Source organism: Siniperca chuatsi, linkage group LG2, assembly GCF_020085105.1.
Source record: "Siniperca chuatsi isolate FFG_IHB_CAS linkage group LG2, ASM2008510v1, whole genome shotgun sequence".
In the NCBI taxonomy this organism is placed as follows: Eukaryota; Metazoa; Chordata; class Actinopteri; order Centrarchiformes; family Sinipercidae; genus Siniperca; species Siniperca chuatsi.
This window is the reverse complement of record NC_058043.1, coordinates 5131604-5203692: the sequence shown is the minus strand read 5'-3', so window position 1 is coordinate 5203692 and position 72089 is coordinate 5131604. Positions and strand designations below refer to the sequence as shown.

At 40.1% G+C, this 72089-nt stretch overlaps 2 protein-coding genes across 3 annotated transcripts; one reads left to right on the top strand and one right to left on the bottom strand.

Moving 5' to 3' along the window:
* Nucleotides 1–4697: 4697 nt before the first annotated feature.
* On the top strand, nucleotides 4698–11562 carry pck1 (phosphoenolpyruvate carboxykinase 1 (soluble)). The gene is made up of 10 exons (XM_044169879.1): nucleotides 4698–4930; nucleotides 5656–5926; nucleotides 6706–6890; nucleotides 7298–7501; nucleotides 8062–8249; nucleotides 8390–8552; nucleotides 8666–8890; nucleotides 9450–9581; nucleotides 9689–9784; nucleotides 10161–11562. Exons 1-10 carry the CDS (start codon nucleotides 4768–4770, stop codon nucleotides 10616–10618), a joined length of 2085 nt encoding a protein of 694 aa, XP_044025814.1. The 5' UTR covers nucleotides 4698–4767; the 3' UTR covers nucleotides 10619–11562.
* A 14291-nt stretch (nucleotides 11563–25853) lies between these two features.
* pmepa1 (prostate transmembrane protein, androgen induced 1) lies at nucleotides 25854–69477 on the bottom strand. 2 transcript variants are annotated; one of them, XM_044170152.1, is made up of 5 exons: nucleotides 68913–69477; nucleotides 38129–38283; nucleotides 35910–35963; nucleotides 35394–35758; nucleotides 25854–35149 (listed from the first exon to the last, which is right to left on the bottom strand). In XM_044170152.1, the coding sequence occupies exons 1-5, from the start codon at nucleotides 69013–69015 to the stop codon at nucleotides 34837–34839; spliced, it is 990 nt and encodes a 329-aa protein (XP_044026087.1). In that variant the 5' UTR covers nucleotides 69016–69477; the 3' UTR covers nucleotides 25854–34836. The 2 variants fall into 2 exon arrangements, with proteins under 2 accessions (XP_044026087.1, XP_044026096.1); XM_044170161.1 differs by lacking the exon at nucleotides 68913–69477 and adding an exon at nucleotides 41275–41597.
* Nucleotides 69478–72089: the final 2612 nt, after the last annotated feature.

The following is a 72089-nucleotide window of genomic DNA, read 5'->3' as shown; positions in this document are numbered from 1 at the left end:
CATGTCGTAACCAGAAAGTAGATTGAAGTTCTTGCCAGTACTACTACCTCAACGTTCATCGCTTCATAGTCTTCTCCTCCTGCACCCAGCTTCATGCATCCCTGAACACATGCATTCAATTTTTTAACACGTGTATGGTGACATCATGTGTAGCAAATTATTTATTTAAATGGTGTAAGTGCCACAGAATAATGTGTGAATGTTGACAAAACTTTAAAAATCCTAACAATTTGTTTTGTTTTAAATTAGAAGAAAATTACAACTAAATTTTAAAAAAGCAGCACTTGCCCCTCCCTCATTACCACCACTGAGGTGCCCTTGAGCAAGGCCCTTAACCCCAACTGCTCCAGTGGAGCTGCTCTGTGGCCAGCAGATAAGACTGTGGTTGTACTGGGCAGCTTCCAGGTGTGAATGTGTGTAAGTGTGTGAATGTGATCAGGCCGTTCCTGCAAAAGAGAGGCTTCCTCCTAAATAAAGGTTTAAAAAAAAAAGAATTCATCAACAACAGTTGAACAGTTGCACAGGCTTGCCCGCGGTGCAAATTACATCAATAAAGTGCGTTGTTTGGTCGCGAAAAAATCGAAAGCACGGGAACAATAATTCAAACACACCCTTCCAAGCACTGTGTGTGTTTAGGAAGTAAAGATGAACGCACCGTTATTATGGTATGCCAGAGTTACAGAACAACCCATGGAAGTCACATGGTTTGTTTGACCTGCTGTCCATGTTGTTGAAATAAAACTGAACATCATGAAACATCACAACTTTTTGTCATTTTATTTGGGAGATTTTTGCAAGAAACCACTGCCTGCCAAAAACCCACAGCACTCGATATCAGACAGTCAGCTGCAGCAGAGGTTGACATTAACCAGCAGTAACTAAGCAGTTTTGGAAAGGCAGCGAGGTTCCTTGCAGCACGGATTAAAAACTCACAGCTCTGCTGGGCTGGGCACAAACACACTGGAACAATTTAGAAGCAATTTATAAGAAAACTAACTTGTTTATGTTGACCTAACGTTAGCAGATGTGTTTTCTTGTTGGAAATGTGATTGCGACTTGTTGTTGTATGTGAGTTTTGGCAGGCAGGTTGTTCTTTTAAATGAGCATGCGAGTTAGTTAACTGGCTAACTCGAGCAGAGCAGACACTAAAGTTAATGAGTGTTTTCTGTGTCACATTTTGTAAACAAATCTACCTGATCAGACTTTTACTGAGCGCAGTTTGAGAAATTCGTCTGCCAACATTGCACCTCACCTTAGCCGATCCAAACTATGCAACCTCCTCTTTAAAACAAGCACAGTGCCTTGATAGCCGTCTGTCAACTCTCAATGAAAAGTCACTGTTGCTAAACAAGTTCGGGTTTTCCCAGAGTAGCTATAGAGCTACAAGATCTTGAAGACTGAAATATACAGCATTTGCTTTGTTCATAGAAAAATGCATCCAAATCACTGACATGTTGTAATTTTGCTCAGTCTCCCCTTGTGGCAGAACACGTGGCATCAGTTTAGCAATGTAAGATACAAATAATAATGATGATGAAGGGAACTGGAGTAGGGTGCCTGAATATGTTGATGTGTCATATCACTTCACCAGAACCACACCAGCTGCAAACCTACAAAACAACAACCAACAGACTGGAGATAGCATCTCTCCCTGTGCCAGTTTAACACAAAACCCTGGCTTATGTTTGATACTGTTATGCAGTGGAAGTTTCCAATATATAAGCTTATGTTACACATTTATACAGAACAGACCCATATCAGAGGATGTCGTAATCGCTTAGAAACATTTTGTCATACGACGCCTGCTCTCATACAGAACCAGGTAATTTGATGGTGACAGAACACATTCATGTGTTTCTGATTATGGAAAGAGAAAATGCAACGTTTTTCACCACATTGTAACATTTCATTGTGTTAATGATCTTCTCATCCATTTCTCATTCATTTTTGATTTCACAAATATAATGACTTTAGATTAAAAAGACTGAATATGAAATATGAAGCTATATACGTTACAGTGGCAGTTGAGGAAAATCAAGTGGAAAACACACACACACACACACACACACACACACAGCTCACAAAATAACATTATCAGTTGTTGTTGAGCAAGTTGCTATTGATGTTGTTGCTGAGAAGTTGTTCAGTCAGCTTTGCTCTATCAGTGTTTTTGTCCCAGAAAGCTTGTAAAAAAAAAACACACACACACACACACACACACACACACACACAGAAGCTGGAAGGCAGGGGCAGTTTTAGTGATTTGTAGGCCAATTTTTTCACTGTTGGCAGAAAATGAATAAAATAAAGCATGGTTGTTTTGGGAGCAGTGAGAGCAGAGAGCATAGCTTATTGCAAGTTTTATTGATCACCGAGATAGCACTGACTTGGAATGAAGTTGGTTTGATGTAAAAAATAAATTAGCTTCGATGTAGTAAGCTACTTTTGCCATGTTGCTGTACCTTAGCTTGCTACATTTCTCTGAGGGCAGCTATATAATCTTTGTGTGTGTGTGTGGTAGCTCCCTCCATCCCAGCATATTTTTAAAATGCAGCAGAGAGGACTGCATATGACTACCACTGTAGGGGGCGTGGCCTACGTAGTGTGTGATGAGGGAGGTAAGGAGACACCGACCAGACGGACCGACAGTGTGACAGACTGACCAGTACCAACGGGTGCTGCGCACTAGACAGACCCAGGAGGAGAGCCACTCTCGTACATAAGAGGCTTTTATTTCCCTGTTGGTGGATGTTTGTTTAAATATCACAACACAAATGTCCATGCTCCAGTGGTGGAAAGTAACTAAGTACATTTACTCAAGAACTGTACTTAAGTACAAATTTGATACTTTACTTGAGTCTTCACACCATAAAATACATATGAAGAGTTTATAAATATGTTTTGTTATAAATTAAACTACCCAACAGTTTATACAGGTACAGCTGACACAATTAGTGGATTAATCGATTGACATACAATTATTTGGCAACTATTTTCATTTTAGTAATTTTTCATGCAAAAACATTTCATGGGTCCAGCTTCACAAACGTGAACATATGAAATTATTATTTGTAATTTTTACAAACCAAACAATCAGTCGATTAATGGAGAAAATAATCAGCAGATGAATCCATAATGAACATAATCATTAGTCTGATCCAAAATTGTTCAAAATTAGCTCCAACAGTACTACAACAGTAGAATCCTGCTTTTACATGAATGCATGAGTAATAATAATCTAATGATATAATATATAATAGTATGAAAGTCACAGGGGACATTTTTCTGCAGTATTTTTACTTTTAATACTTTCATTAATTTAATTCATTTTCACTGCCTGCCTCACAAACCCCGCTGTGTCAAATTCAGCGAATATCTCCTCACGGTCCGCTAGCTGTCCTCATTCTGTGTGTGCGCTGAAAAAAAATGTGTTGTTTGTACGCAGCCCCAGCTCTGTAAATGGGAAATAAAAAAGTGGCTCGGACCGAGCCAAACAACACTATTCCAGCCATGATTTGTGTGTCAGGTAACGTTAAATGACTTGCCCACGGACATTCAGCTTACTTTCTAATTTGCCAAAATATGCTGTTGTTGTGATGTTAGCTATAGTAGCAGGAGAGTTGTGAGTATCGCTGTCTGGAGCTGCTGTGCTGGCTCTGGGAAACCGTCTCGTCCTCTCTGGCTGTTAGCTTCGCAGCAGCAACTGTAGCGACAGTTTGCTAACACACAACCTAGCTAACGTTAGTTACATTACTTGCTGTGTCGTTGTTCGCTCTATATCAGGGTATTTGTCATGGTATTGGATTTCTCCATAATTGCATACTCCACCTGCTGCACGCACACACACACACACACGCACACACGCACACACACACACACACACGCATTCCCATGGCTGATCTTTGACCACACGAGGGTGAGCCCCCGTCAGTCAACCAATAAGCAGGAGGCCAGTCAAGGCGCTGCCCACGTCACACACCAGCCTGACGATGTCGAACCATGAACTTACATCACTGAGTAATGTGGGTCAAAGTTCAACAGCAGTTGCTGCATGAGGACAAGAGGTTTCCACACCAATAGGACAAAGAGAGATGGAAAGAAAGAATAGTTTTTCAGTCAGGGATCTTGTTATCTGAGCTGAAAGAAGATTAACAATTAAAAAGAATAAAAAAATTAAGACAAATAAAGAGAATTTAGCTGATTCAGAGGGAAAGGTGTGAAAAAAAAACATGCAAATGCACCTTTCTTTGACACCTGTGAACATAATGCAGAGGTCTGAACACATCACACCTGTTAATTTCAGTGTTTTTAATGTTTGTATTTTTATTTATTTATCCAGGTTGCATCGAAGTTAGTGCTTTGAAACCAAAAAAAAAGGATGCACGATTTGAGTGAGAGAACATGAATCAAAATTAATTCACAATTAATTCAACTGGCAAAACGAACTGTACATACACCCAGACATCATTGCCCTGGCTTTTCCCTTTCAGGAATGAGTGTGTTACAGAGAGAGATAGTGCCAGCAGTGGTGAGGACAAAGTTGTCTGTCTCTCTTTGGGATCTAAGCCAACTGCCAGCTATCAGTGTTCAGCCTGGGTCAGAGGGAACCGGTTACGTGAAGGCAACGTTACGTCCTGCTGCTGATTAATGATTCACTGGCGGCCTGTAACACAGTGTTTTTCAGATCTGCAGGGAACAACAGGTTCATGCAAATAACCCAGAGGCCGAGCCTCCCTCCCACCCCTCCTCCTCCTTCCCTCTCTCCGCATGTGGGACATCCCAGTGTATAAAAAGAACAAACCCTCTCCAAAGCAGATACAACTGACCAAGAAGGAGAAACAGTCCTCAACTCTCCTGAAAACAGCCAACAGAGACACCTCAACTGATGAGGCCAAGCTAAAGGCTCTGCGCTCAAAACAAGCTACTGAAGGTAACCTGATGCTCTTTCTTTTCAGTGCGATGTGTGTGTGTAGTGTTAGGAGAGATATTAAGGTCATGTGCAGAGTGAGAGGGGATCTGCACAGGGATGCTGTTGCATCACCCAGACTCTGTCTGACCTGGAGGTTGCAGCAGTTAGTTGAAATTTGATGTAATGTTTCTTATGCAAAAAGCTAGAAATGAGACAAAATCTAAAATAATCTCAAAAAAGGACTGGAGATGATGAGAAGATGGAAAATGACGTTCCCTTAAGGATATATTTAAAAACTGAATACTTTATTATACTTTTTGGAAAATATTTATGTGCTAAGCTGATTTTATCTCCTTTCTTTTACCTTTTCTCTCTTTTTTCATTTCTTTACCTTCCTCTCCTCTTTCCCTTTTCTCCTCCTCTCCTTTTTACTTTTCTCCGATTTGTTCTCTCTTCTCCTTCCACTACTTTCCGATCACCCTTTTTTCTTTTCTCCTTTCTTTGCATCTCCTCTTCTATCCTTGCTCTCCTTTATTACCCTCTTCCCCCACTCCTTTACCCCTAATCTCCTTTCTTTTCCTTACCCTCTTGCTAACTTTTCTCCTCACCCATATTATGCTATTCTCGTGTCCCCTCGTCTTCCTTCTCACCCTCTTTTTTAACCTTTCCTCTCGTTATTCTTACCCCCCCTTTCATTTCTTTTCCACTCTCACCTAAATCTTTTCTCCAAACTCATCCAATTCTAGACTTCCTCTTGCCTTTTCTTTCTCTATCTATCTCTCCAGACTCCGCCATGCCTCCTCAGCTTCAGTCCCAGAACCAGAGCGGTCCCAGGATCCTGCAGGGCGATCTCAGCGCGCTCAGTCCGGCCGTCAAGGAGTTTGTGGATGCCAATGTGAGTCTGTGCCAGCCTGACTTCCTCCACATCTGCGATGGCTCAGACGAGGAGAACCGCGCCATCCTGACCCAGCTGGAGGAGCAGGGGATGATCAAGAAGCTCAACAAATTTGAGAACTGGTAGGTTGGATGGGTATTAAGGTGATTTTAGATCATCATAGTTTCTGGAGTGTAGCAGACATTTACTGAAATTTCAGGGGTCTTTTTGGTGGGGTTAAAAGGACAGTTCACCCCAAAATGAAAATACATATTTTCCCTCTTACCTGTAGTGCTATTTATGACAAGAGGCAGAGCTGGAGGTAGCAGAGCTTAAGATGTTGAGGTTCTCTTGGGGAGTGACGAGGACGGACAGGATCAGGAACGAGGACATCAGAGGGACAGCTCATTTTAGATGTTTCGGAGATAAAGTCAGAGAGGCCAGATTGAGGTGGTTTGGACATGTTCAGAGGACAGACTGTGAATATATTGGTAGAAGGATGCTGAGGTTGGAGCTGCCAGGCAGGATTTCTAGAGGAAGACCAAAGAGGAGATTTGAAATGGTCTACATTCTCACAAACCAGGAAGTCCAGCTCGTTCAGTCAGATCACACCTGTTTACCAGCTGCTGTCAAACAGACATGCTTGAACAGCATTGCTTCAGGTGTAAGGCTAACATACTACTTTTGTTTCTCCATCCGTCAAACATTGTGCAAAAGCTTCTCAGACATGAACTACAAAAAAAAAAAAGAAATTCTAAAATGTGACAAAATTTATATCGAAACTAAGGCCTAATGTCTTCTTACTCCTTCCTCCATCTCCTTTCTGCCTCTTCCCTTCCATCTTTTTCCTGCCTCCCTCCCTCCTGTTCCTCTTTCACTTCCTACCTCCATTCCCTCCTTCCTCCTCTTCCTCCTCCTGCAGTTGGTTGGCCAGGACTGACCCAAGAGACGTGGCTCGTGTGGAGAGTAAAACTGTTATTGTGACCCGGGACCAGAGAGACACGGTGCCCACACCGCTGGGGGGCGGAGTCAGCCAGCTGGGTTGCTGGATGTCAGTGGAAGAGTTCGACAAAGCCATGGCTCAGCGGTTCCCCGGCTGCATGAAAGGTACCAGGGAGAATGATGTTTGTTACTTTAGCCTTCAATTTTAACCAGACAGGGTGAACAAATTAAAACATGTGGAAGCTAAAAAATCAAGCTTGGAGTCTTTCTTAGCAATAATCAGTTATTATATAGCATTATAATATTAAACTTATTGGGCAGCTAGACAGGTAATCTAACACTATGACCATTGTTTTTACTATTGGTGTACAATGTATGTGCAGTACAATATGGATTTTACATCAAAACAGCTCCAGGTATAAGATTAGGACAAGATAATTCACCATTCAAATACTGTTGATTTCATGCTTTTCTCTTTTTCACTGACCCAACAGTTTTCTGATGCTTAGATATCTGAGAACATTTTAACACAACTTGTTAAAATGTTGATATCTCTGACTCTCGGTCCTCAGGTCGTACCATGTATGTGATTCCCTTCAGCATGGGTCCAGTAGGTTCCCCCCTCTCTAAGATCGGAGTGGAGCTGACAGACTCTCCCTACGTGGTGGCCAGTATGAGGGTGATGACCCGTATGGGGAAGGCTGTGCTGTCCACTCTGGGGACGGGCGAGTTCGTCCGCTGTCTGCACTCCGTCGGCTGTCCTCTACCACTCAAAAGTACGTCAACAACATCAAATTGTTTTTACGTCGTATTCATTCAGCAGCACTAAGGCAATGCTGAATACTAACGAAAAGGATTAGTACTACTGTTGCACTTCTAGGATCACAACCACTATTACTACTGCTATTACTGCTAATACCTCCTTTAGTACTCTCAATGCTACTACTGCTGCCACTGATACTACTTTTAGTATTCGATTACTATTAGTAAAAGCATAGTAGTAGCTAACATTACTACTGCTACCCATCCTGCTACAACTACTAATACTGATTATGATTCTGTGATTACTGCTACTACTACTGTTACTACTTGTATTACATACACATCAACTACAAATACTAATATTACAATAATTATAATTACTGCAACAACTACTATTACTACTGCCAATGCTACAGCTGTTGCTGCTTTAGGTATTACAACCAGCCTAACCACTTCGGCTACTGCTACTACTAGTACCACTGATTATTATATTCAGTTATAAGTTTGTGAAGTTTTCTTCCATCCTCCAAACACATGCTGTGCACTGATTTAAATTTCCCGATTTATCTTTCAGAGCCCCTGGTGAACAACTGGCCCTGTAACCCCGAGCAGACGTTAATCGCCCACATCCCGGACCGCAGGCAGATCGTCTCATTCGGTAGTGGTTACGGAGGAAATTCCCTGCTGGGGAAGAAGTGCTTTGCTCTGCGCATTGCCTCGCGTATTGCCAAGGAGGAGGGCTGGCTGGCAGAGCACATGCTGGTAAGGGATGAAAAGAAAAAAATATGTACATAAGTCTATTAATTAAGTAACTGAGCTCGCATATCCATTCATAACTTATCATAGGGATTTCCCACAACAACCTGTCCATTCTTACCAAACCAAATGTTTCTCCTGCTTAGATCCTGGGCATCACCAACCCTGCTGGGGAGAAGAAGTACATGGCAGCAGCCTTCCCCAGCGCCTGCGGGAAGACAAATCTGGCCATGCTCTGCCCCACGCTGCCGGGCTGGAAGGTCGAGTGTGTGGGAGACGACATTGCCTGGATGAAGTTTGACAACCAAGGTGAGGGACTCAAGACTTTGGGAAGTTCAATTTGCCACCAGGGACATTCAAATTACAATAATAACACAAAGCAACATTTCTATCATTCATTATTTATATGTCCATGTTGCTAGGCAACCTACGTGCCATCAACCCTGAGAACGGCTTTTTCGGAGTTGCGCCCGGCACCTCAGCCAAAACCAACCCCAACGCCATGGAGACCATCATCAAGAACACCCTTTTTACCAATGTTGCAGAGACCAGCGATGGCGGTGTGTACTGGGAGGGAATGGACCAGTCACTGCCTGAGGGAGTCACCATCACTTCCTGGAAGAACAAGCCCTGGAGCTCGGAAGATGGTAAGAGTTTTTTTTTTTTAAGAGCTTGCAAAAAAAGGGGGGGACTGCAAATTGTGCCGGTAAGAAAAGGAAACCCTACATAGGCTAACAACGTGAAAAATCAGGATGTTAAATATAGTCCAAAGTGCACTGGATGCAATAAATAGATATAGAAATAGATATCAGTAATGATCTAAACATCTGATAATATAAATATTACCTATTATATTATAATAGCTAAATGTTCTTTAGCTATTATAGACCGATGAGCCATTCTGTAGAAGTTCCATCCTGTCAACCAAAGGTCTGAGATTATTATTATAATTTTGAAGAAGTAGGTTTTCAGTCAGTATTTTTCAAGCAGACATTAAATATTCCACAAAAAAAATTTAAATTGTCATTACTGGAGAGAAATGAACAGGTGAAAAAGATAGATAGGATGGTCAGAGGTGTGTTTTAAAGAGCAACAAAATGCATATAAAGTTATGTAAATGGGGATGATAAAACTAGAGAACATCACACACTTTAAGCGTAAGGATAAAATAGAAAATAAAGTTTACCTTCCTAACTTTTTCCCCAGGCGAACCCTGTGCTCACCCCAACTCTCGTTTCTGCACTCCGGCCGGTCAGTGCCCCATCATCGACCCACTGTGGGAATCCCCAGAGGGAGTCCCCATTGAGGCCATCATCTTCGGAGGACGCAGGCCAGAAGGTGGGCAAGAACTGGGTGGAAAAAACTGGAAAATAGAACACTGAAGATGCAATAACATATGAGCAAATAATCAGATAATCCTAATTCATGACTCTGCTTCCTTTCAGGTGTCCCTCTGGTATACGAGGCTTTCAGCTGGCAGCACGGAGTGTTTGTTGGAGCAGCCATGAGGTCAGAGGCCACCGCTGCAGCTGAACACAAAGGTCAGTATCTAATCTTTCTAATGACAAGATACTTTTTTTGCCTGACCACCATTCAATGGATTTTAAGGAGTTTCCTCAACCTGAGGATCGTTGCTTTTGCTTAATAATTCATATAGTAGCATGTGATCTTTGAAGTGAAGTCAAAAAAATATGAAGGGCTGCTTGCTTGGACATTGACTAGACTTCAATCAACACTAAGAATTTCATTTGTGTAATGTTTTTAGTCTAGAAGTCGGTTTATTCCATGTCACAAACACTGGATTTGTGAGATTTTTAGATGACAACAAATAAGGATAGATTTATGTCCCAAGAGATAACTAAAAAGATACTTACCCATTCTCTCTCTCCTCTTTATGCTCTTTATTCTTTTCTCCAGGCAAGGTGATCATGCACGACCCCTTCGCCATGCGTCCCTTCTTCGGCTACAACTTTGGACAGTACCTCTCTCACTGGCTGAGCATGGCCGACCACCCCGGCGCCAAGCTCCCCAAGATCTTTCATGTCAACTGGTTCCGCAAGAGCCCCACCGCCGGATTCCTCTGGCCCGGTTTCGGTGACAACATCCGCGTGCTGGACTGGATGTTCAGGCGGGTGAATGGCGAGGCCGGCGCCATGCCCTCTGCCGTGGGCTACCTGCCCTGCTGCGACTCCCTGAACCTCCAGGGCTTGGAGAAAGACGTGGACCTCAAGGAGCTGTTCTCCCTGGATCAGGAGTTCTGGCAGAGGGAGGTGGGGGAGGTGAGGAAGTACTTCACCACGCAGGTGAACGACGACCTGCCCAACGAGGTGGCCCGGCAGCTGGAGCTCCTGCAGCAGAGAGTGAAGCAGATGTAAAGAGGAAAAACAGGAGAGAAGGGAAAGAACAGAACAGCGCGTTAGCAATTCCGAAGGAGCATGTTTGTGTTCCTTTAATAGTGTTTTTTTATAAACAAAATCTAACCAACAGCATCATCTCACTGCTGGGTTTTGGGTAAACTAGAGCTTTCATTTTATTTAGTCTGTGGCCCAACAGGTAAATTAGGTCTCCAAGCTAACGTTAGTGAAAGTGTTATTAATGAGATATGAAAGCCTAAAACATGCGTTTTAGATGAATGAGAAGTATACACTTTGAACACATTCAACATGTTGCTGCAATTAAATTGTATGTAAAAATGGTATGTGACGCAGGGGTTTTCTATCCAGAAGTAATTGTAAACAAACGGTCTATACGTTTTTGGTTCTACTTGTTTTTTTTCGTTTGCTAGAAATCCTCCCCTTTTTTCAGATTATTATTCTGAAAATGCTTCTGTTAAAATTCAGATGGGGGTGTTGAGATGAATTATATGAACTTGTAGGAATTGTAGAGTTAACAAACATTCCTCACTGTGCTCATCGTATATGACAGATGGTACCAGTCATGACTGCTGGTTTGAATAGGAAATGTTTCCTTTCCATCCATTCACATGCTGTCGTAGCAGAACTATGTTTTAAATTGTTGTTCCAATGTATTGTCCTACTGTATGTCTGAATTCTACTATTTAATAATAACTTATTATAAGTGCACATCATATCATCATTGCCATATGGATCGGTATGGCACAGAAAGAGTAAATGAGTCCAGGTTAGTTCAGCTCCAGTGTTGTTTGATCCCCGAACGTGGGGGAAATGTATGTTTTCTGTTCCTATCATTATTTTGTGCCTTCATTTATTTTTATACATTGTTAGTATCTCTTGGTTCTGTTTTGTTGTAATCTTGAGCCCCCAAAGAGGGGAGACAACAATAAAGGTATTTAAACGTATTAGTGATTCTGCTGTTATTATTTATAATAATATAAGAAGCATGTCATTACTATTTCTGATATTATAGGGCAGCACATCATAGACAAAACTGAAATTTAAAACTACCATATTGACTTGATGCAACTCATTCTCCTGCAGTGAAAATAATGACAAAACATCCTGTTCAGTTATCACCTGTTTATCAAAATCAAATGTACTGATGATAAAAGTTACTATCAGAAACTACTATCTCTCCAGTCCAATGCAGTCATGGTATAAGGACTAGAGGACAAACAGTTCTATGTCTGAAGAAGAGGATGAGCCTTAATGTTGGGACAAACTTAAAAACTGTTCCTGTTTCTCAAATGACCAGCAAGAGAAATGTCCGGTAACGGAAGCATGCAAATAAACACACAGTCTAACTAAGGTAAAGAAAGCAGCCAGCTTCATAAGGGATAAAACTTTAATTGTGATTCAACATGATGACGAGTATGAGTGAGTATCAGGCCCAATTGTTTGCTTTGCTAGGGGTACGCCTACATTATAGAATAAATAGAAAATAATTGAGTGCAGCAGCAAAGTTCTCTTTGTGCTTCATCTTTTATTCATCCTTTAGTTCTGGATATAAAGTAGATGGGGAGAATTGAGCCATTTAACTTTGTGTAACAGTATAAAACAACTGTGTCATACTCTTTCATGACAACAGTGGTGCAGTTTCTCATTAATGAAAATGTTATGTACCAAAACAGCAAACAGACAACTTGGTGACTAACTAGTGAGCATAGTGGAGCATCTAGCAGCTAAAGAGCCAGATATTTTTCTCAGAAGCTGGTGAAGACCAAACCAGAGCTAAAAGGAGCACAAAAATCTCCAAATGAATGCTAATTTTGCTCCGTACTGCTGGACATGTGAATAAGCAACTCTTTGCTAACACGTTCGTCATTACAGCTTTATATATGATAAAATGTCAAGTTGTGTTTTCGACTTGTTCTGCTTTCCCCAATGTTACAAATAAAGAAAATAATCTTTCAATGCAGTAAAATGTGGTTTGTTGATGTTAGCATTGCGACGTTAGCTAGCTAAGTAGCTAGCTAAACATCAGCGTGAGCACCAGGACAAAAGTATATTTGACAAGAGGACAAAATATTGAACCATACATTAGCCTACACCAGATTACTGCTACTGACTTTAATAAGACCTTTGAACAAAAGATAAATCAATTCAGAGCACTTCACTCACCATTGACCACCATTTTGGAACAGCTGTGACGTGTTACCTAGCAACACCAAATTCAATTGTGGATTATTTGTGAGTGTGTGGTGAACATCTATCCTTTTTTTTTTATTTAACTTTACTTAATCTGAATTAAAATATTTATTTTAACTTAAATTTCATTAATTAAAAAAGTTATTGAAAGTTAGTTTTAGTTTTAGTAAATGTCAAAGTTAAATATAAAGTTAATTAAGTTAATTTATTCTCAAATTATGACTTGTGTCATGTTTATTAATGGATGTCACAGGTGTACAACCAAGCGTACAACATTAAAAAAACAGTACGTTCGCTGCACAGAGGGTGTGATAATGAAGTTTTAAGTGAGTGCCTTTTAGGCTTTTTATGGTTCTTGAAGGTAATTACTTAATAATAAAACAACAATAGTAATAAAAATAATCTCACAAAAGGTATAAATCTTTAATACAATTTCCTGGATCATTTCTAACCAAGTTAGATTTCTGATGCGATTATGACTCCTATATATTAAAAGACTTCTATAGGTGATTTTGATACAGGGGTAAAAAAAATCTTAAATCCCAGCACCCGGGTGTTTTGAATTATTCTGGCTGAATTTAGACCTCTGCACAGATTGAAGGTGGATGGAGCTTTATTTATGAGAATTTATGTGAGGTTGCCAGACACCAAGAATGATAAAGGCGTAATTTGAGTGAGGGAGTTGAGTACAACTGTTATGGACAGAGTAGGCCGGAGACACCAAGATGGAGACACAGGTAGTTTTATTACAAACGATAAACAGACAGTGAGTAGATGAATGGATGAGTACCATCCTTTAGCTAGCCAAGGTGGAGATCCGAGGTAGAAGACACACACACTGGAAACAGGAGAAACACGGGGCAGGAATCGGGAGCTCAGGAGAAGGGAAGACACTTTTTGTCGCTAGGTAGGAGTCCGAGACGTTGGGTTGCAGGATACAGAGTACTGTCCTTGTTATGAACGAGACCAGACACTGACTGAGGTGATAGAGGTGGTTTTATACTGGGGTGATGTGGTGCAGATGAATCTCAGGTGTGCGATTAGTGACAGGTGTTTCTGATTAGTATTCTGGTGAGGGGGTGCGTTGTGGAGCCTGGCGTGTCCGTGACAACAACATACTGTATACAGGATATCCAAACGCTTGTCTTTTGCCATTTAAGTAACTAATAATATAAGTTAAGCTTGTTTTTGACACTTATGATGTAAGTTTATACACACAAAAACACCAAATATGTAAACAACTAATTACACTAATCTACATTTACCTCAAAACCTCAGTGGTTGAATACCTGCCTGCCATCAGCTGGACTGTGGCTGCATGATGTCCCATGGTTCACTGCAGCTGTTGCGTAAGATGTGAAGATAATGATGGTGACTCAAGTTAATCATCACTAACTTGTTTTTGAAACTATCTGTGATCTGAATCCTGTGTGTTCATATACTGTACCATGTAGCTGTTGTAATGGTTTTTAGTGACAGCCTCTAAGAATACAGCAGACACAAACAACACTGTGAACTGTTACATCAGAGGCTGATTTCATCTTGAAATGAAAACAATCTGCCATTACGAATATTTCCACCTGTTGCTAGAAATGAGAATCTATAGCTTAAAACAAGAAATAACAAGGAAGATCACTGCATCAAGAAAAATAAAACTTGTCTTTCTGGAAAAGTTGACATTTTCTTACTGCACTGGCAGATTAAAAAAAAAAAAAAAACTTGTTTCAAGAAAGATCCAAGGATCAAAACATATAAAAATGAATAGAAAAGAGTATAGCAGGGTATGTAATATTCATGAAAAACTCATGAATGTTTTTTATACTAAAGTTGCCAACAAACACAACACATGTAATAAGAATCTGCACTGAATCTGTCTCCTATAGAAGTCCGAGTCCTAGGAAGTGAAGTCGTAACAATTTAAACTCCTCTCTACATATACGTATGTAGAGTGTGCTGGGATAGCACGTCCTGTTCCCTGCATGTTTGGTTGTTTTGACATTGTACAATATGTGTGTGTATGTACGCTGCAACTCCGTTAATCTCTCAATATGTGACTTCAGCAGTACCAAGAAAAACCCTTGCACTTGGAAATGACATGATGTTGTTAGAAATTCTTCTTCTTTGAGACAATGATTTACTCTTTCTGTTCTGACAACAAAGAGCATCTGAATGTTCTTGTTTTTCCAGCAGCCTTATCTGAGGAAATAATTACCTCACAAGCATGCAGAGCCATACTTCTACTGCGTGTCTCAAACTGCCTGTTTTGATCCACATTTCTTATCTAACTTTTCTAAACTGTACAGGTTATTTGTTCATCCATAAAGACATTTCGGTATTGTGCCTTATCCATTATCTTCCTTTTTATTTTTCCAGGTTTTTATGATTTTGTTTTATAACATGTAAGACATATTTATGAACACCAAATGAAGTGTAATAAAATGTTACATGTATGGTGGCCCTGAGGGTCAAAACACAACAAAATTTCACAAAACACAACAACATTTCAGACAACACTTCTTCTTAGTGATTGGACAGAACTCAAGTCAATTCAGAGTTTATTCAATGGATGTGTTAATGATGATGACGCTCTGGGCAGCATTCTAGTTAACTAGAATGGTCAGCTACACGAAGTCCCTAAGATGGCTAACTGGCCAATCGTTTAGGCCTTTGCCTTTATTGAAAAAGCTGCGCCTTGACGAGTAAATTTCCTGCCGTCGTTCAGTGTCGTTGTGTGATTTCCAACTAGAGTTTGTGCCGGATAGGCCCTCCGCATCTCATGGCCTCATCTTCCCTTGTACAAGACCAGCTGCAGATGTGCAAGCAGTTGGAAAACTATGTATTGTCCGTATTGCGGGAAGAAATTTCAGTCCCTTCGGCACAAAACTAGTCGTACCACTTTACTTGAGGGGGGCACAAAAAGGTTAAGTAATGGTCAGGTAATCACGAGGTAAGAGGGATTACTTAGCTACTATTCATTCTTATGTGTCACTTTACTTGGGGGGTGCACAAAAAGAGTAACTAATGAGTCATGAGTAATTAATGAGTCGCTACTAGTTTTGTGCCACTCAGTGACTGATTCAGAGTAAATCGGGAACTACTCATGAAGAGAGTGGTCAGTATGTCGATTCACAGATATTTATTAACTAATCATCATGTAAGGACTCATTAATATAGTATCTCTCAGTCTGTTCTCTAGTAATCTACACCATCATCTATACAGTTCTCAGTTCTGAGATATTCAGGAGCTACTTTTTAACGATTAAGTATCAGGTTGTTCCTGATTCGTTCCTCACTCGTTCCTTAGTAGCTACTCACAATTTGTTTGTTACCAATGAATTTTTCTGAACACCACAAAATGACTCTTTGTATTATCCCAATTTAAGCCAATAGGTCCAATAAAAATGAAAATAATGTTTCGTATCAGTAAATTGTCTTCATGCAAATCAGGTGTGCAGTAAGTCACACGTCTGTGCTCAAATATGCAGAAGCCTGAGAAAAACTGAAAAACAATTTCAGCAGATGCACCCGTATAGAGCGACTGGAATAGGTGGGGTGCCATCTTTGACCACGGTATAAAGTTAGCTTACTGTAATACATCCAACTTGTTCTTCAACAAACTAGCTTATAAATTAATGAGTAAAAATGCAATGTGATGATAAAGTTTGTAAAGGAATGTGCTCAAAACCGTCCAGTCTTTTCTTATACCTCTGATCCTCAAATGTCTTGGGTTGAGTAACATGAAGACACTCAGCTCAACACAATAAAATTAGGTTCAAACTGAAAGTTTCTTCCTGTTTATCTCACTCTGTGGAAGTTGTTTGTCACAATGAACATGAACGAACAGCAGCAGGCAGCTTCATCTTTGGAAGGACGCGCTGGTATTTGTAACCATGCTGACTCTGGCGTATTTATCAGCTGTAAAATATCGATAAAATACCACAGCTGTTATCAGTGTAAAGGTGTGTGCTGTACTGTTCCAGTGTCTGTCATTGTTAAAGAAATATAATTAACAACAAAGATGTGAGGAAAGGTCAGAAAGTTTTTTCAGATAAGGTTGTACTGGAGTTTATTGTTATTTTCTTACCTTTTCTCTTCTTTTTCTTCATTCTTTACTCTTTCCCTCTATTCTCTCACCCTTCCTTCCTTCCTCTCTTCCTTCCCTACCTCCTTGCTCCCTTCCTTCGTGCCTTGCTTCCTTAATTTCTATTTAACCCAGCTCTTAACAACCTTTGGAATCAGCTCACTGTTCAGGTGATCGACCTGCATTCTTTAATTGCCTCATTCAAACATCAGATTTTAACTTTATTAGACATCATGTTAAATCTTTTCATTTTCTCTGCCAACTGAATCATAAAACATCCAGAGTGAGGTTTGTCCAGCAGGCAGACTGCCAGCCAGGGACAGTCAATGGAGAGATCATATCGTTCCATTCACCTGCTGATCTTCATGCTCACTTTCAAATTGCTGCTAATATCTGATTCATTTCAGATGTTGCCTGCATGGACGAGCCCACATCTGATCGCTGAAATGTCATGTTTTGGTTCAGTAAATCAATGATGATCAATTTCAGTTATCTTTTCTTTTTGCCTTAATTTTTGCAACATACCATTTTTCAAAGGATTTGGTGTCCTGACATGTGTCCTCTCAGCCTGATCTCACAGGACATTTCCACATATTAGTATGAAAAGAAATCAAACTTTTTTTCCACCCTGGTCATCAAACTTGATGACTTTTGAATCTGCACCTCCCTCTGTAACTGGACACTGGACTTTCTGACCAGCAGACCCCAGTCTGTGAGGTTAGACAACCACACCTCTTCCACCCTGATTCTGAACAGTGAAGTCCCCCCAGGGTCTCTACAGCAACAACAACGAGACGGACGGCCTAAAGGGAGGAGGTCCAGCACCTGACAGCGTGGACAATAACCCAGGGCCTCATTAAGCAAGAACACCAAGGAGCTGATTATAGACTTAATATAATAATGTATTTTCAGGTATTTCTCTCCCTGTATTTTCATTGGCTCATTTTCCAGTAAAGGTGAGATGAGCCTGAAAGCTGATGGCTGCAGACACCACCCCATCTGTATCAATGGAGCAGAGGTGGAGCAGGTCTGCACCACTGAGAGCATACTGAGTGGAAACTGCTCAGTCTGTCCAGTAGGAACCAAGTGCAATGGTTGTTGAAAACTGCCCATAGCATCACTGGCACCCACCACCCCTCCTCCCCCACCAGGAGGTGTTACAAAGCTACTGTACCAAGACCAGCGGGCTCAGGAGCAGTTGTTTCCCTGCAGCTGTCACCCTGCTGAACTCTGTATCCTGGCATGAAGAGAATGTAAGAGACTGACCACATTGCAGCATGAATGTGTGTACCAAATGTCTTGGCAATCCATCCAATACTTTTTGAGACATTTCACTCCAAACCACACATTGTGTACAGGCCATCAATGTCTGTACGCAATTTCATGGCAAACCATCAAATAGTTGTTGAGATATTTCAGTCTGGACTGACCGACTGACATTGTCACACTGGTAGATAGTTTTCTCATGCTGGCTGATACAGATCCCTGTGCTATCTTCCAGATCCACCAGAGCTCCTTACTTGCCGCCCTGGCTGAGTCTTTGCAGCTGCCTACAATCAGCACTGACCCAGCCCTGCACAATCAGCTTGTCAGCCTGTTCGAGTGTGTCAGACCCTTCTCTCGTTCAGTCTATGATTGACTGTATTGATTTTCTGCTAGAGTTTTTGTCTTGGCTTGTCTTCAGTTATTGAGTGTTTTGCTGTATTTTGGGTTCCAAGGTTTGAAGGGCTACTGCCTTGTTTCCTGTCTGTTTCTGCGCTTGGGTCCTCATTCTCTGCCACTGTTGCAGACAGTGCGATCCATGGAGCAACGCTGCTAGCATGGCTAAAAACTAAAAGCGGGGTGTCTCAGAGCTGTTAAGCATGTTAGACATAATACTGTGGAGCAAGGCCGTTCAGAGCTTTATAGACAAGTGAAAGAGTTTTAAAACATTTGGAAAATAGACTTTAACCCTCGATCAGAATGGCATCTTACCTGACCTTTACCCAAATAATTCACCCTGACTTAACCTCAATCCCTGGGTATATTGTTCTGCTATCTATCTTTATAAGCTGTGATGTATTTTCAGGTATATTACTATTCCCCTTCCTGTATTTTGAACAGTACATCTTGCACTAAAGGTTATATAAAAAGCTCCATCAAATATAATAAGATCATAAAGTTTATGGTGATCCAGCCAACCTCTCTCATTATATAAGCTAACTGGCACTAACAGCAGCAAAATGTAGCAGAGCTGGTTGTTTGGGTGTCAGTGCTAACATCATCACATCTTTCTCCACTGCCAAAGGTTCGAACTTTACGACTGCCACTTGGGATAAAAACAAGTTCCTCCTCGTTATCCTCCTGCACTGTCAGTGCAGTCTCTGTCCCGCCTTGAACAGCAACGATATTTTCAGAAGTTAAAGGGAAAGGCTGGTGATATTATATATGTCTCTTACTGTCAACAAATTCCATAAAAAGACCAAAACCAACAATGAACTGATTCTTCAAACAAGTATTGTGTGTATCCAAGGCCTAATATGTTATTCCTCTGTGCCATAGAGCTTCATTGTTGTCGAAAAACTATTAAAAACACATCACTGAGCTACACCGTTGCACTGTTCCTTCATTACCATAAACACACACATTGTAGTTTATTTTGACTCAATCCCACATACAGTCCTGCTGCTGGACACACTCATTAGCGCAGCAAATGTGGATTAATCCACTGCTCAAAATAGTCCCCAACAAATGCACTTTTTCCTCCTGCTTGCTAAAAACTACATTGACCAGATGTTTTAGGAAATTACTGAGCCTTTTAAAAAATGAAACTACATATTTTATATATTTTGAAGATTTACATAGTCGATAGGAACCAATTGGCTTGGGGCTGAGTGCAACAGACAGTGAACCGAGCCAGAGATGAACAAAAAGATCATGAAGAGAAGTTGTGCAATGAAAGGTGGATGGGCAGTAACATTAAAGTTGAGGGCTTATCAGCTGTGTGTGTGTGTGTGTGTTCTTTCGTAGTGGGCTGATGTCCTTTCTTCCAGGCAGCCATTAGTTTTCCACCCAATCAACTTTCAGACATTTCACCTTATTTTTGTCAAAGTTATGTTTCTCTTTGTGTGATACTGCAGTTAACAAGACTAAGAGTCTACAGCCATGCTAACGGCTCTGTGAGGCTGTACCTTGCTTATGCACAGCTGTGTTTCGAGCTAAATGCTAATGTCAGCATGCTAACATGCTAACAATGAAAACGCTGACATGTTCCCTGGTTCACCACCATAGTTTAGTATGTGAGGATGCTAATATGTGCTAGTTAGCAATAAACCCAAAGTACAGCTGAAGCTGATGGGAAGTTGTGAGGGAATTTAGTTGTAAACCAAAGTATTGGATGTTGACATTTTGACCCGATGATGGCACTAGATGAAAGGTTACCAAAGTTATCTGAATTCATCCTGAGGGCAACATGTGTGTACCAAATTTCATGGCAAACTACCACCAGTTATTTCCCTCAAAATCACAATGTCAACCTCATGGTGAGGGATAGAGAAAAAAGTCTGGGGATCACCAAAGTCATTGGTCATCCTCTGGGGAACAAGGACATCTGTACAAAATGTCTTGGCAACCCATTAATTAGTTGCTTAATTGAGATATTTCAGTCTGGACCAAAGTGGTGAACCTACATTGTCATACCTAGAGCCAAGAACACTTTCAGAATTGGCTGATGAACAACAGGAAACAATCAAATTGACATTATTGCTTGTGCAACCTCTTCTGGAATTTATTTTCCAGAAACACAAGTTGTACATGCACTGCGTCCTTGAATGCACCACCAAAGAGAGTTTTCTGACACCTGACAGAAATGTATCTTTAATGAAAAATAGTGACACAAAATCACTTGAATGATTCCTGAATGATCTTTGGAATCCATTTCAGTAATCAACCCACCTTTTTTCATCATCTCATTCATCATCACATCTCCATTTTACGACACACTAGTAACTCTTGCAACCATTTCATCTCCTTTGCCAAGTGAGCAATAAAACAACCTGAATAGTGTTTGTCCAGCGGGCAGACTGCCAGTTGTGTGGCAAGACAGAGAGACAGTTAGATAGTAGAGAAAGAGACAGATAGATTGTAGAGTGAGTGGTTTATGAACCCTGCATGGGACCTTACTCTGAGGTGAGAGCTGACGTAGAAACTTGGCAGGAAAGGAAAAGCGTGTAATGCAAGTTGTTGAGTAATCGGAATCTGATCAGTAAGTGGGTCAGATCCATCTGGCTGGGAATCAGTCATCCAGTGATCAGCCAGCTGCCAGCTGAAACACACTGACCTGGTCACACCTGCTAAGAACAGAGCTGAGTTTCAGTCTGTTAAAGTCTTTAAGGGAAAGTACACCAGACTGCATTTCAAGTCCAAGACAAGTATCTTAGATCAAACCTCAAGTCCTTGAGGGCAAGTTCAAGTCATGGTATTCTATGTATTTTTTTAACAGAAGAACTTGACATTAAGTTGATAGATAACGTGTTTGGTATAGATTCGGTATATATATTTGTCAAGCAATTTCGATTTTTTTGCATGTGTATTCCTAATGGGATACGTAACCTGAACAACAGTGGTGGAGGAAGTATTCAGATCCTTGACTTAAGTAAAAGTATCAATAAAACAGTGTGAAAATATTCCATTACAAGTCCTGCATTAAGTCTTACTTAAGTAAAAGTACATAAGTATTATCAGCAAAATGTAATTAAAACAGGGGTGCACGGTGGCAGAGCGGCTACAGCTCCTGCCTCCCAATAAGGAGATTGTGGGTTCGTGGGTTCGATTCCCGGACCGGACCAACATCACACAATCTCTCTGGGTGGAGTCTGCATGTCCTCCCCGTGTTACCGTGGGTTCTCTCCGGGTTCTCCGGCTTCCTCCCACCGTCCAAAAACATGCATGTGTAGGTTAATTGATAACTCTAAATTGCCCGTATTGAATGAATGTGAGAGTGAATGGTTGTCTGTCCTTGTCTGTGTCTGTGTTCGCCCTGCGACGAGTTGGCCACTGTCCAGGGTGTGCCCTGCCTAAGGCCCGAAGTCACTGGGATAGGCTCCAGTCACCCGCGACCCCCTAACGGGGACCAAGCGGTAGAAAATGGATGGATGGATGGATGTAATTAAAACATCAAAAGTAAAAGTACTCATTATGCAGAACGGCCCTAATTTTAATATACATTTAACATGTTTTTGCATTTTTATCACCTATGCTTAAACATGTATGCAGCATTTTAATGTTAGCTGATCAAGATGGAGCAGATTTTAACTATTTTATATGACGATCGTATTGTGTTTATTCCTTGAAATAAGTAAAGCAAATCTGCCAGTATAGTTAGATTATTTCAACTTGTTTCCGACACAAACAAGAACTTTTTAGACATGAGTGTGTGAATCTGTAATTCTGAGTTACAGATGGTGGACATCTGTTAAAAGAAGATTTAAATGTATAAATAAATGAATATACAAATGAGGATTCATAATTCATCTGGATGTAAATGTGAAAAAATGTGAAAAAATTTGAACGTTTTACTTTCCTTTTTTTTTTCTTTTGTTCAAGAGACAAGTTATATATCCAGAACAACAACAAAATCCCACAAAAACAAAGAAATAAAGTCGGACAACTGAATGGCTGGAATGAATGCATTGCTGGTCTGCTGCTTGTCAAAAGTGTGAATGAACACAGATGTTTGAATCACATCCTGGCATCTTCCTGTCTCTGATCTAAGAGGAGTGATCTTGAGTTTATAGTCCTTTTTCACAGCAAACATTTTGACTTGACGTACCAGGATAAGCACAGGTGTAATTAATAACATTAACAATGACTCACTTCAGTTTAATTGCTGCAGTGCTGGTGAGCCTGTAAGAACAGTACCACCAACACCAACACCTGAGTGGAATGCAGTTGTAATTAGTGTTACTAGTTACGCCTGTTCTTTTCCTGCTATGACGTATTAAAATATTTGGTGTTAAAAACAGAGAGGAACACTAACATGTCACCCTACCAGCAGTGATCCAGCACCATCAAGTCACAAGGGCTTGTTCAGTTCATTCATGACAAGAATTTCAATATAAATCAACTGCCATTTCATCATTTCATTCATTCATTCATTTCATTGAAAGTCAGAGTGTTATTAGAACCATGTACAGGAAACAACCCCTAAACACAAGGAACTATGGGTAGAAGGAGACAGATACATCTACTAGGAAGTCATGGTAGGAAAAGGTGTAAATAATAAAATTCACGATGGCTAAATTCCATTTAGCTACTTCAGTTTCAGGGTCCTGGTATCGCTGGCTCACTGCCACACTGCCCTGGCTTACTGCGACACCTGAATAGAATAGAGCCATCTTTAATGTTATTAGTGACACCTGTGATTTTCCTTCTATGACAAGTCAACATGTCTGCTGAGAAAAAGAATGAATTAAAGTCCGGAGTGAGGCTCACACTCGGCTGGGTTTTTACAGTTTTTCTCAATTGCTAAAACACAATTTCTGAAACCTTGCTCCATTTTCTGAAACCATTAAACACAAAACCTCATCTTCAAGCACTATTTACAAAACCTCTGACTCCTCTCGCAAAATGAAACTTTCGCCTCAAAACAGTTTTACCTGTGTTCAAGCACTGCTCGCAAATCATAAACAAAGCGATCAAAATGATACACACTATCAAGCAGTCAGTAAACAATACACCAAAAAACAGAAAACACATTGTTCAAAACATAGTTCTCAGGGAGAAGTACATTTTTAATCTCAAAACAAATGTAATATTTCTCCGTCATTGTCTTTTGATGAACGGAAACATGTTCTATCATAGTAGCTCAAAATTGATCAGAAATTACTACTCTGCTTTGCTCTTTGCAATTTTTTGTTGTTCTTCCTCCTCCTCTTCCTCCTCGTCGCCCACCTCGCACACGCACTCGTCCTGTCACATTGTTTCTTCTATCCATTCTCAGACTTTCTCCTTCCCACCTTCAACAACCTGTTTGCTCTCTGAGCTGGCTTATATCGGCTGTGTCACATCATTTGAAACAGGTTACAACAATTTTGAGTGGTTGTGTTCAATCAGTGACATGTGTTCTCTATTTGTATTTGATTGTTGCCACTTGTGTTTACCAGTATGGATGACATGTGCATTAGAGTGCTGAATGTGTTTAGAGTTTTGCTGAAAAGTCTAAGTGAGATCTGCAAATTGTGTTTTACCATGTGAAATGGTTTAAGGTATTGATAACAGACTGCACAATCAGCTAAATGAGGTCAGGCAACTGAGAACTTTGTTCAGCCAATGGGTTTTAGTGTTTTAGCAATTGAGAAAAACTGTAAGTGCCATGGACATCACACTCACGAAGTTTCAGCCTCCCTGCAGTTCAAGGATGTGAGCCCTGACTGATTAAAACACAAATACAAATTTAAGTGCGCCACCCACTGGATGCTGTCTGACATTACACAGATTACAAGTACAGGTTATCCATCAGTTAGAGGGAAACATTTCTGACTTTGATGAGGATGCAATATGTGTTTGTAGAACCACATGGTATTACTGTATAATATTATCATAATGTTTGGTCAAGGAGGAACTTCTTTTTCCAGTGAAAGTCAAATAGCCTATAGCACAAAACATGAGAAGGTAGAAATACAAGTATGTGATAATATATACATACATATGTGAGAATAACAGTAGATGTATGTGAGATTATAGTTTGTTTTATGAACCTCACAAAATTAAGTACATACAATTGCATTATAAGCAAAGTTAACAAGAAGATATGAAGTAAACATACTTTAAAATTTATAGTTACATTTACGTATCTTTAAGTAAGATCAACTTGTCTGATTTTATAGTGTATAAATGCGTGACTGAAAACATGTATATGAGGGAAGTGTGTACTTTTTCTTCTTTTCTAATTTCTTGCAAATTCAGTAGAAAAGTGAACCCACAGAATCCAGCATACATACATCTATACATGCATACATACATAGTGCTGACAACGTAGAAACCGTTTCAGTCGTAGTCACCTAGACACTGTTTTTAGAATCAAGACGTTTCGACTCCCATCCGGAAGTCATTCTCAATTGTGAAAATGGTCTGAGAACTCAGAAATTTAAGCTACTCTGTGTTGCTTAAACCCTGCCCTCAGGGAAGCGTCTTCCTGAGTGTCTGCTGTTTACCCTGCCTAGTTTCACCTGAAACTGACCTTCTTTTGTTTCCATGATGGCCCAGTAATCAGGCCTATTGTTTTCTGGCTGCACCTCCCTCATCACTGTTAAGTACCTGATTAGCATATGATTGGCTTGACCATGGTGTTAATACACTGTGGTAAACGGTTGGCAAGTTGAATCTCAGACCACCATTTCTGTTTAAAGAGCGGTTTTCTTTTTTCACAAAAGTGGCTTCTTTGACTCCTCTTTCAAACCAACTCTTCTCTCTATTCAGAAGGTCAGTTTCAGGTAAACTAGGCAGGGTAAACAGCAGACACTCAGAAAGACTCCTCCCTGAGGGCAGGGCTTAAGCAACACAGAGTAGCTTACATTTTTGAGTTCTCAGACCATTTTCACAATGACTTTCGGATGGGAGCCGAAACGTCTTGATTCTGAAAACAGTGTCCAGATGACTACGACTGAAACCTTTTCTACGATGGAACACTCCTGGACGAATGAGGGACTCCACCGTATAGTGCGGACAAATTAACTATTTCTAGTCTGATGTATGAATGGGACTTGTACTTCTAATTACATCTAAAAAGAGAACTGCAGTTGTTCCAGTGGTTTTGAATTCCTCTCTGCTCATCATGTGAGTTCATAAATGCATCAGGAAAATATTGTGAAAGTTTATCATTTTGGATAAACGGAAAAGGAAGTCACATCACCCTTTCCGTTCAGTGCACCAAAATGACACACTGAGAACAAACAAATAAATAAATAACCAGAGGAGATGCGGACATATTTATAAAACGTTTTTATTCATTTTTTAAATCGAAGGCTAACTGAAATGTGTCCGATTCATACCATGTTCTGTGACAACAACAATAAACCATTGTCTTATGTTTGTAACAAACAGAGTAGAAAATAACAACATAACAAACCTTGCAACACGTAGACCATCCAATATAAATTAAAATAAACACACAAATAAGCAATTATTATCATTGAGAATAAGTAGGCCTCTATATAAGTATATGAGCCATGCTGTGACAGATAACAGACTGGATTTAAACCCTGAACACTTCAGCACTGTGTTCATCTTCCTTCCACTTCACTTCAATGGAAGAATTATGAGTCTGGTGCTAAATGTGAATTCAGGGAACCCCAACATTTTTCTACATAAACAGATCAGGGTTCCTACATATTTTATCTGACATCTGGTCTTGACTGAATTTCACAGATCACCCAAAGCTGATGATCATTCAGCTGATTATTCGTATGTAGTTATATTTTTCTGGACACAGTCCCAGACTTATCATACTTTTCTCAAACTTGCGGACCAGCTGCATGTAGGAATCCTGGCCAGAACAAACGGATCTATTGTACAAGTCCCACATTTAACATGCTTGCAGGATAAAACTCAACAACAGGTGGAAGACTTCTACAATAGTCACGGCAGTGGACAAGCATCAGAGCGTTGCCGTGTATTGTAAGATATTGAAGCTTGTTTGAATATGCACACATACATACTGCAACCAAAAGAGAGTGTTTACTTATATTTTCTTCAGCATTGTCAGGGGAAAGGCGCCAAGCTGCGCTGATTCAAAGAGCAGTGTGAGCAGAAGAAGAACGATGCAGAATGAGCAAAAACACAAAAGGGGAAAACAGTTTCTTTTACACTTTGCCTTTCTCCAGTCTGCTACAAGTGTTAATGGCATAAGTTCTAAATGAGTTCTTCAAGACCTTCTTGCAAACAAGTACTCGAATGTGTTATTGTGTACCAAAAATACTTGTCTACAGGTGAGCGACAGCGATACAGGAACTGGAAAAATGCAATTGTAAAGCAAAGTGTTTGCCCAAGGATAATAAAAAACACGGAAAAGTTCAAGTCAGGGGTAACTCTTTTTTTTTCAGCGACAAGAGTCTCGTTTAAGATGATTCCTTCTTTGGAAATGTCTTTAATGATGCTGTGGACAGAAAACTGGGCTGTAGTGTGACTATTGGAGGCCTGAGACTTTGACTACACCAAGCTGAAAAACATTGTTTGCTTATTTTCGTGGCAGCCATGTTGGCTCCACTGTCCTGTAATGCCATTTCTCATGTTGCGTTCCATTAAATGTCGAAAGTAAAACTATCCCTGGTAGGTCGTAGTTTCTTGACACATTAACCTTAAGTTGAAAAAGCAGAAGAAACATGACCGTCAGTAGGATTTTCTTCAACTTCAAACACTGTTTGCTATCCAACAGCAAACATTCTCACAGGAAGTTAGCAACTGAACTTCAGATGCAACTGAGCCTTTGTGTTAGCATTCTGCTAATACAATGCATTTAAGGTCATGCTATGCTAAAAATACAACTTTAGTGGTTATTCTAGATGTTAACAAAACTTCGGACTTTCCGACATCTCTGGAAGGCAGCATAAGTAACTAGTAAGCTACAGTTTAAAACATTCAGCATCTTTTTTCATTATTATGGAAGCACATATTTGCCAGGAAAAGAAAAAAAATACTGATGAAAAGTAAGAATGATGAAAGAAAAACTGCTTAAAATGATGAGATACTAAGTGACTTAGTATCTCATCAAGTAGTTTTGACAAATCTCACCAGAGGGGCTACTCAGTAGCTGTTCTGGAGCTTTTCAATTGTTTCACACAATCTTCCTCAGCAGATGGAGTTTGGTGAATTGTAATGGAATTGTAGATACATTTACATTTTCTTCTGAGAGCATTAAGGACTTCTCATCCATGTTGACTTAAAGGCTGAAATTGAAAGTTCATTCATTCAAAACTTTCAACCTCTGTGAATATTTCTGTTTTTGTCAATCCTCACATGTAATCTTTTTACAATCTTTTTCTCTTTTTTTTCTTTTCCTGAATGGGCTTCCATACATCATGGCCGTGTAATGAGAAGTATTTTAAAGATATTGTGGTGCTGTCTGATGTCTATGTGGCACAAGGCAACAGTATTGGATTATTTGAGAGGTTCATTGCACTATAACGTGTTTTACAGACGACAGAAGTCTCCGTTGAGCCCGGACGCCAGAAGGCACACATGTAGACGCTGGGCCGGGCGAGGAGAGGTGATGATTACAGATGTAGTGGGCAAACTAGGTTACCTGGACTTGATGTTTACATGCACAAAGAAGTATACTTGAACTTGTACGTGCGTGAGCAAAATGTGCTCAAAAGTTTGCTTACCAAGATGACCTCAGCACTGAATGAAGTGAGTGTACAGTGGTGGTTTGCACAAATGCAACTAGCTTAAACATAAACTGTTCTCAGATGAAGTACGTGAAAATGCAGAGGAATCATCTCTTTCACCCACTGACAAATCGCACTGTTTGCTCTTTAAACTGGAAAGGGCACTTAAAAGCAGAAGTACATTTTCTTGTATTTACACATCCTCCCAGTGATCTGAGCTTTTGTTTGTTAGTTAGTTTTACACTCATACAGATGATTTTACAAATGAAAAATAAAGTTTTTGTGTGATCGATGGATTGAAGTAAAATGACCTTTTTTGTTCTCAAGTGAATACACAACAATAATAATAACAACAACAATAAAAAAAACTTACAATTAGCACACTACGTTAAAATATGACTAATATTATCAAAAAGGCAAATAGTAGGTATATTGCAACGCTCTCTGTGGCATCACTATCAAAAACATCTATCTTCATCATCCTCAATCTCATCATCATCATCCAATCATCATCATTATCATCATCTGAGACAGTAAGGAGGCGTGGCCTGGGATGATTGACAGCCCAAACTAGCCACTCACATTTTGCCCGTCTCAGCATAGGCAGGCACACTTGTACGACATAGCAACGACAATAAACAACAAACGTTTCCAAGGAGACCGAAAGACAGCCAGCCAATGACAGCAAGGGCTGGTCTGAGAGGAGCTCTGTCATTGGACAGCAGGCATCTCTAGGGAACAGGAAGAACTCGTTCAGACAGGAAGAGGAAGGAGGGGGGAGGAAACTCTTGAGGCAATCCAGGAGTGTGTGTGTGTGTGTGTGTGTGTGTGTGTGTGTGTGTGAGATAAATGTTTTTGCTATCTTGTGTGGTCCACAATAAGAAAAAAATTTATGTGGACGAATGAAAGTGCACCTGTGTGTGTGTAGAAGGTTTGGTTCTTAGGTTAATTTGTTTAGTCTGCTCTGTGTGTGTGTGTGTGTGTGTTTAGTTTTTGTCTAGACAGCTGGAGGTCTTTCCCAGGGCAAGTCAGTGTACATTAACAGCACACACACACACACACACACACACACACACACACACACACAGACACACTTTGCTTTGGGAAAAGACATTGTCCGCTGACTTTACAAAAACACTCTGCTGTAACACTGCCTTCACGCTGGCTTAAAGCAAAGACAAATATGTGACCAGTTCAAACAGATACTGATTATTACTGGCTTGGACACATTTTATGAGACAGAGACCTGGTTGGTTCATATTTGAACAATAGTTTATGTGGATTTTGCTCAACCAACTCTTAGGCTGAACTTTAAAGGACATGTTTGGATTTTTCCAATTCTGTTTTTAATACAATTCTCACGTGCAGATATGTTTATTAAAGGAGTTATTTATCGCTGTAATCATTCCTTATGTCCAAACATTCTTGTAGTAATAGTAGTGTAGTAGTGTGTAGGTTTATTGTAGGTGTTTTATCCCAGCAACAAATGCGCTGTGGATCAGCAAGGAAATACAAAGAGGGAATTTTGTACATTAAAGACTGTAAGTTTGGAAGATAACCACTTTGATTTGTCCAGCGCAGACTGCTGAAGTCTCGTATTAGCTTCAGCTGAACTTTCAAGAATCACTTTATGAGGAGGAATGATTACAGGGACTAATAACTCTTTCAGCGTATTTGAACATATGGGCATGTGATTATGTATCAAGAATGACTTCTAAAACCCAGCCTGTTATAAACAGTAGATCCCAGGATTTGAATTTTGAAAGAAAACATTAAGTAGGTAGTTGGTTCACATCGGTTCAAATTGGCTGTCACAGCTTTCTGGAGCAGAGCAGTTATTGTGCTTTGCAACTACAAAAAAGAATAGAAAACTGATGTAAATGCTTAAAGAAAAGCAGAATCTCAATGAACACTGGTGAACAACTTCAACTGTTATCACCTCTCTGCATGTAAACATACCAGTGTGTATGTGTGGTGTATAAGCAGCACAAGTAAAATGATTTCACCTGTGTCAGTAAATGTGTGATTTGAGCCTCTGAAGGAGTTTCCCTCCTCTCCTCCTGTCTTTTTTTGTATCGTCAGCCAGCACAGGTTTCCCTGAAGCGAGAGATTGATCCTACACTGTTTTATGTCTCATGAACTGTAGGTAAATTACTTTAAATTATTATTACTATTTTAATTTTTTCTACCGTGACGCCCTGATCAGAGCCTGTCCAGCCTTCTCATACCCGCTGCAAACCCTCCATTGCAGGGAACCAAACCATTTAAAAAAGTAAACAGCCCAGTCCAAACACAAGTATAATACTGGTGGAGGAAAGGAAAGGAATGGTGAAGGGACGCTCAATAAGTAACGCTAAACTTGAATTGGGACTGGGCTCATAATCTCATTCCGAGGTCAAAGGTGATTCATACTTTGATTGATCCACTCATCACTCCTTTAGCTGCTTTGGGTCAAGAGATTAATTTCTTTATATCATATTTTTTTTTTCCTTTACATTAATTAAATAAAAAATGCCAGTGCAGCACAGGAACAAAGAAGAAAGAGAGACAGTAAACAAGACAGAGGGAAGGTGAACCGCAAAGAAATGACTTTTGATTATTTGTCACCTTTTTGCCTTTTTTTGTATCACAGGAGTTTAAGGCAGGATTCATACAACAGAAGACTTCCACTGTTCATCTGAGGAAGAGCCCGTTTTTCTAAATTCCTAAAAATTTGATAGGAGCAATATTCCCATGTCTCTTTTAACAGGGACAAAAAAACAGTTTTATCAAGGTTCATTGCTGTTTAAAACAGTTACAGTCAGTCGAGTCGCAGAGCTAAGCATCTGTTTTTCTGAAAAGTAAATAACTGACAATCTTTAAAAACCCAGAAGCTCGTTTGAGAACGCTTAAGACTCCTCAATCTAGATCTAATTAGATCTAAATGAAAATTATTCCGTCTGCTGCACGCTAGAAAAGATTTTTAACTGTCATTTCTGGTTACCATCTTTGTTTGGATTAGGAAACAAGAGTTGCAACTTGAAAAAACAAGTTAAAAATAATTTATTGTACCGCAGACTAAATATTTTTTTATCCAGATGGTTAGAAGACTCTTTAAGGATTCTGGAAATAACTTCAAAATACTGGCAAGTGTTGTTAAAGGACCTTCTGGTCCTTTCATAGATCACCAGGAATTAATCTTTCAGAAAAATGGATGCTTAGCTCTGTGACTCTCTCTGTAACGATAATACACGAGAGGCGCTGTACATTTAGCCTTAGACACCTGTGATTCATTTGAGAAGGAAAGAAAAGACAAATGATTTAAGGATTCACTGTAAAGGCCTTCTGACTCTCTTCCCTCCTCAGGCTACAAAGTTAAGCTAACTCAGCTTCGGGAGTTTTGGCTGCGGTTTGGTTCGGTCCCTGTGGAGGGCGCTGTTGCATAAAGACTGGACACTAAAGGGAGCTGGCTTCATTTGGGCCAGCCTTTGGTAACCTCACATTAATATAAGTTCACCACAACTGGCAAACCTCAGACCACCACGTTAAAAGAGTGGAGGTCACACTATTTATACAAGCAGCAACTTAAAAGACAAAAACTACAAACATCTGCATATTCTAATCTTCTACTTTAGTAAGCTAGTTTTACCTTTATTTCTACACTCTTAATAAGATGACAAAAGACGAGTTGCTATTAACACTCGTGTCACTTTTCAACACTTCAATGTGTCTAATTTGCAACAACCCATCTCCTGCTGCGTTCAATGCACAAATAATTCTGCTCCAAAATTGAAATATCCACCATGGGAAGAAGAGGTTAAAAATAAAACTTTCATAAGGACACAAGTTGATCTTTCGGTGAGTCATTACTCCGGCCGGGTATCGAACCTCGATACTTTTTTGGTGCCGACCGAAATGTGACCACAGCATTGAGTATCGAAAAGTTGGTATTGAATGTTTGGTCACATTCGTGATCTTATTTACTTATTCTTTGATAAGATAGTTTCTGATCAAAATGAAAGTTTTGCCAATTTTAGACTTTGTTTTATTTAGCCAAAGTTCTTGTACTGCTGCTTGTATAAAGAACATTTAACATTGCAAGAAATTTAAAAGAAGGGTTTTGTAGAAAAACACATCTATATTTCTGTTAAGTGAGGTATTGAAAATGTTGGTACTGGTACTGAAACTCCGGTGTCTGACTATTACAGATCATACAGAATTCTAAATAGATATAGATAGACAGATAAATCAATGATTCCAGATAGTGGGGTTATGATTTGTTTTCCATTTGAAGGATGTTTAAAGTTTTGGAGCACAACTCTTTGCATCTTTTAAAAGTGTGGCTCTAAAGGTTGGGGAATCTAACCTAGAATCTTAAAGGGTTCTACCGTAGTTTTTAAGTTTTATCGTGTGGCGGTGAGCCAAGGCCGGCGCTGGCTGACAGAAGATTGTTGTGTCTTTCCTGGTGCAGTAAAGTGCTCAGAGATGCCTGCAGAGAGAGAAACCTACCAGAGGGGGACTGTGTGTGTGTGCTGAGAAGGCAGGAGAGATCCAACTTTAAAATAAACTTCAAGCGCGTGACCAAAAATGTTGGTCTAATGTGTGCATGTATGTGCCGTGTGTGAGGCCACAGTAGTGCACAGTCAGCGTATCCTTCATTCAGGGCCTGTAGGGCGACCTGGCTTTCTGCCTGAGTAGTGCACTACGAAGGGGACGTTAGGTGTCACTGGATCTGCACTGTTTCTCTCTCTCTTTTCACCCAATGAACAAAAATTCTGACATTCAAATAAAATAACACACAGCAGGATTAAAAACGAACTCTATTACATCCTACTCTACTTCACTCTGTTCTACTGTTACATTACACTTTGTCTTGATTAGTTCAGACATTTGTTTGATGTGACAAAGTCTGATTAAGGTGAGCAAACTCGTATGTGCTTGGCTTGTTTGTTCGAGGTAGTGACAGCCAGCTTTGGGATTGGCTAATGATTCAGCCAATAGGATGAGCGAGAGAGAGAGCTACAAGCAGAGTTTCTGATTGGGCCCACAGGTTGAATGCTGACTCGTGGTTGGCTCACAGGACTCGGACATTTGCATAAACAAGGGATTATTTTTTGAATCAATGGTACAGTAATGGTTGATCCGAGTCCACTGAACCAAGGTCAGAATCTCCCCATGATATGTTATCATGATACTGGAAGCTGTGCACTGAGCTGGTCCGACCCTCTGGTAAGTCCCTGTGGTTTCAGGTCTCTCTCCTTCTGTTTACGCCTCAATGGACAGAGCTCCTTGACAATAAAAAGTCCCTCTCACACGTTCCATCTGCGCATCCTAAAAAATAGTGCAATTCTTTTCAGCAATTATATAAATAACTCTAAATTCGTGCTTTCGCTCTCGGTTTGCATACATGTGCGTATATATACTCAATTTGTAATGTATATACATGCCAACATGTATGTAGCAAAATGTTCAATGTGAAAGTTGGCACCCCAACAGATTACTGATGTTTGTTTCTTTTTCTAAAACTAGACAACATATAAAAACAAACAGAAAAAAAAAACATCTTTACTCATAAGAATCTATCAAGTTTAGAAAAATACCCCTACTTTCTTTTTTTTTCTCACTTATCAATCATATTGCAGATTTTTTTTTCTTTTTCTGTGGTGAACAGTCTTGAACTTTGTGCAAACCTTCCTTAGAAAACATAAAATAAAATAAAAATACTAAAAAAGGATTTTAGCGGCAACTCCTGCATCGGTTGGTCGATATAAGGCAGAATGTTTAGCTCGAGGACTTTTAGCACCGTGCTACAACTGGTAAGCTAGTTTAAGATAACACTAACTAAATCTAAACTCTTTCTGGAAATATCCTAATGTGCTGACATGTCCCAGTGAAACAGCTAAAGCCTGGTGCAGGAGTCACTGCCAACGTTGGATTGTGCAGTCGTGAACGTGAAACAGAACTAAATGGAGTCAAAGCAGCGAGGGGGATTATAACTAGAAAACAAAACAAAACCTGGAAGAACCAAGAAGATTGCAACATTTCGCCATTTGCCTGGAGAGAATATTTTTTGTAAGCGCGAAAAAGACGAACAAAAGTTCTATAGAAACAAACAGAACAAGTAAATATTTATAATGAATGACGACTTGTTAGATCAGTCTAATAGAGGAGGGATGAGGTGGAGGGAAGAAGGAGGCTTCTGTCTCCACCCTTTCCTTTCCACCTTCTGCCCTTCTTCTCTGACATCATCATGGGTTCATCTGAAGTGCTCCTTAGACAGGAAGTAAGAAGCTGTGGAACAGGAAGTACCGGATTTTCTCCTGCAACTGTGCTCTGCAGGAGTGATGTGGTTTCCAGGTGTTCTTACCTAACGAGAAGCCAACATATGCTGCTTCCCAGTCCTAGCGCAATCCATGAAGTGGGGGAACTTTGAAACTGACCGCATGTCAGCTACAACTACAACTAACATGAACCAGCCCTTAAACCATTCAGAGTGGATTTTACCATTGACCAGGTTGTTCCTCATTTGCTACTGACCATTTCCCAAGTGGCGAGCAGACATAATCCTGGTTTTCCTGCAGGCTAGGAATAAGGAAGCAGTACTTTCACACCTGCTGGGGCTTCTGGGGTTTCTCCTTCGTATTCCTTGCATTCCTGTTGTTCACACTTTCTTGCTGCTGAGGTGGAGGTCGGAGCAGACCGTGTATGAACGAGGACGGGGGTGCTTGTGAGGACGGTACAGTCCGATGGTTGTGGCTAGGGGTCAGGGATGTCGGGTGGTAGTAGTGCCCAATCACCTCGCTGTAGGCTGGGGGAGCTCCTTCTACTCGAGAGCCCTGTTTCTGCTGCCGGGACAAGGCCTCCTGGGCTTCTAACACACTGATGCCTGAATGGACACTCGGAGGAGGGGCTTGCAGACTGGAAGCAAAACAACAAGGACAAAAACCACTGTAGAAGCAGAAAAATGTAGAGAAATGTAATGTAATGTAATGGAAGAGTAGGGCACAAGCATCAAGATGTTCAAACACTAATAGCCCATTTTCACCGCAGGAAGGAGCCCAAGAACCGTTTTAGGAACTCGGGAACCTTACTTGCCTTTTGACCAAAGGAACCAAGGTTGATTTCAAACACAACAAACGACTGACAACTTGTTTATGGTTACCTGGCCTGCAAACAGGAGCTGGACGGGTCGAGGGGGTGGGAGTCAAACACTGTTCGGTTGGGCGGTGCTCTGACCGACTCGCGGTTCAGCTCCATCTGTTGCTCTGGGTCTCGAAGCTGCAGGGTGCAGGGGCCCTGGTACGGCGGGGGCTCCTCCCCATCTGAGAGGCAGATGGTGGGGGGAAGATCGATGAGGCTCTGGGGCAGGTAGGGATATGTCGGCTGGAAGCGACTCGGGGCATATGTGTGCTGGAAGCGCTGGGACTGGAGTGGAGGCTGGGACTGGGACTGGGCGTGCTGAGGCTCCCGCTGTAGGTAAGACAAGGGGACCCCTCTGTCTGGAGGCCGTGGGTTATACACCTGGTGCTGTGGTGAGGAATAACAAATTACTGCTGTGTTATACTGTATAACATTAAACGGAATTGTCATAAACTGAGTTCTTGGTTAATTTTGTTTATTTCTGGTTAAATGAACTTGCCGGGACTAAATGTTACTTCTTGGTAAAAGAAGAACTCACCTCGTTTATACCACTGTTTGTTCCCGTACCCTCAGAAGACCACAGACCTCCCTCCTGAGAGAGAGAGAGAGAGAGTTGATCTATTGAGTAATTTCACTTTGATTTAAACCCATTCACCAAATGTAACACATGCATCTTTAGTACTATTGACATACCTGTCACCCATTCTTGTGCTTTGTCAACAAATACTGTATTGTATTTCATGTCAATAAAGCTGATTTAAATAAAACTGAAACAGAGAGTAGTATGAGTATATGTACCACAGTTAAGCAGTCCAAACTATTCCAACAGGATACTATATATGCTACTGTTGACACATATTTTAGAAGTTAGTATTTCAAAAATATATTTATTGCATCTTTTTGTTTTTATTAAATAATGAATTAATTGTGACAGACAGCATGTACCAACAGACATATATCAAGACAATTTAAAACTTCCTTCACATACATTTTAAAAAGTAAATTGTATATATTTCGTTTTCTGTCGAAGAAGCTGCAGCAATACATTCGGAACATTTTCCAGCTGTGAGTAGCTCTTGTGTTTCTGTTGCGTGTTGCGCTATGGGACAGCTGTGTCCGTCAAAACCACATTTTGAAATCAAGCAACTTTAGCGTGATGTTGACATTTTTAAGCACACTTCTTTGTGTTATTGTTTCAGTGAATTTGTTTATTTGAACAAATGTGTTTGTTTTGATTTTGTGTATGACATGAACACTGCACTGCTGTGCTTTTTATAGTTTGATTCCATTTTTGTCCACTAGAGGGCTCAGCTGGTGTACAACAAACACTCACTGCTACAGAACCTTTTTAAATGTCCCCATATTTTCACAAAGTACTATCTTTATGTCTCAGTGAATCTTGTAGCTGCCCATATGAAGCCTGCTCTTTCTGCAGTATCTTTACATCTAGGTAATACTGGAAAATACATATAACATTTCTCAAATTTCACACTGTTTTTTTGTTTAAAAAGTGTTGAGCAATGCACACTTTGTTATTGTCTTTTCATTGTTGCAAATCATCAAAAGCAGCTCTTTACTATAAAAATGTCTGGAAGGAACTTTTCCAACTTTTGTGCAAGTTTTTTGTTCTCTGGCAGCAGTTTTCCTGCCCGTCTGTCTGCCTGCGTGTCTGACTGACTGACCGTATGTGTGTCAGTGTGTCTGTCTACTAATCCAAATTAACTAGGACAATGACTCCCTTGAGCTTATCAGGAGCTCTGTGTGTGTGTGTGTGTGTGTGTGTGTGTGTGTGTGTGCAGGATTATGCTTCATCCTTTACTCATATCTTACTTGTAGACTGAAGCTACACACACACACACACACACACACACACACACACACACACACACACACACACGCATCATCAGTGATTCAGTAGCAGGTGATTCAGGGAGCACAAGTGAAGTCATATGTTTGTAAAAGCCTCAGGTGTAAGTCAGCGAGTGCGCGTGCGTGTTTCTTGAAATAGTCTTTGCGCGCCGCCGTGGCCCTTAATGAAGCAATGAGTCAGGGTGTTAGCATTAGCCGGCAGCAGTGTTTAATCACTAAGATCACATGCTGTCACTCAGCACTCCTCAAACCCTGTTTGTCTTCTGATTCTTTCATTAATTAATGAACTATCCTCACTGTGAAAACACAGCTCTTCTCCTCATTCTGCACTGTAGGAAGTCTGTTAAATAACGATGAATAATACATTATAGATTTCATATTTTTAATTCACAATGTTTCCATTGATTTCTTTGTATCTATAAAAAAAGATTTTTCTGTATTCATTTTATTTATATGGTTTGACTATATATGGAATATTTGCTTACACCTGATGTTTTTATTGAATCACGTAAAGTAATCTTATGTTTCTTCAGTGATATTTGAGTCAGCTAACTGCTTTTAAGTGTCACACTCATACAGGCTGTAATTCAAACGTTTTCATTACTTGCATTAATGTTTGTTTTTTTTGACTGAATACGTGCTGCTGTTTATATTTAATGCTCTCTGTTTGCTCCACATGTTTAAACATCCTGCTTTCTGTGACACATAAATAGCTGCTATGAAAGCGCGTTAGTCACTTGAAGTTTGAGGCAGCAACTTGCAATATTAACACCCATAAAGTCGTTAAGTCTTTTCTATGCAATATGCTCTATTGTGTTGTACTAGTGCTGATACAATCTAGATACAAGTGTCAAGACAGACCGGGGGTAAATGCAGTGTTTGACTTACGTTGGCCAATGGCAGGTGTCTCCTGCGTGTGGGGGCGTGTCTGGAGAGGAGGGAGCGTGCTGATAGGCGGTAGTGGTTCAGCAGACAGGTGATGACCACCACCATCACCATCATCACCACCACGATCACCAGGATCTGGACAAACTCCAGCTGGGCTACAACAACACAGAAACAAAGATCCAGATCAGTTTACTCGTCACGGTTAGTCCTACTCAGCCTGTGAAAACAGCTGTACAACGTCTTCTGTGGCTCTGGTGGAGTCTGAGAAAATGACCCTGATGATGGCATAGTGATGTCATCAGGGTTATCCGGCTGGAGGCACACAAATGGTTTATTAAATTAATTATTAAATAATACCGTATATAAGGTGCTCCACTGCAAATATAAATGACAGAATATATAGGCCTACAGCTCCGTTGCTTCCCGTTGTGACAAACAAATAACAAAATATATAAAGTGAAAAACAGATACGAGGCCACTTTTCCTGAGAAATCTGCTTTTCTGACCTGCCCTGCATCTTCATCTCTCTGTGTTTGCAGTCAGTCTCACCTGTTGCTTCTGCCCTAGCGGGCTCTCCCACTCCTCCTCCTCCTCCTCCTCCTCCTCTCCTACAGCTCTCTCTTCATTAGCTACAGCTATCCCTTCCTGACCCTCTCTTGCTGCCTCATAGTGACGGCCAAAGCGGTTCTTTTCAGTGTAGCCTTCTGAATCATTAGTATCAGTTCATTGAAAAGAGTCTTTCAAAAGATTTGTTCACTGAATCGTTCAGTGCTCCGACTGCGTAGTCCCACTCACTGAACTCAGCTCGCTGACTAGTGAACTGAGAACGGTCGTCCGTGAAGGATAAGCCAGTGAGCTGAGAATTTAGTTGGATAAAGATACCGTTTGCAAGCTGAAATAGCAGTGACACACACACGTTATGTATGTGTGTGTACGCAGTAATGTTAAATGTTAGCCTATGCTAATATCAATCTAGATAATGTCATATATCTGGATTGCAGTCCAAGACCAATGTTGATGAATGATTGCAACTAAATGTTAGCAACCCGAATCAGCTGTGTATTTGCTGTCTTGAACACACCCCATTCCTCCCGCTAACGAATGACTTGAACACTGACTGAGTGCTATTCACATACGGGCCCAATGTCAATATGTTCGTGTGTGAGAGAGAGAGAGAGAGAGCGGGACAAGGAGGGGCTGAGCGAATCACTACACTGCGCGCAGCTCTACAATGAAATAAGATTTTACCCATAAATAGTATACAAAAAAGGAAAATCAATATGTCAATGTTGATATTGTGGCGGGTCCCCACCAATTAATCAATTTATGGGAAATACTGCCTTAAATACAAAAACTCGTTCCACCGCATACAGTAGTGCTGAGGTTCCCATAAGCCTAGTCAATAATATCTATAAGGCAGTTACAGTTATAATCACAGCTAAGAAGTCAAAACACTTTATTCAATAGCTCACTGCTTTTAAAAAAAACACTTTTGTATAAAATCAATAAATAAATAATAAAATGTACACATTATCCCACACTTTACCAATACAGTAGCGTCTGATTCTAAATGCACATAAACTGTAAAGTGCCAATACAACAATTGTTGTGAGAGAGAAAGAAGGTTTTCAGACACAGTCCAGACAGAGATGTAGTCCTAATGTAGAGGTCAGAATGTCTGACACACACGCACGCACACACACACACACACACACACACACACACACACACACAGAGCCAGACTAGACCAGACAGATAGACAGGGCTAGCTTTGTTTAGAGACCCCCCACCCCACCCCCCACCTCCCACCACCACCACACACAAATGAAGCATTTTTCTCACACTTCTTTTTCACAGGGAGCAGGCAGAGGTCAGGGCCAAGTCAGACAGAAGAACATAAAGTAGCCTGCAGACAACACACACACACACACACACACACACACACTGCAGACTGGTTTTCAGACAGTTCACACCAGTTCTCACAGTCTTGTTATGTTCTTCTGACCAGCTAACCATTACACAACATGAAGAGACACAGAGACAGTCAGGTGACCCTTATAACTTATTCATAACCGTTTATGAATTCTCAAACCTGTATTTAACCTGTTTAGTTCCTCTGAAACCTAAAATCACTTTAAAAACTTTAAACTTTAAAGAGGCTGACCAACACTGCTGACCAGGTCACACACACACACGAACACATTAGATCAATAAAACATTTAAATATTACCCTGTAACCCACACAGCAGTTCCGACGGGAACAATACTGAAATACAACAAACTGCTCACATGATCAACAGGACCACAACAGAAGACCACAGAGTCTCAGTATGATTGACACAAGTGGGTTGAAACCAGTTAATTTCATTATTTTTATCTGAAACCAGTTGCCCTGTACAGTAGCCTTAATACACTCCATGAAACCTGGTTAAAACCCCATTTTGACTCAGTTGCAACAAAGTTTTCATTTGCAGTCTGGTTTTCATCTGGAGTTTTTTGTAACACAGCAACGGCATTAAAAGTCAGAGAGGCTTTTGGTCATAATCCTGTTTAACCAAACTTGATTTGTTTCTCAGAGTTTAGCCATCGACTGCTGCTGTTTCACCAGAACAGACGACCTCTAAGTGATGGCTGGTTAGAAGCCACCTTCGCTATTTTATCACCCAACTCGAGTTTCGGAATAGACCCCAACTCCACATCCAACAGCTACAGTAGATTATTTACACTGAAGGCAAACCTGACTTTTAGAACAGAACTTCAAAATGAAAGTTACTCGAACGTCTTCAAATTGCATTTTTTGTCTAACCAGCTGTCTAAACCTCACATATATTAAATTTATAGAGGCTATAACCAGACAAAAGCAGCAAATCGTCACATTTGAAAAGCTGTAACCAGTGAATATTTGGCATTTTTGTTTGATAAATGACTTACAGCTCACTTTCTGTCAATCAACTAATTGATTAATTACTCTACTGTCCTTAAAAGAAAAAATAAAATAACTTGAGTATCATCCTCCCAACTTCAAGTCAGCAACAATTACAGCCCATAATGTATAAAACACATCAACACAGAGAAGGAAATCACAGTCAAAAAGGGCCAACTGATCAAAGGTAGATTTCCTTTGCTGTTAGAGATGAGAAACTCACCGCACAGTTGCGTCTGAACACAGTTGTCATGATTATGACTCCCTGACGAAGGCTGCATAGTCTCCTCGCCGTACAAGAGCTTTGCTCAGACCAAGACTTTCTCTCGTAGATGTTTGTATTCCAGCGATTATAACCTGAAGATCTTTACCCAAGGTAGCAAGCTAAAACTAAACCAAAACAACAAAAATAAAAGAAACTAATACAAATCTTCCCGCTGCAGTAAAACTCTGAACTACATGTCCTGTGGATGCTCCGACACCGTGTGTCCTCACCGGTTGACACACACACACTCTGAGGCACAACCAAGCTTTGTCTGCAACTTTTTCTCACACACATTCCCACACTGTCCAGACACACACACACACACACACTAAGGAAACAGCTGACTGGGCCCCTTCATCACCCAATAGCTGTGAACAAAAGGGGTCAATGTGAGGGAGGAGGGGAGGGAGAGAAAGCGACAGAGAGAGAGGGGAGAGAAAAAGAGGGGGAGTGGTGGGAGCGTCTGGGAGACACAGATGGGTCAGAGGGATGGACAGAATAATGATGAGAGAGAGAGACGAGGGGGGCGGGGAGGGGGCAGAGTCTGAAGCTTGAACTTCTCCACTCATTAGCACACATGAAAAATGAGGAAATTTAAAGCAATAAACCGATCTGTTGTAAACTTATCTGCTCAATATTTATAACAAAGACATCAGAGTCCTCCATGTGTTGGTTCCAAAGCTTCATGCTAACACTACAGCATACACTGTGTTCAGTATTGGTATGGCCCCCAGCAAGTGACTACTACCATTTGTAGCAACTCTAAAGAGTCTTGTCGTTTTATGTACAAAATAGGTCATATTTTACAGGAAATATGATTCAAAATGATTAAAGGGATACTCCACTGAAAATCTGTCTTTTGAGTGTTTAATCTACTTCTCTGCTTTTAAAATACTGCCACCATGCCAATATGTTGCTAAATATGCTTCAGCTGGAGCTTTGGAGCATGACATGGAAGTAGTGTATTTGTTATGTTGTGGAGAAATTATGAGAGATTGGAAAACATAGTGATCATATGGATCACAGTTTTAGAGGTTTCTATGGGCATTTTGAATTGCATTTGACTTTGAGTCTCCAGAGCTGCTGTCCTCTGTGAAGAAGCAAGCTATAAACTTTTCTTGAGTATTTCATAGTCAAAAGACCCAGTCACATGGTCCCACTTCCACTTTTCCACTTCCACTCATATTTGTTAATACATTATGTGAAGATTAAATATTTCAGTTACTGAAAGAAAGTGAAGGAAGGAAGGAGGGAAGGAAAGATGGGGCCCAAGAAGGGAGAATTGAAGTGAGGTAGGAGAAATGGGAAGACAGAACACAAACACACACACGAAGAAACATAAACACACAGACTAAAATTATGAAATGTAAACAGTCACATTCCTCTGCTTATTAAAGAGAACTGTTATCATTGTAAAAGGCAAAAAAGGAACAGACACTTAAACACACTGTGATGCCAGCCTTGCCATCTGTGTGAAGCCATCCAGACCTCCACTACGTGTGTGTGTGTGTGTGTGTGTGTGTGTGTGTGTGTGGGCACACTGCCTGCTGACAGCTTGTCTGTCTCTCTGTTCTGTCAGCTGGTGCTGAACTCCGTCTTTCAGCCAAAACACTCCCACAACTCCTTTCTCCTTTCCTTTCCTTTCTTTTCTCATTCTTTCTAGTCATTCTCTCTTTTCAAACTCAAACATAACAAAACCTGTCTTAATGTTTTCCTGACATTATACAAGATGACTACATTACCAATGCAACAATTTCATTAGTCATCATTGCATTATGAAAAGGCTTACTTAAATGATTATTGTTGTGGTTCCCAAACTTTTTCTGTCATGCCCCTCTTTGGAATCTGAAAAAAATCACTCCTTATGACATAAATTGATTGCATTTTTACCAACCAATAACAATACTGTGGACTCCAGTAACAAAAGGAGCCAAGTTGAATTTGATGTTTCTTTCTATGGATGAAAGCTAAACTTGACCCACAGTGCTAAAAAAACACACACGACTCTCCTGCTATATTAACGGTGAAGTTGAGAAAGAGAAAGGCTTCTTCATGTTTCGGTTTGACTGATGTGTTTGTTTGATGAGAATCAGACTTTTTGTCCCTGTCCATCCTGCACTTAACATGTGGTTTTGCTTTCTTAGTAGATTTTGTAACCTGAAAATTGATAGCCTTATTTCTTCATTGTTTCCAGATTAATTGGATTAAAACATTGAAACGTTTTTCACGGCAGATATTTTGTCATAGAACGAAAGCACAGGTGGAACTGATAACATTACTGATGGCTCAGAGACTGCAATCACTAATGTTATTAATTACACTCGTGTTTAACAAGTCAAAACGTCTGCTGTGAAAAATGTCTATTCCACTTCAGTCTGCATTAAGATGATATTTCATTCTAAGTTACAAAATGAACCTCTTTTATTACATTTTCCATCCAGTTTAAGAGGCATATATGTTTTTACACTTTCTTTAATTATTAATTTATTAGTTATTGGATCATTAATGACAGAGTGCGACAGGTTTGTTGCAGTATTGAGGAAATGTAATAAAAATGTGCTGTTTCCATTCAGCTTCTCTGATTTGACGAGTCATAATTCACAGAAAATACTTGCTGACTGTGTGTGTGTGTGTGTGTGTCTGCCAGCCTGCAGTAAAAACTTGTCAGCTCCCAAATGGGGAGGTCAGCGGGTCAGTCCACAGACCTCCTCCCTCCTCTTTCTTGTCCTCTCTTATTTCTCTCCCTTTTCTCTCTATTGCTTCTTCCTTCTCTTTCATTTCCTGCTGTCTGTAAATCCCTCCCTTACCTCACCCCTTCCACTCTGCATACTAACAGGAAAATGATTTTCTCATGTTATGTTTCCATCCAGATGTTCTGCACATTGTAAGTGAATTTCCAAAAGAAGGTGTAACAAAATTACCTAATGATATCGATACACCAATTTTTCCACATTCCACATTTTCAACTCAGGTTTGTTTTGTGCATATTTAAAATACACATAAAAAGAAACGTAAATGTACTTTCTTTTCTTTCTCTTACTCAGCCATTCCACCTCTTTTTTCCTCCCTCCCTTCTCTATCTCCCTCTACTTATTCTTTATCCCTATTTCACTTCCTTTCAATTTCAGAAGCTTTTTTGGCATGACAAAATCATTTTAAAGTAAATGTGTTGTGCAGATGCACCGGTGAAAAAACATCCTTAAGGCCAAAACATGCCTCAGTGAAGATATGCAATAACGTTTCTTTAACACTGAGCCAAGCAGCACTCAGGGTTTACTGTATTTGATTTCTGTCACATTTTTACATCATAAATGCGTACAGATTGTTAAAATACTGAATGCATAGCCTTCTTAAGCTTCTCTCACAAACTAAATTAACAATTTTTAGGATTTTTTATGGCTGCATCCAGAAATAGTGAGGTTATAAGTCAATGCAGTCCCTCACCCCCAGATAATATTCAAAAGGATGGAAGTTGAGTATAATCCCCCCCCCCCGCCGCCGCAAATGTGTTATTAATTTAAAAACAGATTTATGTTCCAGAGGTTCTCTACATGATGGTCTAAAAGCTGTTTTCAAAGAGCTAGGAATGAATAAAAAAAATGTTAAATTGTTGTATTTATTAATACATTTGTATTTATTATTATTATTATGTCTATCATGTAAACTGGTGCTAAGAAAAGATATGCAGAGGACATGACCTCTGTGGTAGCGACCACCCTTTCAAAGCATCCATGTCTTTCAAAATTATACTGTTTGTTGATATTCTGCTCCTGATGTCTGTCTTCAACTGACTCGTCTTTGTGGCGACAATTTTCCAATTTGTTTCAAATTTCGACAAAACGACTTGTTTGTTTTCTGATAACTGAGACACTGTGGACGTTCCTCCTTTAATCACGTTACATTCTGCTGTTGGTTTGGTCACTGGCAGGAAAAGCTGAGAGACCAATCAAAAGTCAGGACTGATGTGTGTCCATTGCACCATCCTGAGAGAGCTGACTCATCAACTTTAAATCTTTTCCTCTCTGGTTGTTATGTACTGACTGACTGAGTATTTACTGACCGGCCAAGTTAAAGGGGCACTCCAACAGTTTTACAGCTCAGCTGCGGCTTGGAGACTACAATATATAAAAGAAAGCCTATGTGTTATAAAAATGGAGGTGTGGAGTTTGAAAGACGTGGATGATTGGCAGGATTGAAAGGTCTAATGGAGGAAAACAATTAAAGGTTGCATTATGGCAAATGTAGGATCTAGAGTTTTTCGAGCTTGATAGGAACTAAAAGTCAGGATATGCATCGATTTTGACTGTTCTTTTTCAAATCTGTCTCTTGTGAGTCGCCCCACTTTATGGAAGTACAATAATACATCGCTGCAGTGCCCCTTTAATGTACATGCTTCTGCTGTCAGCAGATCACTGACCTCATCTCCTCAACTTGCCTTGTGCAATTTAGGAGAAAACAACAAAAAAGCCATTAAAACACTTTCACTTCTTGGTCATGTTGCATGAGAGACTGTTGATCTTTTCCCTCCCTCTGGGGTGTTGTCTAGACAGGAGGAGGCTGTAAGCCTGGCAGGCAGGCAGACACTCCATGGTTAATCTAAAGCAATTAGCTCATTTGTCATCCGCTGCCTGCTCTCTGTCTATCTGCCTCCTCCTCCTCCTCCTGCATTCAGCTAAAGGTCACAGGCGGTCGTTGCCGAGTCAGATGGCTCAGAGAGAGCAGACAGACGGGGGGGGGGGTTTCAGGAGGACGGAGGGAGGGGTGAAAAAGAGGATGATATGAGGGTAGGAGAGAGGAAGGGATACAGAAAGACAGGGAGGAAGAATACATGGTGGGAAGAAAGGATGCAGTGGAGGAAACAATGGAAAGAAGTAAGGGAGGAAAAGAAGGAAATGAAAGGAGGATATAGGGTGCAGTAGAGTCATGGTTTCTGCATTATTTTGAATGGCAAGGATCATTTATATCTAATAGTTATTAACAACATTTTACACCAATTTTAGAACGTTTTACACAACAACAGACAGCAAACTTGAACACCAACATACTGTATGTCTAAGCAGCCACAGCAAGTAAGCCTGAAACCTGCAAGAACATGATGAGGGAGTGAGACAGGACGTGCATGTGGGCGAAAGATGTGGCCTATGACCAGTTCATCATACAGTAGTTTATGCAGCGCAGTGAGGATACGGCCATTTCATACAGGAAACAAGCGTATACGCAGACACAGATGCGCATTCAACCAACACTGGACCCATTCATATGAGACAGCTGTCAGACTGTTTGGCCTTGTTCAGACTGCCAGCCCAAATCCATTTTTAGGCATATCCAGATTGATTTTAGAAAGTCTGGACAGCAAAAAAACCACACGAAATGTGATTTTTGCAAATCGGATCCAAGCCACATTTGGAGGTGGTTTGAAATGCGATTTCCACAGATGCGTCTCGACGTCGACGCTTTTGCCTCTCAACTTCGGATTTCAAAGTGTCTTTTGCGTCACTCGCGACGCGACACACAATGATGACGTCAAATCCAGTGCATCAGAGCAGCTGAGCAGAATCCGTGCTGCTACAGAGGAGTTCTGCACTGCGACTTGACAGCGCAATTGTTTGGAGGGCGAGATGATGGATCTCCATTTCGCATGCCTCCGCACTGGAAAGCCGCTTCACCAGCGTACGTAGTTACTGACGCCTACATCGTTACCACAGCAACCCATGCACTTAGGTTGGTGATGTCCGAACACACAAATCCGATCTGATCACTTGCAAATAACAGTGCGGACAGTCTGTCTTAAAGAGCTGATTTGAGAAACAAATCTGATTTGCCTGCAGTCTGAACAAAGCTTTAGACATTGTTAGCAAAGACTCTAGTCAGTGTAGTTCACAGACTTCACTGATACCTGAGAATCACAGGGAGTTACACTGGGCGAGATGATAAAAGAAAGTTTTTGTTTCGTGTCTCCACTTCTGTTCATATTCGCACACTCCCTCTTTCTCTCTCTCTCTCTCTTTCCGTGGTGTGACGGTTAGATGATGTTTGAAAAATATTAAATGAAAAATCTGCCAAACCTCCAAAATTTTAGAGCAACCTTTACTTACCAGATGTATTTTACTGTATAACCAAGAGCTGTATCCAAATCACATTACGTATTGTACAGTATCACAGTACAGCAGCAGTAATTACCGTTAACTCAATTACTCTGTAGCTGCCTGGATTGAACTCTCTGTGATGGTCTGTCTGACAGGATGATCAGTGCCCTGATGTCTTTGGTTACTTTGATTCACTTGAAAAAGTCTAAACTCTCCAAACCAGCTCAATGTGTTCGCGAGCCATAGAAAGACCTGCTGCAAGTCGCATCACGTTGCAGGAAGTATTATAAATAGGCTATACATATTGATAATTAACAGATCCCCCCACAAATACCGGTGTACTACACCTTTGTATCCCAGTAAAAAAGGGGAAAAACACAAGTTTAAACTTTTTTATTAACTGATGGTCTTTATTATGCCTGATTTTAGGGGGTGCTGCAGCCCACTCAGCACCCTTACTTCCTGCGTCTATGGAAGGACATAAAACATGAGAGAAGGAACGAGAAAAGAAGAAGAAATAAAGGGAAGGAAATGATACAGGATACAGGCAGGAGGAAAAAAAAATAACGTTTAGATAGGATCAACGACCAGAGAAGGGGAAAGAAGAAGACAAGGAAGGAGAAAGAATAAAAAAATCAATGACGAAAAGGGAAGAAAGGGAGAACGGGAGGGAGAAAAGGGCAGGAAGAGAGAGAAGCTTGCTTATTCCTCCCTCCCCCCTTCCTTTCTCAGTCCTCGGATGACTCGACAGTCTGGGTAGTCAGAAATAGCACAGACAGCTGTGTGTGTGTGTGTGTGTGTGTGTGTGTGTGTGTGTGTGTGTGTGTGTGTGAGAGAGAGACAGAGTTATAGGTCATAGGTGCACACAATTTGCTTGCTTGCCAATTTCCATGAGAAAGGCAATAGGGGGTGGAATGGGGGGCACACGCACAAACACACACAAGCAAACACACACACACACACAAACACACACACACACACTCCATTGACTTTGAAAGCCACAGTCATGGTGCAGCCAACAAGTGTGGGAACTTTGGTCCACAAAACTCCCACTGCTGGTGGGAAAACAAGAGAGGGAGGCATGTATTTTTGTGTTGGTGTGTATGTGTGTGTGTGTGTGTGTGCGGTTAAGGGGGTCAATTATCATCCCTTCTCATCTTTCTGTCTCCTTTCTGATTCTCATCTTTCTTTCTTTCTTTCTTCGCTCTGAAAAGGGAAACTTAATTTTCAACATGTCGCGTTTGGGACGACACACTGTCATGTTTACTTGAACTGGACAGACACAGTGCAGCAGGAGTGGGAGAATCACTAAATGTTATATTATATCGTGATACTGAAATACAGTATATCGTGATACTGTAAACTGTCTGGAAAACGAACTGAGAAACTACTTATAGATAAAACAACTAGATGGAAATGTCATTTTTTGAAGTGAATAAAAATACCTGGCATGTGTAAATACTTAATCATTGCGATTTGCATATCATATACAAATCCCATATTGTCAAAAGCAGTCTTTTCTTAAACTCTGATTTGTATCCTAAAAAGGGTGTTATTTTCCCTCATTTCTCAGGCTTTCTGCAAGTAACTGGCCAAGTTAAATAGTCAGTATACAGAGATTAGAATAGGACTAGACTAAATACAGTACAGCAAAACATAAACAAGTGGAGTAGAGAGGAGAAGAGGAAGAGAAAACTGAACAATGGTAGAGAACACATCAGAGACAAACAAAGTAAATCAAAGATGAACAGTGAAGAAAAGCAGAGTAAAATAAAGTGCTGGAGAGTATAGTAGATTTGTGTAAAGCGTGATTGAAGTAATAGCGGTAACAGGAACAGAGTAGAGGAGTAGATACTGGAGTAGGACAGGGTAGAATAGATAGAGTAGATCCGAGTAGAGGGGAGGCGAGTGGAGCATTAGCCTAATTTAGTGCGCTAATCCAGGGAACTCCCATGTTAAACTGAGCGTCCCATCTGAAACACTAGCTATGCTAACGCTATCAGTGAGTAGGTCTCAGACTCTGATACAAGTTGCTGCTCACACAATCAATGAGAGAAATGAATATGACTTTTATAACATGCTTTTCAAATGTTTAAGATCTTAATTTCCATGAGGCTGGTATTATAATCATATCAGCATTTTAGGAAGCTAATTAGCTACAGACTGACAAACTCAACTAGGCTACTTCCTGAGCAAAGGTGCATCTGTAGTTGTTCACGATATCAGTAAAAAAAACTGATAACTGAACTGTGTCCAAACATGTGCATATACATTACAAGCTACCCATTATCATATCACATCTGTGCATATAATAAACAAGATTAGATTTTCACTCTGAACTACAAATGTTAACCTCATGGTGGCACTAGAGGAAAAGTCAGAGGATCACCAAAGTCAATAGGATTCCTCCTCTTGGGACCTTGAATATCTGTATAAAATAAAATGGAAATCCATCCAATAGTTGTTGAGATATTTCAGTCTGGACCAAAGTGGTGGACCGGCTGACAGGCCGACATTGGCATCCCTAGAGCCATGTTGCTATCGTGGCTAAAAAAATGCCTTTTGTACTGTGTATCAAATATGAACGCCACCTTACAAAGCTGTGTTTGGGAAAATGTCAATTACAGTGGCTTATACATTATAGAGGATTCATTTTCCACTACTGGGTAGAGCTGAGTGGTATAATAATGAACATCCTGTAACCGTGAACAGTTTTGAGTTTTCTGCATCCAATCACACATCTGTGATTAATTGTTTTCATGAGCAACATGGATTAGCAGCTGATTAGAGCCATTTAAAGCTTTAAAGCTGCAACTTTCATTTAAGAGCCAGATGCTTGAAGAACTGTTGCATACATCACTTGGCTTGATAGTTAGCTCTAAAGTCATTTTATTGAGTTGTATTTACATTACTTTGAAGAATGCTACTTTATTAGCACTTCCTACCTTGCTATGCTAACTCATCAGAATAATGTAACATTATGAAACAGAATTTCAAAGAAGCAAAAATATATTTATATTTGTAGTTATATTTTCCAGGGTTTCTCCTTGATGTATTTCTTTATTTATTTATTTGCTGAGGTGGACTGTGGTTGGTTTGAAGCTAAAATAAACAGAAAATATCTCCAGCGTGTGGACAGTAATAACCCAAGCTATAATTTCCATTCCAGCACTAGGGACATAAAAATAATGTAGACTTAAGACAAATGACACAACATCTGCCTGATGGCTGGTGCAAGTATTTAGCAAAAATTCAATCACTCTTTGTTTATGTTCTAACTTTCTCATCTTTTGTTTCTGCTTACATCATTTCACTTCCTTTAAGAACATGACTATGGCAATTCAACATCTTAAAATGTACTTCTCCAAAAATAAAATAGAAAATAATGTAAAATTATATAAAGTAATATAAAATGCATAATGCAGTCAGAGCTTCTGGTGCTGCCCACAATCAGTCAGAACAGAGTGACTCATTAAATACCCAGAGAGTGTTGTGTTTTAAATGGTCTAAGAGTTTGAATGTTTGCGTTATTTCTGGTTTTTAATGTAACCACAAACAGCAGTCTGGCTGGCTTTAAAAAAATAAATAAAATGAATTAATGAATTAAATAGAAGTCTGGCTGTGCTGACATTGGAAACATCAGTTAAACAGAGACAAAACACAGACAAAAGCAAATGGCACACCTAGTGCCGTAATGGACACACGTGGTCATTAATGTTAACAACGGAAAGAGTGAGAGTATGTAAAGTCCAACAAGATGAAGACCAGAAATCACACACACAAGCACACACAAGCACACACACGCGCACTGCTCCTCTGTTTACTAGCTGACCTGCAGTGCATTCTGTCTGAAACATATGAAAATCAAACCTCATTATCAGCTGCCTGTCTGGCTCTCTCTTTGTGTGTGTGTGTGTGTGTGTGTGTGTGTGTGTGTGTGTGTGTGTGCGTGATGCTCATTAGAATTCTAGCCAGAAGGAGCTAGACTACCCCTGTCGTCTTGCACCCCCGCACACACAGTCCTACATACACAAACACACAAACACACACACCGCACAGTCAGACCTTCGTACACAAACGCACACTGTTCATTTGAATGTGAAAGAGAGAGGGAAGTCAGACAGAGTCGCAGGTCACATGCAGAGGGCTGTGTGTGGGTGCCTGCGTACGTGTGTGTGTGTGTGTGTGTGTATAATGGCTCTGATCCAATGTGATACTAGACATAATAGTAATCATTAACAGTCTGCAGTGCGTGTATATGTACACACATGCACACATTCACAGTGCAGCAGGTTAGTAACAGAAAGTCAATCCCTGCTGTCTGCAGTGCCAAACACTGCCAAAGTGCCCATGAGCCAAGGCGTCTAAATCTAAATTTACATTTATCTTGATAAAGATACATTTCAGTATTTTCTAACAGGCTACATCAGGACAGTACATGACATTTCCTTTGGAAAGGATTATTTTCATCATTGATTAATCTGCTGACTATTTCCTGAATTATCAACTAATCATTTGGTCTATAAAACATCAGAAAGCATTTCTAGAAATGTTCTAGAGCTCAAGCTGACGTCATCACGTCTCGTTGTGTCCGATCAACAGTCCAAGACCCAAAGAGTTTCCTATAATTGAAAAGTAGCACATTCTCCCATCTCAGACGCTGGAGCTGTTTTTCTTGAAACATTACTTTTGGCGATTAATTGATTATCATAATAGTTGCTTGACTAATCGATTAATCGCTTTATTGTTTCAGCTCTACTTTCCTTTCATGTGCTGACTTAGTTTACTGTTTTTGTTTGTCAGGTTAAAGATTCTGGACTTGTGGACTTTGGGCTGATTGGTTGATTGAACGTCTGGTTAGATGCCATTGGTTGTTGTACCTATTACCAGTTTAATTATATGGCATTTAGACTTTATAATGAAAATTGAAATGAGTAACTTTAGGTCGGTAAGAAATTCACTGTGTCGCATCTGACCCCGTTTCAGCTAAACTATTTTAAAATATTTAAAAGCTGCAACAACAAAGCAAACTACATTTACATTGTGTCATAAATCCATTTCTGCAAAACTTTGCTTCCTGAAATGAAACCAATATCTTAATACCATCTTCCCAAAACTCAGTTGGTGGTTGAAGGTCTTTAGCTGACTCATAACTTTAACAACAAGCCAGAATGTGTTTTAATAACACACCAGAAGTCATTTTCTAAGAGCCGGAGACAATGTTTTTTTAGCGGTGAGGACCTGCACAGAGTTTGCCTTTTATCTTCTTCATGAGAGCATTAAGGGTGTTTCAGTGACAATCAGGAGCATTGATGTGGCAAAAACTGAGTCTATAAAATATTCAAGGACAAACCTGTTATGCTGAAAGTGCAGGTGCACGTGTGTGTTAGATAAAGTGAATGCAGTTGTGTGAGAGAGTATGAGATCAAGCCTGCAAAGGAGGGGGATATGGGTACGTGTGTGTGTGTGTGTGTGTGTGTGTGTGTGTGTGTGTGTGTGAGAGCCAGGCATGCTGTCCGTGTCCAAACAGTGTTTTGCTGCCAAACCAAAACCAGCTCAGCCGGTCCTTACACACACACACACACACACACACACACACTGGCTAGACACAACAATGTCTGAATGTCTGACCCTGTGTGTGTGTTTATGTGTGTGTGTGTGTGTGTGTGTGTGTGTCTGGGAAAATCAATTCCACATTAATAAACAATGGTAATGAATTGAAAGCACATCTAGTTGTGGCTACAGTTTACGTAAATGTGTGTGGAAAACAGGTCAGCATTATGAATAATGCTAATGTCTACACGGACATCGATAATGTGTGTGTTCAAACTGCGTGTGTGTGTGTGTCGCGTGATTCAACAAGCAGTTTTCCCTGAGCTAGCATCGACCCAGCCTCATTGAAAGCTCTACTAATCAATACTTTAACAATGAATCAAATGACTACATGTAATGTGAAAGGGGTCGCTCGTAGTGATGAACCCACTCCGCAGCTCTACGGAGCTTTTTAGCTTTTTTTACCACCTGAACATCAGGCAGCTAAAGAGTCAGATTTTTTTCTCAAAAGTTGGTGGAGACCAAACCAGAGCTAAAAGTATAGTGATGTTGGACTTACATTTATCTGATGGACACAAACACAACTGGAATGATAATGTTAATCTGTGTCTGCTGGTTGTGTAAATACGCAACTGTTTGTTAACACCATAACAACAAGTGACAAAAAAAAATCAATTAATGCTTAATGGCATTATGAAATATTGTTATCAATGTGCTGTTTTGTCATCGTCATTTAATTTTAGGTTTATTTCAGTTACTTGAAATTCATTCTGAGACTCTTTAGCAGACAAATGTCGTGTCATTTCATAATAGACCAGTGATTCCCAACCTGGGGGTCGGTACCCTCCAGGGGGTCTCAAGATAAATCTGTGGAGTCATGAGATGAATAAAAAGATAAGACTGAAAGAAATTACATTTCTGTAACACAAGATTATGTTTTTTTTTTTTTACAACTTTTCTCTGTTTTTTTGTTCTGGTGAAATCTTATATAGTTCCACCTCTTCAGCTCTGAAAATCTTTCAAATGAAACAAAAAAATGCTTGAACTGCTCATAATTCATGTCCACACTGTGGCCATAATGTGTGATGAGGTGTCACGAGAGGACATTTTAAAGGGTCGCAAGCCAAAAAAGTCGAAAACCACTGTAATTGACAACAATAATATCTAAGTCTAAGGTGTCATAATAATAATGCTGCAGTTCTTTACCTCCACTTTTTCTTCAGCACACAGAATTGTATCAATATTGAAATAATTGCTTTAATGCTCCCTCTGTTTCACCATTCAGTAGCCGTTGAGCAAGACACTGAAGCTTCACCTGCCTCACCAGAGGTGGTCAACAGCAGGAACAGTAGAAACACCTGGCTTTGAAAAGATCTTTTCTTCCTCAAAGACTCTGCTCAAATGATGATCCTCCGCATGAATCAACTCGCCCTCGCTTTTGTGTCTGTTAATGTGTGTGTGTGTGTGTGTGTGTGTGTGTGAGAGAGAGAGAGAGAGAGAGAGAGAGAGAGAGAGAGAGAGAAATAACGTCTTCTTTAGACAAAACAAATCTCTGCAGAAACCCAAACAAGATCACTGTGACAAAGCCATTCAAACGAAGCATAGCAAGGAAAGTTTAAAAAAGGAAAGACTGAGCGAGGGAGGCGTAGTGAAGCAAAGCAAAAAGTGAAAACATTTAAAAACAGAATTTCTGCTGGTCGGGAAAAATTCTCAAGTCAACGTTTATCACATGTGACATCTGGCAAAAAACCTAAAACACACCTGGACATTCTGTTTCTTATTCAGTCTCTGTGTGAAAGGGAGCAGAGAACATTTCCGCTTCACTGCTGACAGTGACTGATGTTGTCAACATTTCTCTGCAGCATCAGTGTCAGAAATGTTTACCATGAGTGGATCTGTTGTTGAGTAATGAAGGCTTAATGGATGGATGGATGGCAAACAAGATGGGAAACTGGCTCTGTGCCTATGGAGCACAAAACAATATGGGCCTCATATATATATACTGTATATATATGTATATACATGTGTGTGTGTGCCAGCTGGCAAGGCCTACCCTCTCTCTACCGAACGAGGTGTGGGAGGTTGTTGGACACAATGAGAGCAGAGATTGTGTTTCTGATGTTGCCAAGAATCTGTCAACTCAGGTGTGATGGGAGCTTTTTTCAAGAAACTTGTTGGCTCTCACTTTACTTCCTGCAACAAGACCCTATCCTTCCTGGCCCGTCCGTAGAAGGCAGAAAAACGACTTTTTAAGAAGTTCCTCAAACTTTCTAAATAGAATCTTTTCGTCCACATCTTCCCTCTTCTACAGACTCTAAAAAGAGAAGCGTTTCTCTTTCTAAGGCCTTGTGGTTGAACTGGACCAAGACACGGAGCACAAAGCAACATATGGGTGAGGTGGAGTCTGATGTGATAACGGGGCGACACTCTTAAGGCTAGAAAAATGATGAAGTACAAACTTTGATGAATCTGATCAAGGTTGCAAGACTTAAACGTCATGTTTTGTGCTTTTAAATTTTCTATTTTTGGCCTTAAGAGAGAGTCGCGCCTTCCCATCATCAGGCTCCCATTCTTACTTGGACTGCACATTCAACGTCACTGCAGCAACTTTAATGGAGTCAAAACGGGTATGTTTAGGTTAAGTAAATACATTTGCCTGGCTCAGACGCCACAGATGCTGTAAGTTCCAACTATTAATGTTTTTTCGATCACTTGAGGGCAGCAGAACAAGGTCCAAACACAACACTGACATATTATCACCTTGTAAATTTCTCATGGCGAATGTGTTAGCAAGCAGTTGCCTTTTTACACATCCAACAGACATAGAGCAACATTATCATTCATTTTGAGTTGTGTTTGTGTCCACCTGATGAGCCCTAGTGCAATATTCATTCTCATTTTAGTTCTGTTTTGGCCTCCACCAAGATTTTATCAAGACATTACCACATCACCACAAAACATGTGCAGAAACATTCACTACATTCCTTAAGATTACAGTCTGCAGATGTCAAGTACATATGTGACAGGTTTTTGTTAAGATTAATTGATCATTTTGTCTATAAAATGGCAGGAAATAGTGAAAACTGCCCCTCACAAATTTCCAGTTCCTAGGTGAAGTCTTCAAATTGCTTGTTTTGTCCAACCAACAATCCAAAACACAGAGATATTCCATCAAGAGCAGGCTTACATTATCGTTTTCCAAAAGCTCAGTTTTCCCTGTCAACACTAAAATGTATGTATGTATGTATGTACGTTCAGATTTATGTCCTCTGAAGACTAAAAGCTCAGTTTTGGGGTTTGAAAAACATCAGCTTAGTGTGGACAAAAGGCCAAAATGGAGAGAAAAATATTTTTTTTTTTCCAGATTTAGCCAGCTTAGTGTGGATGTAATCTTGGCCATAGCTGAAAAAATGTGAATAATCAGAACTATGATTAGGCTACTTGAATACACAGCATTATTGTGATAAAATGTTATTTTGAATGTATCTTTTATTACTCACCTTTTTGCCCTAAAACCATTAAAATCGCATAATTAGTGTGCAAATAAAGTTGACTACTGTGTCTGTGTGCTTTTCTAACCTGCTTCTCTGTCTAGACACACTGAGGTCTAGCCTCTGTGTGTGTGTGTGTGTGTGTGTTTGTGTGTGTGTTTGTGATAGTCAGAGAGGATGGGGGTTGTTGTCATTGAGGTGGAGCTTGGTTTGCGTCGGGCTGGGTGCTTATAATAAGAACTGCTTGTGCACTGTGGCTGTGTGTTTGAATAGTTGAATGTATAATGATAATTTTTAGTAATATAAACAGAGAGGCGGGGTCCGAGTGTCGTCTGTGTGTGTGTGTGTGTGTGTGTGTGTGTGTGTTTGTGGATGCAAATTACGTGGTCCCAGCTGTTTCCTATGGGCCAGAGGGCAAAGTGAGGCAGACACAGTCCTCCCTACACGTCTGTGTGTGTGTCTGTCTGGGTGTGTGTGTGTGTGTGTGTGTGCGTGCGTGTGTAGGGGTCAAGCCCACAGTCATGAACATCTATGTCACGTGTGTGAGGGGGTTGAGAGTGTGTGCGTGTGGTTTGCAGACTGAAGTGTCTACTGTCTAGACCTAGTCTAGCAGTCAGGACCAGACCAGCTGACGTCTCAGCTTTAGTGTCTTTGTGACACGCCATGATGTAAGGCACATGTATATGATACTAAAAGAACAAAATGTGTATATCACCATGTCAGGAACATGTCAGCATTACTCTTGTGACTCCACATCATCTGCACATTCAGTGAAAATCATATTTTCTGCGACCTTTTCTGACCTTCTGCGATTGTGGGAGCACAGCATTAAAATGTAGGAAAAGGTACTGAACTTCAACATGTAACACGTTACTTATAGTGTTTATAACACGCTATAATTAAATGTAGTTGTAAGGACATTTTGTATTTGTCAATAATTATAAACTCTCCTATGAAGACATTTTTTATATTATTGCAACTGCGTTTTACGACATTGTCATTCATTATCTGTTTACATACCAGACTCCACTTGAGTTGTTGTTGACAAATACATTCATAAAAAAAATTTAAAAAACAAATACTAAATGTTCATATGTTGGCTATAAATGCTAAATGGGGGTGTTAAAGTAAAGTGTTACCCTTGAAATGACACTGAGTATGTAAAAAGTATCAAGCATCAACGTTAGCATTGGATGGTCAGATTATTAGGCTTGTTTAGTAATTATTTGATCAGATATTTTCTGATGTACATCAGGAACCTTCTCTAACTTTAGACAATATTGTATTTAAGCAACGTTCTATCTAAACTAAAGGATCAAAAAAGAATTGGCACTGAAATTTCAAACAATACCCGGAGCTATCAAAATGTAAACTCAACGTGCATATTTAGCATATTTGGAGCCTGTCCAATGCACCATCTGAGACTTTGTCATCTGATATTATATATCAGATGACAAATATATATTGATGATAGTACAGCCAATCAGCTCTCAAGCTGTCACTCAGCTCAGTTGCTGTATTAAACATTTACTGGCAGCAGGAAATGCCTGACGACTTTGAAGCGACAAATCAATCAGTAACACCTCATCAAAGGCATCAAAATATATCTGCACTCTATAAAACAAGCAAATGAAACTGAACTAATCAATGCAGTCAATAAATTCAGTGACGTCATGAAGTTTAAAACGTGCAGGGTCACGTTTTGATAACTTGAAGGGGTGTTTTAAGAGGCTTACACAAACAATGAGATAATTAGCTCAACGTAATCAACATCGAAAAGCAATGAGAAGTAAACTGTAGCAAAATATGACTAAATACAAATACACACACGTACTTCCAAAACCAGCCCCCACTGTTGTGACAATGAACCTTTCACCCCTCCCCCTCCCTGCCTCCTCCTGGCCTGACCCTTGACCTTTGCCCTCCCAGACACCCAGACTGCCTCACTTCACCCCCTCTCCCTGCAGATGCTGAGCAACGTTGGTTTCATATGCAAAAAATCCCCCATCAACACAACAAGCATTTGCATACATACATCTGAATATCTGAATCTGTAATGGCAATTATATGCTATACATATGTGTGCAGACTGAATCACTCATGTAGGTCTGATTAGAGAGTTAGAATTGTTTCTTATTTAAACATGTCTTTATCAGGCCAGCGCAGAAATATAATATTAAAACATATGTGTTTGTTTAAAGGCTACATTTCTTTCCATATCGCCTAAAATCACCTTCTACTTTCAAATTAAAACATTCAAATCATTTGAAAAATGAAAAATAACAACAGATGGTCCTTCAAGCAGCTAAAGAGAGTCACCAACAGCAAAATAACTCCCAACTGCAGGAACTCTTAAATGTTAACTCTGCAGTGTAAAGATTAACTACTTCAATAATTCTTTCTTTTCAGGCATCGTCCGTCCAGCTACTTTTAAACAACAAAGATCCGCTCCAAAGAGACAGTAAGGGTTTCATTTTGGTTCAGACTATTTTATGAAAGAGGGTTTGTTTTCAGTGTCATACTCCAAAACTGTAAAGCAGCACATTCTGGTTTGGATTCATTCATGAAAAACTAAAACATTTTCTTTTCCATATCTCTGACTGCAGTGACCTAATCCTGGTTCACTAATTAAACAGACACTTTTTAATTCTTACAGTACAAACAGATTACAATGGAGCGGCGTCTTGTGGAACAGAGAAATGAAAGAAACCCAAGCTTATGGCTCTGGCTAAATAATGAAACACCGTGTAGACCATGTCATCGGCTGACGTTTTAGAAAACCAAATGGCAGTTTACCCTGGCTCAGACTAGTTAATTGTCACTCTTTTTAACAAACTATAAACAAGTGACTATATTTACCTTCAGCTCCAACAGTAACACAAGCAACTCAAAAGAAAAGGACACTTTAGTCTCAGAGAAGCAGATAAAATTGCGGTTGCTAGAAGATGTATAATGTGCTCAGACACTTTCAGCATTCAAACAAACATTTTTTTCCCATATTACTGATGACAGTGTTAACTGAAGACTAATCAGTCATATAATTACTGAAAATATATATAAAAAAAAGGTGCTTTTTTTAATTCAGTGTGGACACACACAGATAAGGCAAAAACCTTCTCCAGGTTATAGACTGACGACTGAAAGCAACATGTAAACTGAGCTATTCAAATTATTAAAATTGCAACTAATGATTATTTTCATTATCAATTAATTATTTTCTTGATTAACTGATTCAAATGTTTATGAAAAAAATCAAAAATCAAGTCGATCTCTTCAAACTTCTTGTTTTGTCCGAAAACCCAAAATGACAAAAGGAACAGCAAATCTTTACAACCGAGAAGCTGAAAGTAGGCAATGTTTGATATTTTTGTTTGAAAAAATGATTTAAACGATATCAAATTAGTTTCTGATTCATTTTGATTCATGATTATTCGCCTACCTCCTTTTTTTAATGCCAACATTACATCCACGATCTATTCCACATTAGCAGGTGACACTTAGCACTTACAGAGTAGACTAATTAACAAAAGCCAAAACACACTTTTTTCCTTTACATGCAATCAGACGCGAATGTGAACATTTAGAAACGAGACAATCCTACGCCAGCTTCCGCTGGGCCAGACTAATTAATGAAGGACAAGACACAGTTGTTTTGAACTACTTAAACAGACTACAATTGAAGTATTTAGAAGACCAGACAGCCATACAGGGTTTTTTTCTGCCTCAAACTAATTAATGAAAAACAAGAGACGATCTTTTCCACATTGTCGCATGACAGCCTATGCATATAGCAGGCAGACAGTCATTGCCTTTATTTATAGCGCAGCCTCTTGGTACGCAGACAGTCTCTGTATGGATTTATTCACACTGCGAGACAGACATATAGGGCCGGCTCTGACTTCAGACTAATTAATGGGAGAATATAGGTCCAACAGACTACAAGGGCCTCAGCTGAACACCGTCTTGTATGCAGATTATATGCAGAAAGCACACACACACACAAACACACGCAACCCCCAAAGCGACGATGACCTTGACCCCTTGACGCACAAGCCGCATGCATCTACATATATGCATGATGAGACCGTGATGAAGACTTTTTTCTGGTTTCTGTGTGTGTGTGTTACTGATGTCTAGACCAAGAAACAATGAACAGCTGAGAGGTTGAATGAAAGGCACGAAGGAAGCAAAGCGGAAAGTAAGGACGCTTGAGGAAGGATGTGAGCCAAGAACTAAGGAGGTCAGGAAGGAGCTTAAAAGGAGGAAAAGAAGGTGAAAAGAAATTAAAGACAGCAGAAACTAAATTATAGAGTGTGTGGGAGGGGCCGCTGGTTCTGGAAGTGTTTTTCCCCCTACTGTACTTCTGTACTGTGTATACTGCATTTTTTCTTCTAATAATGTCTTCACTGTTTCTTCACATAGAAACACGGGACTTTTAATTTTTTTAATTATTTGAACTTAGTTTCGGAAAAACCCAGTGTTTTCTATCAGTTTGGCGTGGTGGACAGTTCAAAATACCCATGAGCCTCTGCAGCCAACGCCAAGGAGAAAAAAACAGTCAGAGGCAGGAATCAGAGCGGTAGCAAATTCAAAACATTGTGTTGGTGCAGTTTGAGAACAAAACACGGCACCACAGTTGCTGAATTCACCCACAATTGAACCAGAATTTAAAAGTGCACTGATTTAAGCTGCACATTGTCTTTTCAGTAATATTTAGTTTTCACTTAGCATTAGCGGAATTTTAAGCTCTGTGATTGGATGTTTCTTACTGAAATGCACCTTGGGAGTCGTAGTTAACTGCACAAGTTAAGTTTTTATGTACACAGGCTTGTGCCTTCGACTTTTTATTAGATTTTCTAACAGTTATTAATCATTTGTACTGATGATTCAACCCGGAGAATGTCATGCCCATCCACGCCGTAGAAGTGCTCCAGCTATGAGTCGAGTAACATTGTCTATGGGAAATATGAATGGGTCTATAATTTTGATGAAATAGCTCCTCCCACTTCGCAACTCTATACTGAAAGAGAGGAAGGAAGGTAGGAAGGAAGGAAGGAAGGAGGACGAAGCTAGGAAAGAAGGTGACATCGACAGAAGGACAGCAGGTTGTCAGCAGGACTCAAACAACTGGACAGGGACAACAGGAAATGCTCTTCCCTGCATCAACAGCTACTATTGACGTGCTCTTGAGCAACCGCTCCACTGAGACTGTGGCTGAACTGGGAAGCTCCCAGTGTCACGTGTTATAACAAAGAGCAGCTGAGTCGACTTTCGGTGGATAAATCTTTTCTTCCGAGACAAATTACCGTCTGTTTATCGTACACGAGGATTAAAGTGATTCTGGTTCTGGGACGATGCCAGCTGTCAGTCAAAGAAAACACAAAAGGCAGAGTTTGATCCACGCATGCTTCTGTAAACACACAGAATATCAAATATCAACCTCTCTTCTTTACTGCAAGAAAAGGCAACAATAGAACAACATTTTTTTATATAATTTTACAAATCCTCCCTCAACTGACTATCACAACATCACACACACACACACACATATAAATACACAGACAGGAAATAAATAGACAAACGCAGACTAACACATGTGCACGCTTACACACACACACACACACACTCACTCGCACACAGAGTACTGAGACAGCCAGACAGAGAGGTTTACATAATAAGTCTAGGAGGTCAGCCAGAACAGACTCAATCATTTAATTTCCATGATTCACTGAGTGAGAGAAGAAAAGACAGAATGAAAGAAAGAAAGAAGGAAAGAAAGAAAACCAATCAATGAGAACTAAAAGATAGAGACAAAAAAGACAAACACTGTTTGAAAATATGACAGAAACTAACTCTTTCACTTTCTTGTTTTGTTTTTGGAGCTCTCAGTTTTCTCCTGGATTTGTTGAAACATCTCTCCCTTAGGCCACAGTCACCTCTCAAATACTGCTCATATCTCATGATTTTGGATTACTGACATCCATCTATCAATAGATCCCAAGCGTTATACCAATATAAATTGGCAATAATGTTAAAAAGAGCAGCATGAACACAAACTTCCATCGCAGTTCAGTTACAGCGAGTGCCCGAATTGAGGTTTCTTCTCAAACACTGATGAAGTCGACTCCTTGTCTGTCTTTCCAGTGTCGTGTCTCCTTGCTGACGCTGTTTCAGCTAAGCTACAGCGACACACAGTCGGCTCAGTTAAATGGTGTAAAAGTCGCTTCTGGTGCGGCTATTACAGTTTGAGCGACCAAAAGACGAAGTTGCATGCAGGTTACGTCAGGATGTAGATTTGCACCACATGCCGACAAAAGTGGAATTGGATAAAAACGCTGTTTGTTTGCTTTTTACACTGATTAGTAAACATCATCTCTGTGTAAGATGGGAGCTTCAGCTTGAACAAGATGTGAGGAGTGATTATTTTGTACAGAAGGACACGCGACAATAAAAAAGACGGATTTCAGATGTAAGAAGGACTTTTTTCAAGCTAAAAATATAGTAAATATTGTTGACAGCTGGTGCTTTTGTACACATACTTATTATAAACTAGAAGTGGTGAGATGTCCAAAGAGATAAAGACACGAGCAGTTCACTTCACTAACAGTAGCTGGAAATTCCAAATATGTTCAGCGCTGATGTTGGTTAAGCGAGACAACATTCAAATCACTTTATCACAATAACCAAAATTCCAGATGAAATCATGTCTCAAACTACAGTATCGCTGTTCCCATTGGATGTGGTTCAGGTTGATAAAGTACCTGAGCAAAACAGTCAGGTAAGCAGGCTTCTCATTTTTAGCCGGCACCGACTTTCTCTGGTGTTACACCAGCTGTAATTAATTAACGTTAATGCCCGGTGTCACCTGCCAAAAGGCCACAGTGAAACTGTTGTGTGGTTAAAGCGTTCTCTGTAAGCCAGTGTCTTTATTTAGCCAAAGATTGTTAGTGAGGTAAAAAAAAAAACACCACTGTGTAAGATCTCTCTATGATTGTAAGTGGACAGTGTGTCCAATAAGTATTTCATAATATCTTCTGCTGCTCATCTTATTTTCAGGTCGTATCTGTGTGTTGTTAATAATGTTTCTGCCCACTCAAACAAAAACTACAATCTCAAATTTTTCTTTAAGTTGTAGCTATTTTTCACTTAGTTACCAGTGTTGAAAGCTGAACCCAAATAGATTTGATAAGGGATTTGAAATGTATTCGGTAAGCAGATTCAGATTCGATAAAATACTATCGAAGCCTAACCGTAACATTATATCAACATGTTGTTCAAAAACAACACAAGAACAATGAAGTCAAGAACTGTCAGGTAGGGGGGTTCTGTAACTTGCTCATGGCTACACAGGTTGTTGCAGGGATCAAACTTGTGACTTTACAGTAACGTGTGTTGATCAGAAAAGACATCCAGTCACAGCGTGTCCTTCCTGCAGTCACCTCCTGTCTACTCAGGAACACTCTGACTCTTTTCCTCGAATTCAATAACCAAAATAAATGCCACTACCCTCCAGCTGAATACACACACACACACACACACACACACACACACACACACTCAGACAAACGCTGTGGGTAACATTTATGTTGGCTATGGAGACAGACTGTGGAGGTGCTGGCGTTAAGGCGGCCAGACATGTAGTAACAAATGTACAGGGAAACCAAGCTGCTGGTAGGAAATGATTCTTCCAAGCTGATACCAGCAATGACTTCACCACACACACACACACACACACACACACACACATGGCTAGCCTGTGAGTAATGCTGATGTCATGTGCTTTGACTAGCAATGTCTGCCACTCAAGAACAGATGTGTGTGCCTAAGTGTGTGTGTGTGTGTGTGTGTGTGCTCTTATATGTCAGAGGGTATAACAGGTATATGTTACCCTACAATTACAACTTCACAGATCCAGATGAAGAACGATGTGCGGGAGTGATGGAGAGACAGATGGAAGATAGTTTGAAGTGAGTCAGGGTCTCTGCGGCTCCTTCACAAGACGGAACTGATCTAAATTCAATTACTTAAAGCATGGGACAGCGGGTTAATTTGAGCTGCCTGTCCTCATTACAAATAATTCTTATTTCTCCCTGCTTCGTTTCTTCATTTTTGTTGTAAATCAGGTCTCACATTTACCTTTACCTTGTTGTCTTTGTTTTCAGCTGCATTTATGTCTATTTCTGTGTATGTACGTTGAGAGCAACGACAACCGGAGTCTAATTCCTTGGATGTGTACACACACCTGGCCAATGAAGCTGATTCTGATTCTGATTTAATTTAAAGTGGCTTAAAATATGTGAAGTTTGGCTCCATAAAACCCTATGAAGGGCTTATTGGTATTTTGAAAAAATATAAACCAAACGGCAAAAAACATTTTTAATCTCACTTTTATGTCATTCTGTAGAGGACGGCCTCTTGAAGCTGTGTCTAAGGAGGACAAAATGGATAGATACTACTAGAGGTAAGGGAGAAAATATAATAAAATATCTGCTTGTTTATTTTTTATTTGGGTGAACTGACCTTCTAAAGTAAAAACTGAGGGAAACGCTGCTTTTTCTATCATGTCTACATCGTCCTTTGATCACCACATCTCATACAAGTGTATGACTTGGATTATCTTTTGTTATACTTTCTTCCACTGTGTCTTTCATCTTTCCTATCACACGCCACTGCATAACGTCCAGTTCAGCTGACACACCTTAAACATAATCTTGTTTTTTTAAATGAAGGCCAATGCATCATCAGTTAGTTTCTATCAACTCCTACACAATTTTCAGTTCACCAGAATGTCTCTCTCTTTTTGCTTATTTGGAATTTTCTTCTCTCTGTCGGTTTCTCTTTCTCGTTTGCTGACACATTGGTCCTTTTTTCTAAAGTTTTGACATATTCTTCTCACTCCCTTCCTTCTCTACTGTCTCTGTAGGCTTCTCTCTCCTCCTTTGGTTTATCTGTTTCCCTCCTTTTGTCTTCCAGACTAAACATCATGTCTGTTCTCAGACAGAGGAATTGTGTGTGTGTGTGGTGTGTGTCTCTGTCTGCACTCTTATCTTGTCTTTCTGTTACAAGTCCAGGCAATGATCTGATGATCTGTACTTCACTGGCTGATTGCTATTACTACTGCTGGACATACTTACGTACATTTGGTCAAACCTTACATCCAATCTTAATGCCACAGCATACTATGTACTATTTCAGACAACAGTGTGCTTCGAACGTTGTGGCAACAGTTTAGTGAAGGCCCTTTCTTGTTTCAACATGACAATGCCTCCACTTGCAGGTCAATAAAGAAGTGGTTTTCCCAGTTTGGTGTGGAAGAACTTGACTGGCCTGCGCAGAGCCCTGACCACAACCACATCAAACACCTCCGGGATGAACTGGAAATCTGACTAAAACCAAAACCAAGAAGCGCGGAGGCTGTTAAGAGCAGCAGATTAATTCCCACGCCGTTGGAATGACCTGTTCAACCATCACATATGGGTGTAATGTTTGGACGTCCACATACTTTTGGCCATGTAATGTATTGCTATTACTACTGCTAATACTAGTAGTGATACTGCAATTGTAGCACTGCTACTGCTTCTAATACTCCTACATGAACCATTACTACTGCTGATGTTAATACTACTACACTGGTACTACTTCAACTGCTTTTACTTCTGTTACTAATTACCACTATTACTCCAACTATTACTTCCCTTGCAAATAATATTACTCACTCTATTACACTGATACAATTGCTATTACCAAGACCATAACTGAATATATTAAGAATATCAAGAATATCACGTAATGATATTACTGGTAATTAACCTGGTCTGGCAAGGCTCAATAAGCATCTGCTTAGGACACACAACATTTTAAGTAGGCTGTATGGCAAAGAGATGACTGATGACAGCCACATGAACCCTTCCTACACATAATTAGGCGAACACATTACTCACTGGGTTCTCAATCATCTTTGCTTCCAAATTTATAACTGGAAAGTCATAATAAGCCAGTCAGAATATCTCCTGAACCATCCAAGAAAATCCGTGTCTAAATAAATCCTAGGTGGAAAAAAGGCCATGGAGTCACTGAATCATGCTTCTTCTTTAGTCTGTAACAAAATGTTTTTCACAAGGTTTGGGATTTTCAAGGCTGAATTAATCTCTCTGCATGTTTTCCATTCTTGAATCATGTAATGTAAACTGAACTCGCACAATGTAGTCTGGCTTTGTGCGACTCAAAGTTCGCTTCCATTCCGTTATGAGTATTTTAACATTTTGATTCAAAATATTTGTATTATTTCCTGGATTCATTGATTCATTGTTTGGTCTACAAAATGTCAAATTGTGAAAAATGCTTGTTTTGTCTGACAATCACTCCAAAACCTAAAGATTTTCAGTTAAGAGCTGCTCCATTAATCAATCAACAAAAAAAAATTGATAATTAATGAATTCTTTGAAGTCATTTTTCAAGCAAACGATCCGGCTCCAGCGTCTCAGTTTGCTGCTTTACTCGATCGTATGTGATCGTAAACTGAATATCTTTTTTTTTATCGTTTTGGACTGTTGGTCGGACAAACGAGACATTTAAAGATGTCCCGTCGCGCTTTAGAAAATTGTGATGGTCAGAAAATGTTTTATTTTTCACTATTTTCTAGCATTTTATTGACCAAACGAGTAATCAACTAATCAAGAAAATAATCGTCAGATTAACTGATAATGAAAGCAATTGTTAAGTTTAAGTCCTAATTCAGTTTATTATCACATATGACAAAATAAAGCAGCAAACACTCACCACTGAGAAGCAGGAACTAGAGAATGTTTGGCACTTTTGCTTGAAAAATGACTTCAACGATTGATCCGTTATCATAGTAGCTGCAGATTATTTTTCTGTAGACTGACTAATTGATTAATAAAATAATCATTTAATTCAACAAGCAACGATTAGTCGATTAATCAATCAGTCAAACTGCAGGAAATGAATCTGCAACAACTCTGATAATCAGCTAATCATTTTGAGTCATTCTCTCTCTGGTTCCAGATTCTCCAGTGTGACTATTTGCTGGTTTTCTTAGTTTTCTACGACTGTAAACTGAATATGTGTGTGTTTTTGGGCTGTTGCTCTGACAAGAGGAGACATCTGAAGACAACATCTTGGACTCTTTTAAACCGGGCCTGTGTTGACCATTTTCTTACAAATGTACTGTATGCACCGTCTTGTCCAAACACTTGAATCGTTCCTGCTTCAGCTCTGAAGCTGTCTGAGTCAGGCAGTCAGCCCTGCTAGTGACTTCAGCTGGACACACACACACACACACACACACACACACACACAGCTTTCATCTAAATGACCTTTCAGCATTATGACTGTATACATTACCAGCACTGGTGTCCCCAGTGGGAACAGAACCCGGGATAGGTTTAGAGCCTTGCTTTACCAAACAACACACAAAGACATAAAAGCCCACTCATATATAAACATACACACACACACACACGCACAAACACAGGGATTTCCCGGATACGACCACACACGTGAACACGCACGCGCGCGCAGGCAGACGGCTAGACAGACGTCTGGCTTTGCTCGAATGACGAAGCGGCGACAAAACTTCCAACTCTCCCCTTTTCCGCCGAACAAACCCACCCTTTCCTCCAATATCCCGCTTTCAGTGTCCTCTGCGGTAACTTCCTGGTAGTTTGAACACACTTTAAGGCTATTTAAGGTATTTTTTTTGCCGCTAAAAACCATGCGAAAAGGCATATTTTTTCAAATGAAGCAAGCAAGATCAAAGGCAGACACAACGCCGAGGGCTCAGGAACCAAAAAAAATAAAAATCACACTAACCGCTATCTGTCAAACTTAGCTTTCATAGCGAACAAAACTGTCCAAAAAGCCTGAAAATAATATTTGAAGCACAACAGGGGGTAATATAAGGCTCTGCGGAAAGAGATAGGAAGCTTGCGGTTTCGGTTCAAGTTCAATATCAAGCGATATTAGTGACAAATGGGCTATACTTCACGTCTTTTCATTAAGATAGCGATTTATAACCTGTTACTAGCAAAGTTAGTAGCTGTAACAGTTTTATAACGTTGTAGGCTGCAAACGTTAACCGGGGAAAGCGATCTTGATGAAAAATGAAGGGCTGTAACGTTGAAAAGCTCAACTTACCCACATAAACGGACATTAAATAGATTCAAAATACAAGAGTGAGCACATTTTGTTGGGTAAAAAGACAAGATGCATGTCACAGAAACACAACCCAACATCACCTATGCCACAAAGTGACTGTTAGCACTCCACAAACTATAAAATGAAGCAATTGATCTCCTATCTGTACCTACTAGGAGGTGTAACGTTAAATCTGAGCACATAACGTTAAAAAAAATACCGGGTGTGTAATGTTACCTTCACGGTCACAGTTTAAAGAAGAAGCCAGAGAATCAGAGACATGAAAAGTCATGAAATGCAAGTTACTCACTGATTTCCATGCTCTGCAGGGAGGTGTAGCGCTTGCAGTTACAAGTAACGTTACAGGAGACATTGGCGGCGGTGGCGTTTAAAACACCCATCAAGTTCAACATTTAAAGCCTATAGACATAAATACTCCAGAAGAGGAAGACAGGGAAGGGCTGGAGAAGAGAAAGCGATCGGAAGGAGAGGAGACCAAAAACCACACCAAACTCCCCCCAAAAAATCCTCCCTTTTCTCTTTTCTCTCCAGCCTCCTCTCCTTCCCCTCCGGTCCGTCCGTCCTCCTCCTGTCTCGGTTCTCTCCTCCTCCTCTCTCCGGTTTCTCCTCCTCTTCCTCCGGAATCTATCTATCTACTATCTACTATCTATCGGCGTACCGTAGAAGTGTCGGTACAGCCGTTAAATGTAGTTTGAACGTTGCTAAAATGTAGTTAAGCGCTAGTTTAAATGGCCGGTTCCGTCCGTTAGCAATCAAGTTTAATGGTTCCGTGTTTTCAGCCGAGTGATCGGCGTCTAAACTGCAAACGGACGTCTGTCTGGTCCTGTCTGCCCCCCTTCTCTCTCTGTCTCCAGGGATTTCTCAGTGACTCTCTCTCTCTCTCTCTCTCTCTCTCTCGGTGACACTGTCTGTGTCTGTCTCTCATTTCCAATTTCCATTTGCTTTTTTGGCACATCACAGGTCTGCCAAAGCACACAGCCAGGGGAAACAGCAGTTAAAGGAAACAACAAAGACGATGACAGCTCGAGTCAGTTTTATTTATTTAGCCCCAAATCACATGTTTGCTCTGTACAACATACAAGACCTTGAACAAGAATATATATATATATATAAAAATATATAAAAACTAATGGCAAGAAGATGACATATAAACCATTTACAGTTTTGCATTTATCCATAAATGAAAAAACAAACTATAATCTACTATTATTATTATGATGATGTAGCCTACATGTGCTTAGGGCTGTATGTACAGCAGATTTTGTAATTGACATTACCTAAACAATAAAAGTGCGTTGTTATGGAGCCCAGCAGGTGTCATGGAAAGAAACTGGGTGCAGGAATTGCTAATTAATAAATTGTGCCCAAAAATGACTAATTTGTGCACTCGTGATAGTTAATTTGTTCTCTTCAATTAATAGATTGTGCATACAAATGACTGATTTCTGCTCTCAAATTAATAAATTGTCCATACAAATTACAAATTCATGCTCACAGGTTACTTAATTCTTGCTCTCGAATTAATCAATTGTGCACACGAATTTTGATTTGTGCTCAGGATTAAATAAATTGTACAAAAATAACTATTCCACGCTCTCAAATGAACACAGTGTGCACAAATGACTGATTCTAATTCATGCTACTGCATTACTTAAATTGTGCACACTAACTACTTCAGTTGTGCTCGTGAATTGATAAGTTATGCTCACAAATTAACAGAACACAATGTTAAACAGTAGCTAATGTTAAGAGTTTAACATGTGTTTAAGGAATGTCGAAGATAACACAATTTTGACAAAAAGAAATCTTACTGCAACTCATGGTCCACTTACTACCTTTTTCCAGAGCTTTCAACCGAACCAAAGACCATCCTTGAATAGAAATAGGGGTTACAATCAAGCCCTCAGGAGCGGTGCTGGGCTGTGAAGTGATTTTGGTGTAGTGGCCACATGGGGTATTTCAACTTCCGGAAAGTGGAAAGTCTAGTCTTTATCCCATTCATGTGTGCAAGGAGCCAACAAGAAGTCAGCCGGCTTGGCCAGACGAAGTCTGGGACGCACATGCTCTCAACATACGCTAACATCCAACCCAGTATTATGGCAGTTCGTGAAATAGTCACAAATTTTAATCTATAGAATCGTACACATGGACAGGAATTTTCCATTTTTTTTCGTGACACTCAGCACGACTTTCAAACTAATAAGGACAAACGTAGTATAAAGAGCGACAAAGTCCACGTAGGGAGGAGGTTGGGTGTGGACAGATGAGTCAAACGCAGGACTTTCACGCGGGAGACCGGGGTTCGTTTTCCAATAGTCTAATCCCAACCAATAGTCAGCATTGATTGTTTTAAGGAAGTATTTATTCTAACCCAAACCATGATCTTTTCCTAAACCTAACCAAGTAGTTTTGGTTCCTAAACCTAACCAAACTGCGACCGTCACCTGAAATGTTTCTCAGCAAGCTATATTTTGGAAGTCTAACCAGACGTTGCACATTTATTATTGCTAACTTGACCGCAAAAAGGCACGGAAGATACTTCCAATTGAAATACATTAGTTTGAAAGTCGTGTCACGAAAAAAATGAAAAACTTGTGCCCATGTACATGAATCCTATAGATTACATTTTGTGACCATTTCATGAACTGCCGTGATACTGTGTTGCAACATCACAACTTGATCCATAGTAAAATCCATAGTATCAGTATGTATGACAAAATCATCATTTCTACGGCCACTTACTAGCTTTTTTGGATTTGTTAGACATATCTCATGGTTTTCATCAGCAAACTGACAACAACAACTTCATTTCAGGTCCTACTGCTACAAAAACGTGACATTAATTTGCATGAATTACTAATTGGTGTACGAAGGTTATTAATTAGAGTGTACAAATTACAGTTTGCTTGAAATCATTAACAAAAGAAGTTTGTTAAAGCAATACGATGACATCGTCTCAGTAGGATTACACGGAAAGTCGACGAACACTGAAGATTCAACTTGCTCATAGTGAATATGACTACTTTTATTTTTGTCTTATGTTGTCGTGTGGTAATGCAGTGCAGCTGTTTCAGATTCAGCTGTGTGTGATAGCTGGCCAAACTAAATCTAGATTTAGACAACTTTTAAAAAGCAGTGAGTTAGCCTTCAGTGGCTGACCACTGTGGCTAAAATTCAACACTCTTGGCAGCAGCTTCACAATGAAAGCCTTCTACTGGTGTCTTGTTGCTGTATTCACTATTATTTTGTGGCCTCACTAATGAAAGGCCCAAATAGGGCTAGAATGAACTTCAGTATAGCTTCAAGTCTTGAAAACATGAAAACACAGAATATAGTTAGGCTACTCAAAATATGTTGCCAAAATATAAGCCCCTATTTCTCTTGTCAGTTAAACATGCTTTAATTGACACACAGGCAAAAACCCATTAAGAAAGTCGAAAGTTTTACAGCAGGGGACATGTGTATC

Excerpts from the sequence above, each read along its gene's own strand:
- pck1 (XM_044169879.1), top strand. The coding sequence starts at position 4,768 with ATGTGGGACATCCCAGTGTATAAAAAGAACAAACCCTCTCCAAAGCAG. Across the intron at positions 6,891-7,297 it reads GTTCCCCGGCTGCATGAAAG|GTCGTACCATGTATGTGATT; the intron begins GTACCAGGGAGA and ends CTCGGTCCTCAG. Across the intron at positions 8,891-9,449 it reads GCCCTGGAGCTCGGAAGATG|GCGAACCCTGTGCTCACCCC; the intron begins GTAAGAGTTTTT and ends CTTTTTCCCCAG.
- pmepa1 (XM_044170152.1), bottom strand. The coding sequence starts at position 69,015 with ATGTTGAACTTGATGGGTGTTTTAAACGCCACCGCCGCCAATGTCTCC. Across the intron at positions 35,964-38,128 it reads GACACCTGCCATTGGCCAAC|GAGGGAGGTCTGTGGTCTTC; the intron begins GTAAGTCAAACA and ends TCTCTCTCTCAG. Across the intron at positions 35,150-35,393 it reads AGCTCCTGTTTGCAGGCCAG|TCTGCAAGCCCCTCCTCCGA; the intron begins GTAACCATAAAC and ends TTTTGCTTCCAG.